Source organism: Notothenia rossii (genome assembly GCF_949606895.1).
Source record: "Notothenia rossii genome assembly, chromosome: 3".
NCBI lineage: Eukaryota > Metazoa > Chordata > Actinopteri > Perciformes > Nototheniidae > Notothenia > Notothenia rossii.
The window spans coordinates 15,084,552-15,156,640 of record NC_136901.1 but is presented as its reverse complement, the minus strand read 5'-3'; the positions used below and the strand labels follow the sequence as shown (position 1 = coordinate 15,156,640).

The following is a 72,089-nucleotide window of genomic DNA, read 5'->3' as shown; positions in this document are numbered from 1 at the left end:
TAAGATAAGTAATATGTTTATATGATTTTGTGTAATAAAACAACCGCAGAAGTAATCTGGAAGGAAACCGAACACAACGTGTCCTCATTACTTCTGTTTCACCTGCACCATACAGGTATCATCACTGTTACTGTGGTCCTCATATTGGGGACCCGTAACATATACACAGATATATATATACACATATACACATATATATATATATACACATATGGGTCATTCTATGAAAACGTGCCATTTTGTGTCCCTTACACAAAAACTACCCCATTAAGCTGTATAAAAGCTGTATTAACATCAGAAAATAAACAAATGTAGTTGTTATTATACGGTAAACAAATAAAGTTCATTTAAAAAATTCATACATTTATATATTTTTTTATTTTAAAGATTTTTGTATTGTATATCTGTTAAATATAGTCAAAATGTCTTGTCCCTCGGTAAAACTTTTACATTTCAACTGGCTTTTTAAGAGGATAAAACCAAATTATCTTAAAAAAACTTTTATATATGAAAAGCCTCAATTGTTAGTTAACCTATGACGCATGTATTTTATTCTTCACTTTTTTGAAATATTGAAAAAAATTCAATTTTATAACTGTCCCTACGTTTTACGTCAAATGCGTTACTTTGAATAAACACGCCCCCTGAGGGGCAATGAGCATCCCAGAAGTGACATCATTTTGAGGAAGTGACATCATATGCCTTTTCTCAAGACTGACAAACAGACAAGTAAGTGCTCCTATTTTTTAATGAATTTTCAATGAGTTGTGTTTAGTTTGACTGAAGGGGACGGTCATAGTGTGTCAACCCGCGTTACCATAATATCATGTATTAAAAAGTTAAACACTTTAAATTAAAATGTACATATACAAATGCATTTTAGCCTCTTTAGAATGCACACCATGTGGTGTCATTGTGTGAACCACATGGCAAGTAATGGCTGCCAAAAACTTATTTTGTCAAACCTGTTACTGTCAAACCTGTTACTAATAACCCTTTCCCTGCCATGTTCCAATATTTATTCTGTGTCCAAAACCAGAATTATTAATACAATACATAATTATTACCTCCGCCCAGGAGGTTATGTGATCGCCTGATTTCTGTGTTTGTGTGTTTGTTTTGTGGAGTTGTTGGAAATGACAAAAGGAATAAGTGATTAAATTTTGGTGGTCATCTGAATCAGCGTGTAGATGTTATGGCATCAGTGACATGGTCATGGCGGAGGTTTGCGCTCTCTGAGTGCTTCTAGTTATTATTAATGTTATTTATATGATATAATATGAAATAACTTATTTTGAACAAGAAAGGTGATTTAATATGCATTTGTATTTTACATGCTTTTGTTAGGATGCCTCTATCTGCAGCAGAAAAACAGCGCCGATACAGGCAGCGTAGGGATGCTGATCCTGAGGAAAGAAAAAGTCATTTAGAAAAAGAGAAGGATAGATCGAGGAGGGACAAGGCTGCCGGCAAAAGGCCATCTATTAGGGAACTCGATGAAAGGGAGAGGAAATCCAAGCAGAACTACTGGAGAGAAGCACAGGCAAGATCCAGAAGAGCCAAGGCACAACATACAACTACCTTAGAGCAGTGCATGACCCCTCCCCTAAGTCCAGAGCCAGAGCCAGCTCCAGGGCCCTCAAGGTTAGAGTTCAAGGACAGAGGTTATGGCTTACTACCTGAAGTGAATGACAGAAAGAAAGAAAGAAAGTATGTGTGAGTGAGACAGAGAGAGTGAGCGTGTGTGAGAGTGAGACAGAGAGAGTGAGCGAGAGAAAGATAGATTGGATACATAGATGACAATTAGAAATATTATTTAATCAGCATTTCATTGTGTTGCAGGCAACGTCGTGTGGGGCAATTAAGATCAAAGAAGGAGAGAAAAAGCCTCCGACTTGAACTTGAGGAAGTGAAGGAAAAGTTGGTAGAAGAAAGAAAAAAGACAGAGAAGTACAAGAAAAGGTTCTTTCGTCTGAAGAATGAAGCCGCTTCCCCATCTTCTACAGCCAAGCACCACCTGAGAACCCCATCTGAGCGGTCAGACGCACGGAGAACACTCAAATTTCACACAGCACTTTTGAGGGACTTAAAGAATAGATATAAAGAGTCACACGATGAAAGAGAGCGACAGGTTATCTCCCACCTGCTCTCTGGGAAAATAATTAAAAAATACCGCCTCCAAAAATATGCACAAAGAGCCACTGGGTTCCCGAGGAGAAGATGGAAGACTTTAGAAGTAAATCCACTTACCTTCACCCGTAAAGATAAGAACCGCATCCCAAACGCATTCAAATCCAAAATTAGAGAGTTCTATGTCAGAGATGATGTCAGTCGCGTGACGACTGGAAAAAAACAGACAATGACTCGACACGGTGTTAAGAAACAAAAGAGGTTACTTGTTGATTCACTTCAAAATCTTCACAAGAAGTTTGAATCTGAAAACCCACACAGGGCCTTGTCCTACGCTCTCTTTTGCAGACTCCGTCCCTTTTGGGTTATACACCCAACCATGCAGGACCGAGATACCTGCATGTGTAAAGTCCACGAGAATCTTGGCTTTGTTGTCGACAGGCTGAAGCAACTAAATTTGTTGACGCACACAAATCTTGATAGGCTCACAGAGGAGGTCACTTGCAGCACTGACAGTAAGGAGTGTATGTATGGAGAGTGTTCTTCATGTAACCAGAAAAGCTTCCCACTGGCTGCTGATTATGACCCCTCAGACCGTGTTACATACACAGAGTGGGGGATGGTAGAGAAAGAGATGACCAGGCCACAAGAAAAGGAGGCCGTGTCATTCAAAGTGACAATCAAAAAAAAAATTGAAAGCTCCTTAGTGGATCTCATTGACCACTTCACCCTACTGCTTCACAAGTTCAAGAGGCACATATTCAACATTAAGCAGCAGTTCTCAATTCTCCAGAGAACTGAAGAAAAGTCTATCCTCACAGGAATGCATTATCCATGTGGACTTTTCAGAGAATTATGTGTGCGAAATGGGCAGAGAGATCCAATCTGTGCATTTCTCGCACCAACCGGCGACCATGCATACCGGTGTGCTGTATGTTGGTGGACATGAAAGCCCTGTCTGCTTCTGTACCATCTCAGAATGCAAGTACAAAGGTCCACCAGCAATCTGGCAGCATTTAGACCCAGTATTAAACTTCATTCAGGCCAATTATCCAACCGTGTCTGTGGTCCACTTCTTCAGTGATGGGCCATGTACACAGTACAGGCAAAAGGGAAACTTCTTTTTGTTCTGTACAGAGCTGTACAGGAGAGGTTTCATAAGTGGTTCATGGAATTTTTTTGAGGCCAGCCATGGAAAGGGAGCCCCTGATGGCGTGGGGGGAGTGTTAAAGAGACTGGCAGATCAGCTTGTGTGTCATGGACGTGACATACCAGACCCTGCCACACTTTATCGTGCTTTGATCACAACAGGCACCACAGTGAAGCTCTTTTACGTGGAGGCTGAGAGAGTTGAGGAAGCTCACTCTCTCATGCCAGAGAACATTCCACCGGTCCCAGGGACCATGAGAATTCACCAGGTGGTCACCAACCAAAAAGGCCACTTGATCACCAGGGATGCAAGTTGCATGTGTATCACACATAAAAACATTTCCTGTAATTGTTACAATGCTCGGCAGTTCATCTTCCCCACTCTGTCGAGGGGATGCCAGATTATCCAGGCTGAGGAACCTGGACCCTCAAACCCTCAACCAGTCATCTCTGAGAGGCCCCAAAAAGAGCCACACAAAGGAACCCAGGACATTGACTGGAGTCAAAATGACATGGTTGGAAGCTGGTGCGTCATTACATATGATCAAGAGCTGTACCCTGGAATCATTTTGGCAAAAGATGAAGCCAATGTACAAGTGAAGTGCATGCACCATGCAGGTCTGGGAAAAAACAGGTTTTACTGGCCCACCCGCGACGATCAAATTTGGTACCTACTGGATGATATTGTGAAGCTCATTCCTGCACCCCAGAACGTCACATGTCGGCATGTCGAAATTCAGAAAGACATCTGGGCAGAACTAACTAAGTCTAATTAAATCATTACTTATGTGTTTATTTACCTGTTATGATCCTGTGTTTCTTCCTGTTTGTTAAGTTTGATGTTATCAGTTTGTTAAGTTTGTTGTTATCTGTTTTTCATCAGATATCCTGTTTATTTACCTGTTATTGTTCCTGTGTTACTTCTTATTTGCAGCTATTTGCTTAAGGAGAGGCTGCTCTGCTGTTTTTCGTGAGATATTCCTGAGATGAAATGTTATCTACATGATCCTGTGATTAAATAACATTTTTTACATGTATGGATTCAATCATTTCCCCTGCCAAATCCACCTACATACAGTCTTAAAATAAGCACGTCTCCTGAAAAAATATTCTATTGTCAAACCTGTTACTCTTAGAATACTCTAAATATATAATAAATAAAAAAAGCCAAATATAAATATCTTATTTTAAGGTTAAGTCAAATATAACAATACTCCCCATTAGGAGGATTTTGGATACGATTTTAAACATATTACCTTTTTCATGATTTTTCCTAAAAAATTACTTACAGTGGCTTGGCCAATATGCGTTTGAGCATATCCATCCATGTAAAAAAAATATATTCCTTGTTATTTTCATTTATACACACTCTGAATGTGAACAGGGATGATGTATCTTTCATAATACACCAGATTTAATTTGAAATGTCACTTCAAATACTTTACAATACAATTTGGTGTTGGTAACGCGATTGACAAAACAAAATTTTCAGAAAATAATTAAATAATAAGATAGCCTGAGATGGCACCACATATTTTTCTGACAGGTAAGAGTCTACTCAAACCAAACAAGTCCTTAAAGACAATAAAAGTAATACTTTGAAAATCTGATTTTCAGAATGGAAAGTGGCACGTTTTCATAAAATGATATGTCTCATAATTATTTGTGCGAACATAAAAAAACTCACAAATAAATGTGCAAGTGTAAAACGGAAATGCAAATACGCTAAATATGTTCACAAATAAAAAAAAGATCTGTGAATATCTCTTTAACATTTACAACTTTCGATCAGGCATTTGTGAATCCATTTGTATTTGTCGACCAAAAATGCGTTTGCGGATCTCAAATCTCGGCTCGCTGATCTCACATTTCTGCTTGTGGATCGTCTTTTTACATACACGGAATTTTGAGACATTTTACGCCGGTCTCGGCTAAAATCTACTCGTGTCACTCGGTTATTTTCGGAAACCACGTGATGGCCCGCTGATGACGACATTTCCGCATGATTTCAAAGTAAGAGCATGATGGTTTGTTTAATGCTCTGTTTATTTATTATTATTATTATCAGCGTCTCCACCACGATCCCAATCTGCTGTGTCCTGTTTTCCTACCCTCAACGCCCCATCACACATACGAAACACAACGCAGAGTTTTTAGAATTCTGCCCTTGCGTATGCGCCGCACTGCATAGCTTAACAGATAGCGAACAAAGACTCAGAAGACTGTTGTTGAGGTGAACATTTACTGAGGCTTGAAATTGTAGAGGCTTAAACTACAGTTTTCTATACAGCGGACTAAATGGATGTTTAATAAGAACGGTGGACGCATCTGGATACTTTGCACCACGCTCTGATGCTGTTGCTTTATGCTTTATGAACGTGGACGACAAGAGAAACAAATATTTTTCAAGACCATGGTTGGAATTTGAATAAAAAAGGAAAGTGAAACTTATGCTCGTCACCCTCCGGTCCTCACGTATTAATCCACACGAATCCCAATACGTAAGATTGTATGAAAAGATCTTAAAATAAATACAAATGTATTTATTATAAAAACGTGTTAGTCCTTAACATCTATCACTGTGTATATCACCATTAAAACATATTTTAAAAGTTTCAGAAACCCCACACAGCTCAGTAAACACTATGAAATGTTGACTTTATTTGATCATTTTAGTAAAAAAACAAAACTTCTCTTTTTGATTATAATACTGATGAACGTTCAAAAACAAAGCACTTTGGAAAGTTACCACATCAGTTTTAAAATGCTTAATAAGCACCATAACTTTCATGATACTAATTTAGTCATAATCGGTGTATATATGTATATACATATATACATATATACACATATATATATCCACATATATATACACATATACACACATATATATATATATATATATACACATATATATACATACACATACACATATACACATATATATATACACATATATATATATATATATATGTGTTCCCTTATAATTCACTGCCTGATACTCTCTCCCCCTCACTATAATTAGAATCCTAACCGTCAAACCCTTTCCAGGTCGTAACCTAAAATGGACGCCCACGTGCTTACTCCTCCTCATGCCTTAAAACTAAAATGGCAGCCCACTTGAAATTAATTAAGAGAACACGTGAATTGTAAATAAATAAGGAGACAACATAACAATTTGGAATGAAATATATTTATTATAAACGTGTTAGTCCTTAACATCTATCACTGTGTATATCCAACCCAGTCTCATGGCATTTCGTGTTCACCAACACGATTTTTAATCTATTGATTCGTGTTCACCAACACGATTTCCCCCTTTTTTTCGTGTTGCACAGCACGATTTTAAAAGCAATGTATTTCTATTGGTAGTCTCACGGCATTACGTGTTATAGGAAGCGCCTTCTGGAAAAACTTCACAAGTACGTCTCTACGCAAAGGTTCATAGTGACACAAGTGACTGTACGCATTTCAGATTTTTGCCGCGCATGCGTACCTGCGTACCAGTTATGTGCACCCCTGCTTATTATACATCCATGGTTTAGCTTAGGAGCCTTCCTAACAGAGTGAAATGACCCGGAAGTACATCAGTAGCAGCCATGATAAGAGCCGTTCGAATAAAGTGGTGCAGTGACGCGTCCTAAAACCAGGAAGTGAGTCAGCATTTGACCACTACCGGTTCCTTCGTCTCAGAGCAAATGGGATTTCTCCATAGGGTTTGGAAAATGGCTGGAAATAAGGTCTGTGGTTCACACAAATTTAAGAGACGGATCACGTTTCGTTCTACGACATTAAATACATTTTTGAAGAGTTTACGTGTCTGAAAAACGATGGTTGTTACCAAGTGGCTGAATAGGACTACAGAAGTTTTGGTGGACGTTGTACGTCATAACACCGAACACGTAGACACTCCCGCTAAGTTTGTTTGCCCTGTTCTGCTTGAAAGCAAGTACCTGCCTCCTGCAAACTGTTCAGACAAACGCTTCAACTTGTACCATTTAGAATCTGTGTGTTTGAACATGGATCTTAAGTTGGCGTGACGTTGAAGTCGTGCTGCTGTACTCGGCTGTAGTTCCTTTATAGCATAACGTTAGCATTTTGCTACAATCATTCTGCAGTTGAAGGCAGAGGACTGGAAAGAAGCAGGCATTCTGTTTTGTTTTTTTGGGCACAGTGGACCTCATTTTTTTAAACAGCAACTTGTAGAGCAGATGGACCATTGTGTTGGCAGAAGGAAGAATGGAGAGAAATATGTGGAAATAAAACCATAAATAAAATGTTACCTCATTTATCATAAGAAGAATTCTTTTTCAAACATTGATCAAAGCCAATCTTAAAATGATTTAACAAACGCCTGTTTGAGACTCCTCAGAGCACACAAAAACATAACTTGGAGAAATAAATAAATACAGATATGTTATTTAAAACCACCTCGAATATGTTGTGTTAATGTTATGAAATGTTTTCTCATAAATGATGCGGTAAGCAGGAGGACAGAATTACGTCTAAACTGACGCCGTTTTGCATTTCTATAGGTTGTAGATACGAGCATGGTTTTATATACTATCACGTTTAATCGTGTTTTATGCCGTTTGTCAAGACTTGATAAGTCGTTCGTAAAACACAGGAGGTATGGAAAATAAGAACACCATGTGGTAAATTGTACAGCTAATATATATAACGCAACATATTAGTTGTATTTCCTTTAACTGGTGGATATAGAGTTGCTGCAGTGAAGACGCTGCGCACAGCTGATCGACAGCTGCAACACAAACTACCAAATACGAAAACATAATTCAGATCCAGTCGTCATGACTCCACTCCGGAGGGATTCCCCGATCATTTCTTAGAGTTTCTCATCAAGGAGGGTCTCCTGTCCCCGGTACAAACACACTGCCTGAGGAAGGCTGTGTGTATTTATTTGGTCATTAACCTTTTTCGGACCACTCATTTATTTATTTTGGTGAATATCCGACCTCCATGCTGCTACTCTGTTTCAAACTGCATCCACCAAACCATATGATTTATCTCCACCTCCCCAAAATAACCAAAATCTGACACGGTGTGAGAAGTCTTTTTTTAGCTGTTCTGTCGTCATTTCCTGCTATCTTCTTCATAAAGTCAGTCAAAATGAATGAATGAATGGGCGTTTCTTTGACTATTTATAGGCAAATATGGGCGTTACGTAGACTTGCCACCCGTTTCTTGAAATACGTATTTGTTACGTAATTGGGAATTAAATGTTGCGTTCCGTATTGAACCAATACGGAACGCAGTTTGTCCCGTATTTTCACAATCTGTCCCATGCACGTCTGTCACACACACACGTGAACACTGAACTAACAATAATGAACAAAATAAAGGACAGGAAATATTAAAAACAGCAAAATATGTTGGCGGGAGGTGCGCAAGACCTTCCGCGGACTCTCCTCTCTGCTCTGCCTCTGTGCCAAATCCTGTCTGTCTGCCTGTCAGCCCGGCCCGGCCCCTTTGCGCTGCCTGTCGTCGTTACGCTCGCTACGTTACGTCATTACGCCGCTCTGTCGCGGCGTGATTTTTAAAAACAAATGCAAGATGTCTTCAGATACGCCACCTCGTCCTCAAAAGAGGAAACACCGACAACAGAAATACAGACGAGAATGGGAAGAGGCAAACCAGTGGCTTGATAGGGTCCCTGAAGATGACTACAAGGAAAATTGCAAAGCATGGCGCAGAACATTTTCAGTGTCGCACGGTGGGCTGTCTGATGTCAAACAGCACGCAGCCGGGGATCTCCACTCAAGAAATATCAGAACACAAAGGAGCCAAGCACCAGTGTCACAGTTCTTCATAGCTGAAACATCTCCTGAGATTGATTCGGTATGATATGGGACCAGGGGTGGGTAGAGACTCTACCCACCCCTGGTCCCATATCATACCGATATGATTTTAAAGTCTATTAAATAAACGTGTATTTAATATTATCAATATAGAATGAAATGTAACCATAAAGAACATCTCTGATTCAGAATCAGAACTCTTATGTTGTTATGCTAATGCTGCTCATTTGAAATTATTCCTAATAGATTAACAGCAAATAAATACTGTGAATAAATAGGCCTACTGTGAATAAATACGATTGATTGATTGATAAATAAAATAAATAGTGACAACAATATGAAAGTAATAATCTGACATCATCCCATTCCCCCCTCTAGATTACTGCAGCTGAGGTGACACAGGTATACCACACAGTAAAACATAACCTCAGCTACAACAGTGCTGACTGTGGACACAAGCTCAATCAAAAGACTCTATCTGATTCCAAAATGGTGAAGAAGATGACTTTGGGGAGAACAAAGCAAGAGGCACTGGTGAAAGACGTCCTTGCCCCGAAGGCAGTGGGTGATGTTCTCAAGATCTTAACATCACCACCCCTCCCATTCTCCATACAGACCGATGCTTCCAATAAAGGGAACAGGAAGATGTTTCCCCTTGCTGTCCAGTACTTCACTCCAGAGTCTGGTGTCACCAACAAAATGCTGGACTTCATAGAGAATCCAGATGAGTCAGCTGCTGGGATTGTAGCTCTCCTGGAACAATCCCTTGAGAAATTTGGCTTGTCAATGGATCAAGTGACTGCATTCAGTGCTGACAACACAAATGTCAATTATGGTATTCACAACTCTGTTTTCACCAACCTGAAGAGAAAACAAAACGATCTGCTGCGAGGAAACTGCCATGCCCACATAGTGCACAACACAGTGAAGCACGCCCTTGACAAGCTTACTGTAGATGTGGAGAATGTTGTGCTGAAGGTCTATGGCCACTTCTCCATTTCAGCAAAAAGAAGAGAGTCACTCAAAGAATTTTGTGAGTTTTGTGACGTTGAATTCCAAGAGATCCTACGACATGTGACAACCAGGTGGCTCTCCCTCAATCCAGCCATCCATCGGCTGATGCAGACCTGGACTGCACTGAAGTCTGTGGTGGAATGAGCTCCCCATTGAAATCAGGACAGCAGATAGCTTACACATCTTCCGACGCAAACTGAAAACTCATCTCTTTAGACTCCACTTCGAGCGATAGAATTACTAACAAAGCACTTATATACTAATAAAGGGCTGGCTTTCTAAATGCCAGTTGAGTAGCACTTGAAATGTTTGGCTCTATGAAACCTGATGTACTAATATGATTCTGTTTTCTTAAAGGTTGTATCTTCCTGGTCGAATGCACTTATTGTAAGTCGCTTTGGATAAAAGCGTCAGCTAAATGCAATGTAATGTAATGTAATGAAGTCGTACTTCATCAGTCTAGGAGACGAGAGTCCCAAGCAAGTGCAAGCTTTGTTAAAGCTCAACAGAGACTCAACTGTGGAAGATGAAGACATTGTGGAGATTTACCTTCTTTTCTGCAACAATATACTCTCCCTCTTTGAGGAAGTAGTAAAGAGCCTGGAGAGCAATAGAACCACCTGTGTTGAGTTGTATTCCATCATGGATGAATTCAGGCAAAAGCTCATACAGAGACGAGACGACCAGTTCTATGGGTACCTAACAAGGCAAAAGCTGCAGCGCCTCCTCCCTCATGACGCACACATGGCAAGGGCCGAATTCACTGCATTCCTCAATACAGCCATTTCATATGTTGAGAAATGGTTCGACTTCTCCGAAGAGAACTGGCTCTTCTCACTGCAGCCTCTCTTACTCCAACATGGCAACCTGACCTTTAATCAAATTGAGAAGGTGGCTACCAAACTCAACCTCATCAATAAATTGAAGATGAATGAGCTTTACGATGAGTGCACCACAGCCAATACAATCCTGAGGAGGCTCAGAGAAGAATATTCTGATGCATGGAAGTCCAAGGGTGTGGCTGCGAGGTGGATGGCTGTGTTTAAAGAAGTGGATGTGCCCAACATGCTCTCCATCATGAGACACATCCTGAGCATCCCAGCATCCACTGGATACGTGGAAAGGATCTTCTCCAGAATGACCAACAAGTGGAGTGACTGCAGGAGCAGGTGCTCAGTGGAGCTCATCAGGAGTGAGCTCCTCATTACTCTGAACTTTGAGCAGACCTGTCCAGAGTTCCACACCACAGCTCTGAAAGACAAGGAGCTGCTCAGTGCTGCAAGAAGTAACAAGAAGTACTCCTGGAAGAAGAAGTGAGGAAGAGAGGGGACTGTTTAAACCTGTTCTAACAAAAAAAAGGACATAAAGGAGTTGAGGGAAGCTATGCACTTTATTTTTTATCTGTTTATTAGTTTTATGTTATGCACTTTCTTTAGGCGTATCTTGACTCCACTGGTGGCTCCCAGTTATGAAGCAGAGGGTATGCGGCCAGGTTCAGACTTGGCTCAGGGAGTGATGTTATCAATCTTTTCATTTGTCATTTTGTTCAATCAGATAATCATAACAGGTTCACAAAAGTGTTTCATTTTAAGATGATTCGTAAAAGAGTCCTCAGGCAGGCTTTCTAACAGCTGTTACAGCACTTTATATGCATATAATACAGACTAGCATATGCTCAAGTTCAGCCTAGGTCAGTCTAATCACCCGTAACAAGTTTACAAGTGTGTTTCATTTAATTGTTTTCTGCCTTAAGTTTAATTGTTCCCAAATGTTACACTTAAAGCACATTCTATTGTAGCTTATTTAATTTAGGTGCTGTTCTGTTTCAGTTAACGTGCCCTATGCAGGCAGGCTTTGTTTAATTTACTATGGCTATGCTCAGGTTCAAATGTTACACTTAAAGCACATTCTATTGTAGCTTATTTAATTTAGGTGCTGTTCTCAGGTTCAGGCTAGTTCAGCCTATGCACAGTATGTATTTAAACATACAAGTTTACAAGTTCATTGCTAATAAAGCACTTTAAACTAAGTATGACTACAGTAAATGCTTTCTTGACTACATCTTCCTTACTGACCACCAAGTGACCCCAGGGCCCAGAGGCTATTATGGTATGTGAAATCATGTCAATTATTTAAATCAAAGCATTTTGGTTCATATAAAAAATTGATATATTTCTATGCATTTCAGGAGTTTCGGACACCCGCGCGGCGTGAGGGGTGTTCCTTATTTCTATTTCTGAAAGGTGGCAACCCTAGTGAAGCCCGCAAAAGCTGCTCCACATTTCGAGTCAATTGTGATTTATAAAGGGAAACCGGCGTAGGAAGTGCAGTACGCATTTTCCTCACCGGTACCAAGCGGCAAACTCTGGGGAAGAGCCGGGACGCCAATGCGGAAGTGCCTCAGACAAGACAAGAGTGCATGTTTTCTGCCATCTTTGATGAGAGATAAAATCATTTTTTGCCATAAGTTCTCAGTGAAAGATGTACTGTTGGACTCGGTACTATTTGAACTACCACCACAAGTACAATCAAGTACTTTTATCGTGTACTTTTTGAGTAATACCCTGTCAAACTCCCATGCAGAGTACAATAATGCATGTTTTCTGCCATCTTTGATGAGAGCTAAAATCATTTTTTGCCGTAAGTTCTCAGTGAAAGTGGTACTGCTGTATAGAGTGCTACTAGGACTACCACCACAAGTACAGTCAAGTACTTTTATCGTGTACTTTTTGAATAATACCCTGTCAAACTCCCATGCTGAGTACAATAATGCATGTTTTCTGCCATCTTTGATGAGAGATAAAAATCATTTTTTGCCATAAGTTCTCAGTGAAAGTGGTACTGCTGGATAGAGTGCTACTAGGACTACTACCACAAGTACAATCAAATACTTTTATCGTGTACTTTTTGAGTAATCCCCTGTCAAACTCCCATGCAGAGTACAATAATGCATGTTTTCTGCCATCTTTGATGAGAGATGAAGGATTATTTGAATTATTTGAAGTATTAAAGTAACGTGTTATGGCAGGAAAGTTAAATCTGGTATATTCATTTTAAAGTCACCTTATATACAGTATATTCATGTGTGTTAAATTTGAAGGGACAAAGTATATTTTTCCTCCCCAATATATTGAGGTGAAGTCTTTGTGTTTAGAGAGGGATGGGAGCAGGGGACATCCTAATTTGGGGATAGCTCCAAAACTCTGGAATGTTTCCCTCATAAAAGGGATTGCGTTAGACATGCTTAGGGCAAATGTGTGTGTTTTCATTGCAGTAAATATATGTGCTGCGTGATTACTGTTCAACTATACCTCTGTTTTTATTCTTTCATGTGCGGGTACTAAATGAATACAAACATTGTGGAGAAATTAGCTTAAACATGTTTTATTACTCTATATGAAATGGAAGCAGCTTTTATGACAGGGACGAGAGAGCTGGGGGAGGGGACATTCTTCTTAAGATTTTCAGCATGTCAATTATCAGGGAAATCTACTTGTTTTAAATAGATGTGTGTGGTTAATTACTTTGTGTTAATAATAACAGTATGTGTAAAGGAAGCTGGAAATATACAATGTGAAACCTTTTATTTGAAGTAAGGATGTGAACAATAGCTCAAATGGCTGGAAAGGCTGCAGGACAAATGAGTTTGTTCTCTATACTGGGCCTCTGTGAAGTTTGACTATTTGAAAAGCATCTCTAATACTACTTAAGAGCATAGGTAATGTGTTCCTCGTTATTATTGATATGAAAGTAATTTACATGTATTACGTATATTTAGCCAACTATAACAACTATATCTTAAAACATACTTTTAACTTGTGTGTGGTAACCTGAGGGGGGGAAGATGGACACAGGGACAAAGGGCCATAAAGGGGATGTGTGTGTGCTGGCTGCAAGATGTGAAATAAGATAAGGAAACTTGTTGTTTAGAGCAGGTTCGTACCAGACACCAAAAGGTATGTGGTTTTCGTCAAACTGAAAGAGACTTTTTGTTTCCGGGTTTCTTCTGCTGTGTCGCACTGATTGGGTGCGACAGGCCATGTGTTGGTCTCTCCCAATAAGATGACCTCTGGGGGAAAGCAAGCACACACCTCCTCCTGTGTTTTTAGTATGAAAGCCTGTGTTTTCCTTTGGTTCGACCTCTTTTTCTTCAGGCTGACCAGAGAGTAAGACAGGAGAAAGAGCAGGAAGTACTTCCTTTGTATTTGTATTGTTACTTTGTATCATTAAAACAAGATTATTGTTTAAACTTGCATTCTGGTGTTTCTTAATCCCTTCCTTTTTACAAATTTACCCAGTTTACCAAACGACACGCGGAGACAAGGTTGGTTTTAAACATCCTCCAACGGAGATAAAATCATTTTTGCCATGAGTTCTCAGTGAAAGTGGTACTGCTGGATGGAGTGCTACTAGGACTACTACCACAAGTACAATCAAGTGCTTTTATCCTGTACTTTTTGAGTAATACCCTGTCAAACTCCCATGCAGAGTGCATGTTTTCTGCCATCTTTGATGAGAGATAAAATCATTTTTTGCCATAAGTTCTCAGTGAAAGTGGTACTGCTGGATAGAGTGCTACTAGGACTACCACCACAAGTACAGTCAAGTTCTTTTATCGTGTACTTTTTGAATAATACCCTGTCAAACTCCCATGCAGAGTACAATAATGCATGTTTTCTGCCATCTTTGATGAGAGATCAAATCATTTTTTGCCATAAGTTCTCAGTGAAAGATGTACTGTTGGACTCAGTACTATTTGAACTACCACCACAAATACAATCAAGTACTTTTATCGTGTACTTTTTGAGTAATACCCTGTGTAAACTGTGTTCGTTATTCTCCCGTCCAGGAGAGAAGCTTTAAAAGGAGACTAAATGGAGTCTCTGTGAAAGTTCAATTGGGTACTTTAATTAAAAAACGCGCGGGTTGGTCACAAGCATGATATTGTTCAGTCAGACAAACAGCTGTGATCCGCTCCTCGTTAGGGAAGAGAAGACCCGATCTCTCCCCCGGCGCTGCTATATATATCCTCTGCTGGCTCCTCCCCGCCAGCCGGCTCGCCTCGTCTCCAATGTCCGTTGTTGCATTTAAACAGAGGATTGGTTCTTTTCACATTCAATATATGCTTAACACGCCTTTTCTCCTCATATTCTCTTTCATCACTTTTCATTTAACACATTCTAAACGCTGTAATCAATACTCTAAACAATACTTCTCGGCTCGTTTGGTTTCCGGTCATTCCGGATGTTGTCACATGCTACTCTCGTCTGTAAACAATAATGTATTCAAATAAACTGTACCTTCATTTAATATTCAGCATGGTAGTATCTCGACATCTATAGTTGTAGTGTTAAATCAGTAGGCTTCGGTTTGCACCACTCCATATCATTTCGCTACTAAATTCACCTCTTTAGGAAATCGTATATTAGCCACATGCTAAATGCTAACCGTAGATGAAGGATTTTCAGAATAAAAGCTTAACTGCTTGTGCACAAGAATTTCTGGTTTTTCAGTATAAAAGAGCATTAAAACTGACGGCATGTTTAAACTACATTTCCCCATTAAAACATTGATTTGAATTTCTAACACCTGTCAAACTCCCATGCAGAGTGCATGTTTTCTGCCATCTTTGATGAGAGAGAAAATCATTTTTTACCATAAGTTCTCAGTGAAAGATGTACTGTTGGACTCGGTACTATTTGAACTACCACCACAAGTACAATCAAGTACTTTTATCGTGTACATTTTGAGTAATACCCTGTCAAACTCCCATGCAGAGTACAATAATGCATGTTTTCTGCCATCTTTGATGAGAGAGAAAATCATTTTTTGCCATAAGTTCTCAGTGAAAGATGTACTGTTGGACTCAGTACTATTAGAACTACCACCACAAATACAATCAAGTACTTTTATCATGTACTTTTTGAGTAATACCCTGTCAAATTCCCATGCAGAGTACAATAATGCATGTTTTCTGCCATCTTTGATGAGAGATAAAATCATTTTTTGCCATAAGTTCTCAGTGAAAGTGGTACTGCTGGATAGAGTGCTACTAGGACTACTACCACAAGTACAATCAAATACTTTTATCGTGTACTTTTTGAGTAATCCCCTGTCAAACTTCCATGCAGAGTACAATAATGCATGTTTTCTGCCATCTTTGATGAGAGATGAAGGATTATTTGAATTATTTGAAGTATTAAAGTAACGTGTTATGGCAGGAAAGTTAAATCTGGTATATTCATTTTAAAGTCACCTTATATATATTCATGTGTGTTAAATTTGAAGGGACAAAGTATATTTTTCCTCCCCAATATATTGAGGTGAAGTCTTTGTGTTTAGAAAGGGATGTGAGCAGGGGACATCCTAATTTGGGGATAGCTCCAAAACTCTGGAATGTTTCCCTCATAAAAGAAGAGGGTGCGTTACACATGCTTAGGGCAAATGTGTGTGTTTTCATTGCAGTAAATATATGTGCTGCGTGATTACTGTTCAACTATACCTCTGTTTTTATTCTTTCATGTGCGGGTACTAAATGAATACAAACATTGTGGAGAAATTAGCTTAAACATGTTTTATTACTCTATATGAAATGGAAGCAGCTTTTATGACAGGGACGAGAGAGCTGGGGGAGGGGACATTCTTCTTAAGATTTTCATCATGTCAATTATCAGGGAAATCTACTTGTTTTCAATAGATGTGTGTGGTTAATTACTTTGTGTTAATAATAACAGTATGTGTAAAGGAAGCTGGAAATATGCAATGTGAAACCTTTTATTTGAAGTAAAGATGTGAACAATAGCTCAAATGGCTGGAAAGGCTGCAGGACAAATGAGTGTGTTCTCTATACTGGGCCTCTGTGAAGTTTGACTATTTGAAAAGCATCTCTAATACTACTTAAGAGCATAGGTAATGTGTTCCTCGTTATTATTGATATGAAAGTAATTTAAATGTATTACGTATATTTAGCCAACTATAACAACTATATCTTAAAACATACTTTTAACTTGTGTGTGGCAGCCTGAGGCGGGAAGATGGACACAGGGACAAAGGGCCATAAAGGGGATGTGTGTGTGCTGGCTGCAAGATGTGAAATAAGATAAGGAAACTTGTTGTTTAGAGCAGGTTCGTACCAGACACCAAAAGGTATGTGGTTTTCGTCAAACTGAAAGAGACTTTTTGTTTCCGGGTTTCTTCTGCTGTGTCGCACTGATTGGGTGCGACAGGCCATGTGTTGGTCTCTCCCAATAAGATGACCTCTGGGGGAAAGCACGCACACACCTCCTCCTGTGTTTTTAGTATGAAAGCCTGTGTTTTCCTTTGGTTCGACCTCTTTTTCTTCAGGCTGACCAGAGAGTAAGACAGGAGAAAGAGCAGGAAGTACTTCCTTTGTATTTGTATTGTTACTTTGTATCATTAAAACAAGATTATTGTTTAAACTTGCATTCTGGTGTTTCTTAATCCCTTCCTTTTTACAAATTTACCCAGTTTACCAAACGACACGCGGAGACGAGGTTGGTTTTAAACATCCTCCAACGGAGATAAAATCATTTTTGCCATGAGTTCTCAGTGAAAGTGGTACTGCTGGATGGAGTGCTACTAGGACTACTACCACAAGTACAATCAAGTGCTTTTATCCTGTACTTTTTGAGTAATACCCTGTCAAACTCCCATGCAGAGTGCATGTTTTCTGCCATCTTTGATGAGAGAGAAAATCATTTTTTGCCATAAGTTCTCAGTGAAAGATGTACTGTTGGACTCGGTACTATTTGACCTACCACCACAAGTACAATCAAGTACTTTTATCGTGTACTTTTTGAGTAATACCCTGTCAAACTCCCATGCAGAGTACAATAATGCATGTTTTCTGCCATCTTTGATGAGAGATCAAATCATTTTTTGCCATAAGTTCTCAGTGAAAGATATACTGTTGGACTCAGTACTATTTGAACTACCACCACAAATACAATCAAGTACTTTTATCGTGTACTTTTTGAGTAATACCCTGTGTAAACTGTGTTCGTTATTCTCCCGTCCAGGAGAGAAGCTTTAAAAGGAGACTAAATGGAGTCTCTGTGAAAGTTCAATTGGGTACTTTAATTAAAAAACGCGCGGGTTGGTCACAAGCATGATATTGTTCAGTCAGACAAACAGCTGTGATCCGCTCCTCGTTAGGGAAGAGAAGACCCGATCTCTCCTCCGGTGCTGTCATATATCCTCTGCTGGCTCCTCCCCGCCAGCCGGCTCGCCTCGTCTCCGATGTCCGTTGTTGCATTTAAACAGAGGATTGGTTCTTTTCACATTCAATATATGCTTAACACGCCTTTTCTCCTCATATTCTCTTTCATCACTTTTCATTTTACACATTCTAAACGCTGTAATCAATACTCTAAAAAATACTTCTCGGCTCGTTTGGTTTCCGGTCATTCCGGATGTTGTCACATGCTACTCTCGTCTGTAAACAATAATGTATTCAAATAAACTGTACCTTCATTTAATATTCAGCATGGTAGTATCTCGACATCTATAGTTGTAGTGTTAAATCAGTTGGCTTCGGTTTGCACCACTCCATATCATTTCGCTACTAAATTCACCTCTTTAGGAAATTGTATATTAGCCACATGCTAAATGCTAACCGTAGATGAAGGATTTTCAGAATAAAAGCTTAACTGCTTGTGCACAAGAATTTCTGGTTTTTCAGTATAAAAGAGCATTAAAACTGACGGCATGTTTAAACTACATTTCCCCATTAAAACATTGATTTGAATTTCTAACACCTGTCAAACTCCCATGCAGAGTGCATGTTTTCTGCCATCTTTGATGAGAGAGAAAATCATTTTTTACCATAAGTTCTCAGTGAAAGATGTACTGTTGGACTCAGTACTATTTGAACTACCACCACAAGTACAATCAAGTACTTTTATCGTGTACATTTTGAGTAATACCCTGTCAAACTCCCATACAGAGTGCATGTTTTCTGCCATCTTTGATGAGACATAAAATCATTTTTTGCCATAAGTTCTCAGTGAAAGATGTACTGTTGGACTCAGTACTATTAGAACTACCACCACAAATACAATCAAGTACTTTTATCATGTACTTTTTGAGTAATACCCTGTCAAATTCCCATGCAGAGTACAATAATGCATGTTTTCTGCCATCTTTGATGAGAGATAAAATCATTTTTTGCCATAAGTTCTCAGTGAAATTGTTCAAACACAGCAATCAAAAAAACCTTGATCATAGAAATTTTACTTTGGAGGGCAAACTTTTTTTTTTTAACTTAAATGGGCTTACCTCTCAAGCCATGTGTCTCCTTTCTTTGCAGGATGATTGAAATGGATGCCTCTTCAAAAATATGTGGTCACATGACCAACTTCTTCTATGGTTTTCTAGATAACAGGGGTGGCAATACTTGCCCCTTAGCACAAATTACCCCACTCTCCCCTATATATTTATGATTATAATTATTATAGTCTGTCATTTTACATGTTTGGTTGTCCTGTGGATATAGTCCACAAACCGTGTCACTTCTTCATCCTTGGCAATGAATGGAGGCCCACTTTATAGAACACGTGAATTGTAAATAAATACAGAGACAACATAACAATTTGGAATGAACATTTTATTGGGGTCTCAAAGGTCAAAAACAGGATTAAGAAAATCGATGGATACTCACCTGCTCACCGTGACATACGGAGGTTTCACGAAAGTTACATGGGAAATAAGCCCCTCCTTCACCTCTATATAAACAGCGTGTGGAAGCCCTTTCTGGCTCACTCTGTCCTGATGCAGCGCAGCGAATGCATCGCTCTTGGTCACGCGTATAGCTGCATATCCTCCTGAATGCTGAAAACTCACACGCATGTTCCTATAATACACACTGCTTGGATTTGATCACCTTGCAGGGCTATCCTGGGGGAGATTGTTTAATATAATCAGCCGAAACATTCAGACTCCTGGGATTACTACTGAAGATGTGTATTAGAATTGTTATATGTGAGTGATAGTAAAAACACTACTATGATGTCTATCACTCAACTTCATTTCAATTTTCTTGGGGTCTAAGGTGGGAGTTGGATCTGCCTCGGTGGAGAGCAAGGATGGCCAGTGCATTCAGTCCTGTAGCAGTCTTGGCAGCAGGATTCAAACCCTTTCTTCCCAGACTCAGCGAGTGCCCCATGTTCTCATTTCTGTGGCAGGTTCGCTCTCTCCGGTGTTCCCTTATAATTCACTGCCTGATACTCTCTCCCCCTCACTATAATTAGAATCCTAACCGTCAAACCCTTTCCAGGTCGTAACCTAAAATGGACGCCCACGTGCTTACTCCTCCTCATGCCTTAAAACTAAAATGGCAGCCCACTTGAAATTAATTAAGAGAACACGTGAATTGTAAATAAATAAGGAGACAACATAACAATTTGGAATGAAATATATTTATTATAAACGTGTTAATCCTTAACATCTATCACTGTGTATATCCAACCCAGTCTCATGGCATTTCGTGTTCACCAACACGATTTTTAATCTATTGATTCGTGTTCACCAACACGATTTTCCCATTTTTTTCGTGTTGCACAGCACGATTTTAAAAGCAATGTATTTCTATTGGTAGTCTCACGGCATTACGTGTTATAGGAAGACCGGAAGCTGTGTGGTTCATAAAAACATGTTCTTACTCAATATCAAGCCACAATTATTGCTTTTATTTTAAATCCTATAATATCTGACTTTTTTTGCCGTCTGTGAGGAAAATAAATGGGGCTCAGAGCCTCAGGATACTGAAATCTGTATTTTTAAAATATTTTTTTCCTTCTAATTTGTTATTCTTTTCTAAATAACACACTGTTATTTACTCACCAATAACACACAATTATCCTTGTTTTTAGTTATTGGTTTAATTCCATAATCTCTGGCTTTTTTGGCGTCCGTCAGGAACTGATTTTCAAAATAAAAATAATCCGTAATAATTCCGTTGTAGAGACCGACGTAGACACTCCCGCTAAGTTTGTTTGCCCTGTTCTGCTTGAAAGCAAGTAGGGGAGAGCGGGGTAATGTGAGACATTTTTTACATTTGCTCTCCTGTAGGCGAGCTAAAATGATATATCAGTAACATTTACACATTTCCCATTAATTCAGGATGTTTCCTAGCACTGGAAATGATCAGAATGTCTTCAGGACAAAGGGCAGTGAAAATATGATTGTTTTTTAAAAAGTGGTCTTGTGTCTCACTTTACCCCAGCTAAGGGGTGAACTGAGACAGACTAGAGAAATCAAGGGGGTAAAGTGAACCACTTACCTTTTCCACTTTTAAACTACCAAAACAACACATGTTGTAACAGTTAGAATCCTGACAGATAGATTGACAACCACACATTCCAAAACTAATGTCGGATGCGCAACATAATCATGGGGATTGGTCAATTTAGCACATTTTTTAAACAAAGTAACTCCAAACAAAGTCAAATACAACATAATATATTTCAAAGTGCTTTAATAAACATTCAATTAACCATTTAACCAGTTAGATTAGAACACGATATGATATGAACATCAGCCGCATATTTAAACAAGCCCTACTCTACATTCCAGCCCTGAAGGTTACAGGGAAAGGTGAAGAGTTGCTCTCTCCGTGTTGTTCCTCCAGGCCTATTAGGTTGAGGCAGCTTCTTCACCACATCACCTTTAGGAACATGTGCCACATCCTTTTCTTTCATAGCAAACGTGGGTCTCTCCCACTCTCTGTTGTTTCCCTGGATTTTTCTGAGGAATTGGGTTAGTATTTCGTCCCCCTCAACCTTCTCAACCATGCCAACATAACGGATACTTCGGTGTTTTGTGGCAAAGTTGACGAGGACGAAGTCACCCACGGACAGATCTTTGTTTCCGGGGTCACTCCTCTCATCTTCAGAGCTCTCAAAATCATCCTCAAATGGGACAGGGTCATCACTCTCCTCCGAGCTGCTATCTATGATTTTCTTCTTGGGTGCCTTCTTTTTCGGTTTTCCCTTTTCTTTGCTATTTTGCTTTTTCCCTGCCAGTTTCTTTTGTCTCTCTTCATAAGCCTGTTCTATGATTTGCTTCTCTGGAGTATCTGTTAAGATGGCTGTCTTCACACGCTTTCGTTTTGTTTGTCCTCTGGGGGGACATTTTGGAAGTGGTATGATTTCCTGAGGAGACACATATCCAGGTCGTGAGACAGCTGGCGAGGCACATCCATGTGGACCATGCAAAGTGGATGGAATAGCATCAGCGAGTGGAATAGCATCTGCAGCAGGTGGTTCATCTGCAGGGGGTGGATCATCTGCAGGCCGTGGACCATCCGGATCATCTGAAGTGGATGGACCAGTGGATGCAGGCCGCAGCTCAGGGTTTGGCCGGTCTGACACCATGGATGGTGCAAACGCCTCCTCAGGGAAAATATCTCTGTTATATGGGAAGATCCCAGTGGACTTGAAGCCAGAGGTGATATTGCGTGGTGTCACTGCTGACAAAAAGGCCTCGTTCACAAATCCTGCAATCTGATAGATGGAGACTGTTTTGCCAGGGTTAGATCTCATCCACCCATCAAGAGCTCGGCTGTATAGGGTCTTGAACGGGCCATACACCGTCACGTCGAGAGGCTGCAAGCGATGGGATGTGTGGGGTGGGAGGGTGAGCAGAACAATACCATTACTCTTTGCTTTCTCCACTGCCTTGAGTGAGATGTGAGCTCTCAGATTATCCAGGATTAGCAGCATGGGATGGTCAGGAGTGCACTTAGTGTGCTTTATCAAGTGATCGAGGAACTCAGGCCAGGTGTCTTCGTTCATCCATCCTGTTCTGGTGGAGGCACCTTTGGCTCCTGGAGGTGCTCCTATCATGAAGTCGTCCTTAAACCTAACTCTGGGGAAGACAAACATGGGAGGTATGGCATTCCCAGCAGCATTCACTGCACACACCACAGTCACCAGTTCTCCTCTCTCAGCTGATGTGATAGAACCAACTTGCTTTTTCCCTTTCTCTGTCACAACCTGAATCAAGTAGAAAGTTTAGAATCAATGGCATGTGCAATCAGTAGGCTACTATTGGTCTAAAGGTACATTTTATTTTGTTGCAGTCCATTCATTTTTTTCTAGTTCACAGGCTCACAACATTACTAATAGCATTAGTTTCAGCATTCTGCCAATAGCTAGCTGGTCATTATCACAAGCCACTCAGTATCAGTCTGCTGCTCTCTAGTAGCTTACCTGCCGTGGCTTTTGTACTGTAAAGACGCCTGTTTCATCCACATTGTAAATCATGTGTGGAGGAAATGTGTGTCTGTTAAAGAAGAGAGGCAAGGGAAGAACCTTATCAGAATCAAAACCAAATCTTACAGGTAAAGCCTCCATAAAACATTTGCAACTAAAGAATTAATTCTGTCACCTGTCCATCACTACAGCCAGATTTGTAAAGAACTCCCCCACTGTAGTCTTATTGAAGGCTGTAGCCCTTCCCAGGGATGTTGCCTCCGGAGTTCGGACAGAGAGATGGCGACGGGCTAGAAAGCTGCCAAACCACTCTACTCCTAAAGAGTGGACAATTCGTTATTATAAGATAAGCTTTGTGGCAAGATCAGTTGGCCTAAGTTGACCTACAGAATCATGTGATCTCTTGCGCACCCTAGCCTACCTGCACATTGTTTCTCCATCCAATTGGCAGGGACAGGGATATGGTTTTTGTCTGCATATTCAAATGCCAGTTCACGGCACTTAACTGGAGCAAGGCCATGGAACTGGTCAGCCAGTTGTTTTAAATGTTGGGCAAGCTCCTCCTCCATCTCATCTGTCAGTATTCTTTTTGCCTCAGCTACTGCACCCCAGGCTACTGATTTAACTCTCCCTTTCTCTATTTTCTTAATGAATCTTTGGAGGGTTGTCTTGTCGATATTTCTTTCCTTTCCTGCTTGTCTTAAGGACTTCTTTCCTTGCATGACCTCTGCAGCTGCACTCTCCATCTCTGTGAGGGGTGTTTGGCCCCAAGCTGTCTTCCTGATGTATCGTCTTGGCATGATGACTTTTCTACAATGTTTATGACATTAAAATTAAAACATATGTATTGTAATATTAGACTAAAATATATATAAGACTAAACTTAACTTGTGCTTCATGTCGGGGTAAAGTGAGTCAGCGTCTCACTTTACCCCACAGCATCTGTCTCACTTTACCCCACAGCCACCATTTTAGAAAAAACAACATCTCTAGGCAATTCAGGCTAATCTTTAACTAGCATCAATCACATGGTTTTATATGTTGGAAGTTCATCAACATGTATGATATAAGTTTTTCAACCTGAATCAATTTGCTTTGATACTACAGTTGATTACGTTCGCAGTAAGAAAATTTACTTTTACATGCAACAAACACATTTTTGTGAAAAAAAATACTTACCACAGAACCAGCACCAACTTCTCCTTCATGACAAGTGGGGGGTGGGAGGGGCTTGAAAACATTATGGTCACATGACCGCAAATTTGTTTCTTTGCCTAGTTACAGCGGGTGTCTCACATTACCCGGTGTCCCACATTACCCCGCTCTCCCCTACCTGCCTCCTGCAAACTGTTCAGACAAACGCTTCAACTTGTACCATTTAGAATCTATGTTTGAACATGGATCTTAAGTTGGCGTGACGTTGAAGTCGTGCTGCTGTACTCGGCTGTAGTTCCTTTATAGCATAACGTTAGCATTTTGCTACAATCATTCTGCAGTTGAAGGCAGAGGACTGGAAAGAAGCAGGCATTCTGTTTTATTTTTTTGGGCACAGTGGACATCATTTTTTTAAACAGCAACTTGTAGAGCAGATGGACCATTGTGTTCACCACATTACTCACTGTTGCGGTAATGCAGTGAAACAGCTGTGCAAGGTGCAGGTGTGGCTAATTTTGGCGGATCTTCATCAAGGCCATGAACACCTGGGGCCTCATTTATAAAGGGATATACGCTCAAAAAATGGCGTACGCCAGTTTCTACGCAATGTTTGCGATTTATAAAGTACTAACTTGACGGGAAAACGTGCGGTCCTCCACGCAAACGCTAACCCATGCGTACGCACTAAGTACAAAAACGGGAGAGACGAGAAACTGCGACACCGTTGGCAGAAGGAAGAATGGAGAGAAATACGTGGAAATAATACCATAAATAAAATGTTACCTCATTTATCATATAAGAAGAATTCATTTTCAAACATTGATTAAAGCCAATCTTAAAATGATTTAACAAACGCCTGTTTGAGACTCCTCAGAGCACACAAAAACATAACTTGGAGAAATAAATAAATACAGATATGTTATTTAAAACCACCTCGAATATGTTGTGTTAATGTTATGAAATGTTTTCTCATAAATGATGCGATAAGCAGGAGGACAGAATTACGTCTAAACTGACGCCGTTTTGCATTTCTAAAGGATGTAGATACAAGCATGGTTTTATATACTATCACGTTTAATCGTGTTTTATGCCGTTTGTCAAGACTTGATAAGTCGTTCGTAAAACACAGGAGGTATGGAAAATAAGAACACCATATGTGGTAAATTGTACAGCTAATATAACACAACACATTGGTTGTGTTTCCTTTAACTGGTGGATATAGAGTTGCTGCAGTGAAGACGCTGCGCACAGCTGATCGACAGCTGCAACACAAACCACCAAATACGAAAACATAATTCAGATCCAGTCGTCATGACTCCACTCTGGAGGGATTCCCCGATCATTTCTTAGAGTTTCTCATCAAGGAGGGTCTCCTGTCCCCGGTACAAACACACTGCCTGAGGAAGGCTGTGTGTATTTTTTTTGTCATTAACCTTTTTCGGACCACTCATTTATTTATTTTGGTGACGATCCGACCTCCATGCTGCTACTCTGTTTCAAACTGCATCCATCAAACCATATGATTTATCTCAACCTCCCCAAAATAACCAAAATCTGACACGGTGTGAGAAGTCTTTTTTTAGCTGTTCTGTCGTCATTTCCTGCAATCTTCTTCATAAAGTCAGTCAAAATTAATGAATGAATGGGCGTTTCTTTGACTATTTATAGGCGAATATGGGCGTTACGTGAAGCCCGCAAAAGCTGCTCTGCATTTCGAGTCGATTGTGATTTATAAAGAGAAACCGGCGTAGGAAGTGCAGTACGCATTTTCCTCGCCTGTACCAAGCGGCAAACTCTGGGGAAGAGCCGGGACGCCAATGCGGAAGTGCCTCAGACAAGACAAGAGTGCATGTTTTCTGCCATCTTTGATGAGAGATAAAATCATTTTTTGCCATAAGTTCTCAGTGAAATTGTTCAAACACAGCAATCAAAAAACCTTGATAATATAATTTTTTTTAACTGAAATGTGCTTACCTCTCAAGCCATGTGTCTCCCTTCTTTGCAGGTTGATTGAAATGGATGCCTCTTCAAAAATATGTGGTCACATGACCAACTTCTTCTATAGTTTTCTAGATAACAGGGGTGGCAATACTTGCCCCTTGGCGCAAATTACCCCACTCTCCCCTATATATTTATGATTATAATTATTATAGTCTGTCATTTTACATGTTTGGTTGTCCTGTGGATAGTCCACAAATCGTGTCACTTCTTCATCCTTGGCAATGAATGGAGGCCCACTTTAGAGAACACGTGAATTGTAAATAAATACAGAGACAACATAACAATTTGGAATGAACATTTTATTGGGGTCACAAAGGTCAAAAACAGGATTAAGAAATTCGATGGATACTCACCTGCTCACCGTGACATACGGAGGTTTCACGAAAGTTACATGGGAAATAAGCCCCTCCTACACCTCTATATAAACAGCGTGTGGAAGCCCTTCCTGGCTCACTCTGTCCTGATGCAGCGCGGCGAATACATCTCTCTTGCTCATGCGTATAGCTGCATATCCTCCTGAATGCTGAAAACTCAAACGCACAGCTACATGTTCCTATAATACACACTGCTTGGATTTGATCACCTTACAGGGCTATCCTGGGGGGAGATTGTTTAGTTATAATAAGCCGAAACATTCAGACTCCTGGGATTACTACTGAAGAAGTGTATTTGAATTGTTATATGTGAGTGATAGTAAAAACACTACTATGATGGCTATCACTCAACTTCATTTCATTTTTCTTGGGGTCTAAGGTGGGAGTTGGATCTGCCTCGGTGGAGAGCAAGGATGGCCAGTGCATTCAGTCCTGTAGCCGTCTTGGCAGCAGGATTCAAACCCTTTCTTCCCTGACTCAGCGAGTGCCCCATGTTCTCATTTCTGTGTCAGGTTCGCTCTCTGGTGGCCCCTTATAATTCACTGCCTGATACTCTCTCCCCCTCACTATAATTAGAATCCTAACCATCAAACCCTTTCCAGGTCGTAACCTAAAATGGACGCCCACGTGCTTACTCCTCCTCATGCATTAAAACTAAAATGGCGGCCCACTTAAAATGAATTCAGAGAACACGTGAATTGTAAATAAGGAGACAACATAACAATTTGGAATTAACATTTTATTGGAGTTACAAAGGTCCAACATAGGATTAAGAAAATACATGGCAATTTACCTGCTTACGGGAACATACGGTAGCTTCACAAACTCAGACAAATAAGCTCCTCCCACACCTATATATACAAGAGTGCAGAAGCCCTTTTCGGCTCACTCAGTCCTGATGCATGGCAGCGAAGGCATTTCTCCTGCTCACTCATCTCTGATATCCTCCTGAATGCTGAAAGCACAAAGGCACAGCTATATGTTACAATGATGAAGAATTATGATGAAGAATCCTGAATACTGAAAGCGTTTAGCGCTGTTTTAATTGTTCCCTATATTGCCCCTATGCCCTGTAAGGTGTCCTTCGGTGTTATGAAAGGCGCCCCTGTCAGAAGAGGGGGAGAAAAAGAGATCTCTGTCCTCCGTGCTTTATTCTTATATATGATTATATGGAGTCATTATTCATTTGTTTTAAAGCTCAATAAATAACTAAGAAGACCTTTGACCGGCACATTTCTAATTTTGTCCGGAAGATTTAAACTTTAACGGACAAGTTGATTCGTGAAAAAAAATCTAACTGAAACTCTGCCGCACGGTCCCCCTCGTTCCTTGGAAGAGGCGGAGAGGTGGGTGTTACCGGAGAGAATTACAGTGCTTGCCGCGCAAAGGCTACTGCCCATTCTTCTCTATGAAAGCAGGGGGGCAAGGATAGGAAAGTGGGCTCGCGGAGCAGAAGGTCCAGGGTTCGATCCCCAGCCATGACAGCCAGCACTGACTGACACATATGACTCTAAAACAGGAGGTTTTGGTAAATGAGGATGAATGTAATAAACTACAAAGAGTGTAGTATCTGTAAAGTGCTGTGAGATAACATCTGAATCAATAAAACTGATTTGATTAAAGAAAGGTTTGTACAAAGAGTGTAGTATCTGTAAAGTGCTGTGAGATAACATCTGAATCAATAAAACTGATTTGATTAAAGAAAGGTTTGTACTACAGAGCTGTATTATGATGCATGTTATTTATATATATATGTATTTATATATATATTTATATATTAGGGCCGGGACTTTAACGTGTTAATTAAGATTAATTAATTACACAAAAATTAACGCGTTAAAAGAAATTACGCATTTTAATCGCACTTATTTTTGCACCGTGGAACGTTTCTCACTGGATGAGTTTCAGGGGTACCGATTATACTGGAGCACCAACTAACGTTCATGACTTCAGACAACAAGAAACCACAGTGAACAATAGTCAAACATGAACGAAGAAGCTGATGAGACCGCTTTGGTTGGCCCCGTGGATGGGACATTTTGTTTTAAAAAACGGACGGATGGAAGCGTCAATAAGAGCACGGTTGTTTGCAAATTATGCAAAAAGGAATTCGCATATCACCGCAGCACATCAAGCCTCAAGTGTCACCTCAATGCAAAACATATAGCAGCTAGCGTGGCCTATGCAACAGAGATTTTATTTTTCAAAAGGATATTGGAAGAATAGGAGGGATTGAGGTCAATCACTGGCACTTTTTTATTTTATTTTAAATGGTACATTTTATGTTGAAATATTTATTACGTTGTTGGTGCAACTGGCACTTTATGTTGAACTGTTTATTGTTTTGGCCAAGGTTATTGAGAGAGTTGGACTGAAATTGATTAGATTTTTTAAATCAACTGTTGGTAAATCAACAAAGTCTGTTATGGCCTCTGAAGCAACAGAGAGATGTTTTTTAATAGTCAGGGTTTCCAATGTTCTGAATGTACTTGAAAGTATTGTGTTTTACTTAAAAAACAAAGTGTTATAGTTTACAGAAGGTCTACCTGAATCTCTGAAATGTACTATATTCCTAAATATGCTATTGCTACACTTTATGGCAAAAATTGCACTTTTCTGTTGGTCTTGGTTAAGTACCACCTTGAAAAAAATAAACAATGTTTTGTTGCTTAAGCTTATGTATTCAGTCATTATTCAATGGTAGACTAAAATCCATGTAAAACAATTGCTTCTCACTGTTCTCAGGTCAAATATTTATGTGATTAAAAATGCGATTCATTTCGATTAATTAATTACAAAGCCTCTAATTAATTAGATTAATTTTTTTAACCGAGTCCCGGCCCTAATATATATATATTTATATATTAGGGCCGGGAATATATATATATTTATATATATATATATACAGTGGCAACCGGCCCATAGGGGCGCTAGGGGCGCCGCCACACCTCTTCCCACATACAAAAAAATATATAAAAAAATATATTTCAAAAAAAATATATATAAAAAAAAATATATGTTTTATATTTTTTATTTTTGATGAACAAGGTAAATATCATACAATTGGTATCAGTAACTCTTATATATCTTGTTTAAAATTGTGTTACGATGTCTAAAGTTACTGATAAGTCACATGTTTCCTGCCTGGCCTTGCCCTTGGCATTAGTTTATCATTACGGGGAATTGCCCCCGAGCCAAACAGCAGCAACCAGCACGTTGCAAAAGTCTCAATAGTAAACTGTGCCGCCGAAACATAATTTCAGCCAATCAGCGCCGTCAAATATTTTGGTCACGAAAGCGCTCACATTGGCGCCCACGTTGCTAACGTGAGTTGTTTTTTAGACTTATAAAGCCAAGCCACCATACGGCAGTTGAGGCGAAAAGTTCAGCCAACAAAGACTGTTTTCCAAGCAACCACGCTTCTATATTTCATTATAAGCTCTATATCCGTAAAGACATTCTCGGGTTCCTCCCTTAAATGGATTTGATGTTTAGCATCAAACTAGTGTTTTCTAATGCCGCGGAGTCAGCACGTATAACATGCCACACAACTCAAGCGTATAACTAAAGAGATAGGTTCCAATCGGGGGCACAAAGTGCAGCACAGCAGCAAAGGCGAAAGACTTATACGCTTTGAAGAGAAACCAGAGTAAATGTGGAGGCCGTCCTGGAGAACAGACATCACAGTAGTTGTCCCAGTCCAAGCCCCCGCGGTGACCCTCACTTGGCTTTTCCACATCGCCTCAACTGCCGTATGATGGCTTGGCTTTATAATTCAGCATTGGTGGTTCAGTGGTAGAATTCTCACCTGCCACGTGGGAGACCCGGGTCTGATTCCCGGCCAATGCAATAGACAGTTCTTTGTTGTCTGAAAATAAAGTATAATGCCTACACCACTTGGACTCTGCTACAGCAAACACACAGGTCTTTGGAGTGTACAAGTAAAGAGGGATGTTCTCCGTGCCTACTCCCATCAATTTGAGAACTCAGTGAGATGCTCGACATCAAATCACTGTAAAGCAGGGGTATTCAACTAGATTAGGAAGGGGGCCACAATAGTAAAATGTCTTGAAGGCGAGGGCCACAAGACTGACAATGAAAATGAACAAATGCCATTGTTATTGTACAACCAACCATGCAATAATAATTTATTATTATTATTATTATTGATATTGTTATTATTATTGTAGTAGTAGTAAAATAGGCAACCAAAATAGTAATGTAGGCTACTGTGGCAGATTTGTGGTCTGCTGCGGAATATAAGGAGGGAGAGCGAGACGCAGTCGGGTAAACGGATATTTATTTCACACAGGTTCCCGAGGTGGCTAAAACAGAACAATCCCTCAACGGGCAAATGATAACTGGCAGGGGTCTGGATTCTCGTCCTGGCGTAACGTTCGTCTTTCCGTCTGTCCGCCAGTCTCCTACTGAGAGAACAAAAACACACGTGGTTAAATACCACCGCATTCCTATCATTCTAATCCACTTGACAGCTACGTCAATCCCAGGCAATTAGCCGCTCCGCCCCCTGCTTTACAACCTGCCGCTAAACCACGCCCGCCCCCCCATACCACAGCTACTTTAGTCTAATGAATCCATATAGATTTGTGTATTATAACACCAAAATGCTGGGTGGCAACAAATACCAGAAAACAATGCTAGGCCTAGGATAGCAAATGCGATCAGTAAGAGGCAGAGGAGGCCTAGAAGTCCGAGATTAACAAAGATGCAAGCATAGGCAGCGTCCCATCATTACAAAATAAATGAAAATAGAAGCTACCTGACAAATCAGTGTGAGAAGTTGCATTTCCGAGCCATAGCCAGTTTGCTGAATTCAGGTCGGTGCGAGGTCAGAGCAAGCTGCATGCACTGGTTGAGATGTTCATCCGTGAGTCGATTGCGATGTTGATTCTTTATCAAGTTCATTGTCGAAAATCCGGACTCGCATATGTAAGTAGATCCAAACATGGTTAACAGGTAGATAGCCAGTCTCCGGCAGTGATGAAACTGATGAGTAGAATGAGCCCAAAACTCGCACAGTCCCTCTTCTCCGAATTTTGCTTTCAGCACATCAGAGCTCTGAATTTGCACCAACTCCAGCTGGAATGCAGCCTCGTCAATACCGGGCATCACGGCTTTCGCCTCGGCTGGACAGGACCCGGAAACATCGACCGCAAATGGATTGCGCACAAATAAAAGAACCTGTTTTGGAATCTTGAAGTCGTTGAATCGCTCTGTGAAGTTTTCAGCCAAGCTTTTCAAAAGTCCCTTCATTCCAGCCATTGCTGCGCTGCTCACGGGGACGTTGCGTAGTGTTGGGAAGTGGATCTTCCTCCCCATTACGTCAGGTAGAAAGAGGTCCAGGTTCACCCGAAACGCACTAACCTTCTCAATGATCTCAGCCACACTTGACCTTCCCCCCTGTAGCTGCAGGTTGAGTGTGTTTAGGTGGCCCATGATGTCGCACAAAAAGGCAATCTGTGCAATGAAATCCGGCTTTTGCATGCGTGCAAGTAGGTCTTTAGCTTTGCTTGATTTCTGGCTTGAGAGGAATTCACTCACCTCCTTTCGCAGTGCAAAGAAACGTTCGAGAACACGTCCTCGGCTCAACCAGCGGACATCGTTATGTTGCAATAGGTCTGAGTATGCGGCTTCCTGCTCTTGAAGCAGCATTTTGAACAGTCGGTGCTGCAGACCTGACGTCGAGCGAATATGATTCACAATTTTTACGACAGTCTCCATTGTTTCTTTCAACTCCCCTGACAATTTCGCACACAGAACTGATTGATGTATGATGCAATGCAGTGTGTTCACTGTGGGATGCTCTGCACATAAGCGAGATGCAAGGCCCCTTTCTTTCCCAATCATGGACGGGCAGCCATCGGTAACGAGAAGGTTGATCTTACCTAGATCCAAACCTTTCTCTTCAAAAAAACTCCAAACTGCAGCGAAAATCACTTCACCTGTAGTGCTGGTTGTCAGTGGTAAAAGGCATAACAACTCCTCTTTAAAAACGTCACCATCGAAGTACCTCACAAACAGCGAGAGCTGTGCCGTATCTGTTGCATCGGTCGATTCATCGACAGCGAGTGACATGTACTCTGTCGATTTGAGATCGGCAATTAATGCTGAAAAACAGTCCTCAAACAGTACCTCTACTCTTCGACTTCCCGATGTGTCAGAGAGCGGTACTTGCTTCAAACGGTTCATTATATATTCCTTGTTTTTATCTCCTGCAAAAAGTTCATCCACCATCTCAAGAGTACACTCCTTCACAACTTCAGCGTCAGTGAATGGCTTTCTCTTTTTGGCTAAAGCGAACATCACTCGTAGGGAAGCAGCAGTGGCCTTTTCCTGGGCTGTAGAAACAGTTGTAAGAATAGTGGTTGATGCAGTGTAAGAAGATTTAAGTATTTCTATTTTACCACGTCTAGCTGTGCTACCAGGCGGGTAAGCAGCATTGAAGTTAGCAGCATGCTTGGTCTCATAGTGGCGCCTCACATTAGCAACCTTGCAGACTGAAACAGTTATTTGACATATTAAACATAAAGGTCTAGGATTGGCGTGCGATGGTAAAATAAATACAAAATCATCAGTCCATTTGGGGTTGAAGTGTCGGTTTTCACCGTCAATTTTCCGCCGTTTCTCTCCGCTCATTTTGGATCAGTAACGAGAGTAACGAGATTGACACGATATCGCGATAATTACACGCTGATCAGTCCAATGCAAGATTGCCTTTTAAGAGCTATTGAAGGAGAAATAATTTGGACTCATTTAATTCGGATAACATAATAGCGAACATATATTTACATTTATTTAAATGATTCTAAAAATAAATTCTGTAATTAGAAAAAAAAAATTATATTGGAATATGGAGTGCGTTCCAGGGGCCACGAGAAAGCTCCCCGCGGGCCGGATTTGGCCCGCGGGCCGCCAGTTGAATATCCCTGCTGTAAAGGATGACCGGTGGACTGTATCCCTTCTTAAATGACTTAGAGCATATAGCATATCTTTTGAAAAATCCACCTTGTTGACCGTGCTGTTGACCTCGCCAGCGTAGTGGTAGTTAAGGTGTCTTTTGAATGTGGGCAGATGAGTAGTAGAATCTTTGTAAGCCAAGAGGAAAACTAGGTTCCCATTCTCTGCAAATGCAACATATTTTCACTGTTGTTTGGAATCTGTACTAGCACACAATTAGAGAGTAAAGCTATTGAGTGACTATAGGCATTGAGTCCAAAAAAGACCCCTGCTGCTGTGCTGCAGTTTGTGGCCCCGATTGGACAAAAACACAAAATACTGTGTAAAACAAGAGAAGCAACCTCACTTTTACTTAACTGGAAGTTCTGAGTACTTCTTCCACCTCTGCTTGATAGGAATCGGGATTTATGTTGGAAAAATCATTACAAATTGGCAATGAGGAACGCTTCACGAATTTGCGTGTCATCCTTGCGCAGGGGCCATGCTAATCTTCTCTGTATCGTACCAATTTTATTATATGTGCTATCGAAATAACACAATACTGCCCTGCATCTGGGGGGTATTCCCAGGCCTCTGAGCAAGGGTCAACTTTGTATTATGGTAGCAGAACGCATAGAGCTCAAAGGGAGCAAAACACTGGGTTTAAATGGGCCGAAAACTGCAGACAGAAGCTGCGCTAGCATGGTTCGTGGCTCTCGCCTTTGGCTTCTTTGGCATTGAGTCCAAAAAAGACCCCCTCTGCTGTGCTGCACTTTGTGCCCCCGATTGGAACCTATGTCTATTTCAAGCCTTATCTGTCTTTAAGGCTTAGGGTTAAATGTGGTTGATGGGCTGCTTTGGCCGGCTCAGAGGCAGGAACTGCCACGCCGTGTTCTTTGTCGTTGCAAGACTGCCCTGCCTCTGACCCGTCCAACTCATACTTACCTGGCAGGGGAGATACCATAATCACCAAGGTGGTGGTTCATCTTTGGCTTTGTTGCTGTCGTGCGGTTTAAGGGGGCGCAATAAAGTTTCCCTGGTAAGCCAAGACCAAGTGGGTTCACCATGGCTCAAAACCAGACCAATCGCCGAAATGCTGTACGTTTTGACCTTCTGGAAGATCTGCAGATGGACCGCTTACAGTTAAGCCGACAAATCCTGCAGAAAGAGCTTGATTTTGGAACAAACCATCTGGAATACATATTTGCTTACCCTGGGAAAAAGATCTTTGAAGTCATCTTTACAACCAGCCAACACTTCCAAAACTGCTTGGAGAGGTTTGAAAATAAGAAAACCTCAGCATCATGCTTTGATAAGATCAGCATGACACCACTTGCAGAAAGGGATCTGAAAACTGTGTATGTAATGATATTTTCAGAAAAAGTCAGGAACCAGGATGTCTGGATGTCGATGACAAGGCACTGTGAGGTACAAAATGGCATTGAGGTAATGGACATTGATGCAATAAAAACCGGGTCGAGACGTTTCCAGGTCCGTCTCCAACAACAGGATGGGGTGCTCTGACACATTCCAAACTCCATACAGTTGGGAGCCTTCAGGGGTTCTATGTTCTACCATGGGCAGCCAAAAGAATGCAGGAAGTGTGGCAGTCTAGACCACCTCTCAGCAGACTGTAGCCGGAATATTTGCAGGATTTGCAAAGCAACAGACCACTCATCAGCAAATTGCCCAACCCCTGTCAAGTGCAACCTCTGCTCCTCCAAAAACCAGTGCTTCAGAGACTGCCCGCATGCTTACTCCAACCGGGTGAAACTTTCACCTTTTGAAACCCTTGAAATCCGAGATGAGGAATGCGCAATTGATGAACACGCAACTGATGAACCAGAGCTCAGTCAGGCTTCCGGCTCAGGCACCAACGAAGAACCAACAAACAAAGTCTCTCAGCAGCCAATACAAGAGCCAATTCAGGACCAAGAGAAGGAGACATCAGAAGGTGACCCAAGCATCAACTGGAGCGCAGACACAGGGGAGGATATCATAGACACAACCTACATCCCCCTCCCTATGGCCCTTGCTGCAGTCCAGAAGGCAGATCCACTGCCCAACCACCGCCCAGGTACCAGAAACGAGAGAAACCCGGGGACCCTTCAAGACCCAGAGAATACGCTCCATAATGGCAAACATCATCACTCCTCCACCCCAGGGGAAGCAAGTATTCAGGGAAGACCCCCCTGATACAGCACAGGCAAGTGTCCCTTTTGTCCCACCTATCGCCATCACCCAGATAAAAGACACAAGGGATTCACCATCACGGAAAGCCTCCAGGAGTCACCACAATCAGGTGAACCCTCCCACGGGGACTCTCCCTCCCCAACCTCAAATCCCTTACTTGAGCCTGAGGATCTAGTTAACGTCTCTTCGGCTACATCTATAAATAATATCTATCTGAATAAAGAAAGAGCTATAAAATCCAAGAAAAAGAGATCAAAGAAGACGCATCATAGTTGACACTTAGAAAACCATGCCGCCCTGCTTTCTCCCATTTGCTCCTTATGCCCCCCATTTCCATTGCATCTCTCAACACAAGAGGCCTAAATGATCCTGTTAAATGCCAATCAGCCTTCACATTTCTACATTCAGAAAAGCATGACATCTACCTACTTCAGGAAGGTAATATAAACTATAGGGACAATTACAAGATGTTTGAGGACAGATGGAGCCATGGACATTCAGTGTGGTCGGGCGATAACAAAAATCGGTCTTCAGGGGTTGCAATCTTATTTAATGGGAATCATTTTGACATCCAGAGGCTACAACGCATATCAGATGGTAGAATTCTCTGTGTTGATGTTGGGTGGGGTGATGACAATCTGAGAATTATCAATGTGTATTGCCCTGCTGGTCTAAAAGAACGCTTAGCAACACTAAAAGCAATCCAGCCACTCCTTTTATGTGGAAGGGAGATCATATTGGGTGGAGATTTCAATTGCCTGTTGGCAATCGTTGACAATCGTTTAACAGCATCCCTTGTAAAGCTGGACTACAGCTCAGAAGCCCTAAAAAACCTAATTAATTACTTTAGACTCACAGATAGGTATCGTGCCAAAAACGCTAACTTGCCAGGCTACACTTGGTCAAATGGTAAAACACACTCAAGATTAGACTTTCTTCTGACCTCAAAGAGATTGCAGGTCATCAACGCATCTGTAAAACCAGTATTCTTCTCTGATCACGCCAAAATGGACTGTTTATTTGATTTTAAAGGAAAGGGTATAAGAGGTAGAGGCTCATGGAAGATGAATACATCCCTTCTGGAAAATCCTAGTATTGTAAGGAGATTTAAGGAAAAAATCTATATGTGGTCCTCTCTTGAGTTTGTTTTTGACTCTGTGATGGACTAGTGGGAACATTTTAAAGGGCGAACTAAGAGCTTTTTCATAGAGGAAGGTAAAAAAGAAGCAAAGAAAAAACGCTATAAATTCAAAATCCAGCAAGCAAAACTACAACGACTTTACACAATGGCCTATGCGGGTTTAGATGTAGCAGAAGACATAGCGAGGCTTAAGAGAGACATGTCTCATCTTACTACAGAGGCAAGTTGCGGATTACTTACACGTAGCTGAAATCTGACCATGGTTGACCATGTTTTATAACCATGGTCTAACCATGGTTTCCTTCAACCATGTTCAACCATGGTAGACCATGGTCTACATGTACCTTGTTCCAAGAAACCATGGTCAACCATGGTAGAACATGATCTAAATGTATATTTCAAGAAACCATGGTCAGCCATGGTAGACCATCCTACATTTGTACATCGTACTTTTGTTTCTAGAAACCATGGTCAACCATGGTCTACATGTACCCTTGTTTTAAACCTGCCTTAAATGGGGTCACAAATATAAACAACAAATTGTAAATCTGAAAATCATGACTGTTTATTTAATACCCTGTAGTATTCTTATCATACCAAGTACAACATGGTGAGTGACTGTCTGCCACATATAGGACTCAACCAATGTTGAACCAACATTTACATAAAACATGAATTACATACATGTACAAGTTTACAGCAGTTCTTAAAATATGGTGTCTGGTATATATAACTCACTTGCACCGTGCATCCAAGAAGAGGCTGATACTCGCATGATATTACATGCTGCACAACATGGCCACCTCTAGATAGACACTGCTGTGGTGGTCCTGGTAATTATTTGGGACAGGCAACATGGGCACGAAGTAGCTACCTCCCCTGGCCCAGAGAAGACACATGCTCTTCCAATGTTTCACCCCATCACTGTATCAGCATTGGGCATGGAATGAAATCTGCTTGGGCAACATGGAACGCTCTGCCAGAACTGATGTCCTGCCGACTGTGGCAAATGCACCTACGATCACCCAGACACACTGCATGTCATTGAGAGGCTTGTGATACTCCTATTACCTACAAGCACATGCAAGGAGGTCGACAAGGCAAGGAAGAAGCTCCTTGCCAAGAAGGACTCTGGAGCAGCACGTTCACTTTCTGTACTATTCGACACATTAGTACATTGTTCATTTAAACACAGCATAGCCATGCAGGTTTGGTAGTTGTGCAACAAAGGCACACGTGTTTGCACTAGTGTCTATGAAAAATAGGATTTCTCGAATCGATTCAACAGGAATCACACTTCTCATGTCACCAATTTCTCTGTCAACTGCTACCAGATGTTTGCCAGTTGTGAATTTATCCAATGGAGATGGGCATTATCTGACACTATTAACAATGCCAAACACGTTGTCACTGCCTTCATCCAGCAGGAAATACTGAACAGAAGCAATGTCTCCATTTGCTAACAACACAACGTGGCACACTTTCTTTTTCATTCTGGAGTAGTCTCTTGAATAGATCTTTTGTCCCCCAACTTGAACCCTGTAGACCTTTTTTAGGTCATTGACAGAAGATGCTCCAGTCTTCTCCAGAAAGAAGTTCAAGTCACATGCTGCAGGCTGGAAAGTATGTCTTGCCCCAGCAACAAAACAGCCTTTTGCTGGCTTGAGATTCGTCCACACATTGCCTTTTCTCTCATTGGGATCTTTGAGACCAGCGGTACCTTCATGTTTGCGGAGGATGGCATGTACTTCCTGAAAGCGAAGAATCTGTTTGGTGACATTGCCAGTGCCATGAACAGCTTTGAGAAGCATGCTGTTGCAGTCTTCAAAGGCGAAGCAGCTCCAAGCCCACAATGGGCCCCAGTTCTTCACACAGCTAGTCAAGTGTGCACCTGCATTGTGTACATTCAACCCACTGGTTCCTGGTTCATAGAGGACAGTGAAGTCTGCATAGAACAAATCCAGAAGAATCTCTGCTCTCTGAAGGTCTTGTGGACATATATCTTGTCCCAACAGGATCTGGATAGCCTCTGATAGGCATGCAAAGTGCTCAACAAACACATCAGGCAGAATGCCTTCTAAGCATGGTAATCCATAAAAAAGTAGCCAAGCTTGAAATTCAGTGGCCTTAAAGTTATGGTAGTGTTTTTCCAGATCACGTGGCAGTCTGGCGATGAAATCAGGGGGCCGAATTTGCTGCAAACGACAAGATACATCATGGATTCTGTTGCCAATGTAGTATGGCTTGCGAGAGTTAGTCGAGGAAAACCATCTGTACATCAGTGTCTTTGTGACCCCTAAAAGAATCCCATGCATGTATTCGGGCACAATGCCAGTGGCAATGTCAAGAGATTCCAGGTCTGCCAGGGGTGAATGCCCTTTGAATCCATGTACCCTGTTGTGGGGTGTTGCAGCATCCATAGCCCTTTGGATGCTTTCTGCAGTTCGCTGGGGGTATCTATCCCCCTCAGCACGGTGGGGATAACAGCGGCTTGAGCCTCTACCCTGACCAACCATTGCTGCTGGCTCCTCACAAGTTACACAGGCCTCAGCACCATTGAACTGAGTCATGTTCAGAGTTCCACATTTTGCTAGCAGATCCATCACACCACAGATCACAGCCATTTTTACTCGAATACTCTGCCCTTTCATGATAACTTCAACACCGTCACGATACAGTTCATTCATGTCTTCAGTGAAGGCACTGAGAAATGCCTTGAATGGGGGTTTTCCTTTACCCTGCCAGATGCCTGCGACTATCATGTTTTCACGCGCAAACCTTTTCGTTGGCGGCAACTCATTTACTGCTAGAAATAATGGCCACAGTTCTGTTTTGGTTGATGAATACAACAAAACTCCATCTGTATTGAAAGTGGCAGTGATGTTGTTTTCAGCAGAGAGAAAGTTTCCATCCTGCAAGAGTCTTCGGTAGCAGTCCCCATCAGTAATGTCGCATATATCCACAGGTGCTTCAGGTGTTGTTCGTGCCTTGGTGCTTGCAATTGCCTTCCAAACTCCTGCAATCAAAAGGAAATGAACCATAAGAAAATGACCTAATGAACTAAAACACTACTCCCCAAGACTCAAACACTGATTTAGAACAACATTTTCTGATAAATAATTACAATACCTAGTCATGTCCTATTTATACTGGCCTCAGTGTGAATTGCACCAAGATCTATTTCAAGCAATCTACTGCTAACTCAGACAATCTTGTGTTGAATCATATCCACTGATCACTACTATAAACATGATAAAAGACATGCACATTATACAGGATTAAAATGGCAGAAGATAATATGTACTAGTACCTGGTATTTGGAGCAGTGAAGCAATCTGCCGTTTTGCATCTGCCATGATGAAACTTCCTCGTGGTTGTCGCCCTTGCCTCATTTGTTTTGCGAGTGGCCCCTGATATCGCAAGCCATTACATCCATCAGTCTGACACTGATATTCATCAGGATCACTTGAGAAGGAGCTTTCACATGAACAGCAGTAGTGATGTTCTTTATAGTGGCTTTCTCCACAAAGTAGTTTCCATATTTTGTCATGTGTCAGCCCTTTCACTGTTGTAGATTCTGGAAAGAGTGAACCCATCAGGTCCAGAATGTCTTTTGATGCACTGGCTGACAAGTGGTGTTTCAAAAAACAAGAAACAATCTGCAAAGCTTGTTTTTCCTGTTCTGAGAGGCAGTGTTCATCTACAGTGTCATTGTCCTCATCTGATGAGTCTGCATCACTGTCGCCATCCTCATCTGATGAGTCTGCATCACTGTCACCATCCTCATCTGATGAGTCTGCATCACTGTCACCATCCTCATCTGATGAGTCTGCATCACTGTCACCATCCTCTGATTCACTAGTAGTAGTACTAGATGGTATACTTGACATAACAGAACATGTGCCAGATTCTAAGTATGATTCAGCATCACATTGTTCAACTTCAATGTCATCCTGCAACTTTGGTGCATCTTGTAGATCATGCTGAACTTCCAAGTCTACTTGGTCACTGCCACTGGGCAAGTCTGGGGTAAGTCTAGTTTGTTGCTGAACAACTGCATCACTTCCATGGCGATGCAAGGTTCTCATCGGAACTGGGAGGCTGGGATCATCTAGGTAGCGTTTAAGTGTTCTTTTGACTGGGCCTGAAAACAAGCAGAAGTAGAAGCACATTAGCCTTTAGACTTTCAGTATCAGAGTAATTTCATACCCACTATGTTTATGTCTGTAACCCAATAATTGTCTATCTATATATATGTATACAAAATACAAACGGTTTACAAGTCAGAGACCAAATTTCGAGCGATTTTGTCAGTATTTTCCTGATAAGAGTTGATCTGCTTTTAAAGTTTTATAAGAATCTTGACTATCCCCTATTATCGCTCATGCATATTTGTTGCCGAAGTTGCGCAGTGCCTGATAATACAGATGTATAATTAAATTTAACAGGGCGTCGGGGCATGGCATTGTCAAAAAGACTAGGCTGCCTAATCTAATGCCAGGTAATGCCGTTCAAAATGGTTCAAAAACTGGTAGTTAATAGTAGTTTACAGAAAAATGCCTGGGACCTCTCAGACTCTTCACTTGACTTCAGTTCAGTCAGCGAGGATGACAAATGGCAGCGAGTGGTGTATAAAATAATAAATATATTTTTCTCGGTCATGTACCATATTCACCCATACGCCAACAAATAATTATTTTGTCATGACGATTCGGGTGAAAAAATACCCACAATTTAGCATCCGTATATTTGGAGTCACACACGCCGATATCGCCGCCTACATAGTCACTGAATGGACCCGCCGCCCAGCTGTCATGATCGATTAGTACCACGTGTAAATGTGCAAGTATTCCGTGGATGAGTGTAATAAAGTTTGGACGCATGAAAGAAATGTATGATTGATATATATTTGTTTTATTTTTGAAGGGGGTGTAGACTAATCTTAAGTGCTAAAAATCTCACTAAAGTTGAGCGGCAGCGATCTTCTGGTTGAGAGCCAGCATGTGTTGACATACTTCAATGTTAGTTTCGTATAGGGGTCTACAAGATTCAGTTTCTAATAAAAAAGTATTAATTTTTTATGCCAAATTTATCGTTTAAATATTCTCTCAAACAATATAATTTGAAAATTTGGAGTGTGTTGCAGTGACACTACAATTTCATCGTGCTCTTTGCCTGCCATTTTGGCAATGGCAATTTTGGCATTTTGGCATGGCAATCCCTTCGCTGTGGGATTCTACCCCCCCCCCCCCCCGGTCAATCACCCACCAGCGGCATTCGGTGGGCCGACGGAGCTTCCCGTTTAAATGGCCGCCAATCTCTTTGGAGGGCAGGCCGCTGTGTGTACAAGACGGTTTAGGGCCGACACTTCAAACAATAGAGAGATTAATAGGCCTAATCACATGATGCTGGGGTGAATGGGAGTGCTAATTACGAGATTACAGTGACGCAAATCATAATTGGCCTGGCTCGTTATTAGTAAGTAAGCATCAAGAAATTCTCCGCGAGTTCTCATAATCCTATATTATCGCCCGACCAATCGGGAACCGGCTACTTCGAATCTTTTGCCGTCCGGACGGTTCGGGTGGAAACAATTAATTGTTTGACCAATTTTTATGGGTGTCCGGATAGAATGGGTGAAGTAGACCAGTGCATGACATTAAGGATTTTGGGCCATCTAAGCTAATTTACAGATGGCCCTGAGCCCAATAGAGATTGCCCTGAAAAATGCGCGCGGACGAAATGACGCACGAAGGGTTTGGGGGGCCTCCCCCTAGAACATTTAGATTTTTGCAGGTCTTCTTAGATGCTGTCTGGTGCATTCTATAGACTGAATTATAAGTTGAACCACAACAATATTACAATTTCAATTGTATTCTTCATTTCACTTGTTTGTGTTTGCTCGCTTGCATGCCCTGCATAGCTATAATAAATACTTAAGTTGTTGGTCAAGACACTTTCCATCTGATGAAGGCAAATGCCTTCCCAGATGTAAAAAAGTAGATAACATTACATGCAGTTATAACTGCCAAAACAAACATTATTTACGCTATTATGGCCCCTGTTAAAAATGTTTGTAATGTTATCTACTGTAAGTTGGTCGAAGGAATGCCTCCTCATCCGGAAGCTGACCGAGCAGACCCGAGCAGCCGAGTGCATCCGCGAAGAACACACAATGGCGACGTCAGAGTTCCCGTTAGCAAGCAAATCTAAATCTCTTCGGTCAAAATGTCCGGTCAAAATAATTTCCCTTTAGCGCAATACCGCTTCAGTTGCGCCACTTATGTGACAGACAAGAAGAGTATGTGACAGACAAGAGTAGTCAATTCTAATGTGTAACACTTAATGTGGAGAAAGAGATGTGCTTTATGGGTTGATTGTGCGTTGATCTGTTGCTAATGCCTGTCGGGTCACCCATTACTGGATCCGCGAGCTGCATGATACTGGTATAATAGATTGCCCGATCGGGCAACCAGCAGGTGAGGCTTCATGGCCCGAGCTAAATACTAGATGGCCCCGGGCCATCGGGCAGTCCTTAATGTCGAGCCCTGTAGACTAAGCTTATCTCGCAAAAATCGAATTTCATCTGGCAGACTTACTTTTGTTGTGAGCACTGACGAGATGAGACAGGATGCGTTCTTTCCGTGATAGAATCCTCCCGCATTCAGAACACTTAAACCTTGTGTTTCCATCAGTGTCAGTCTGGATCGAGTAGCAGTCTTCCTTTGACATCTTTGTAGTTTGCTGAATGAGTCCAGTTTGTTCATTTAGGAGTACGAGTTCAGCCTAAAAGTAAATATGAACTCGTGTTGCGTGCACAGTACGCCATCTTGTCTTGCTCTCGAAGTCTCATTCGAAATCTCGTATTTTCTCGGCGGGCGATTGGAGTCTATGGAGCAGTCTCCCGCGGAAATTTCCTCAGACTGGCCGAATGTCAAGTGTTTTGATTGGTCTCCAGAAATCCCAGATGATCCAGATGATGCCATTCGCTGTTCCATAACCGTTGGCGCGAAGGCAACCTTTTCCGATCTTGCCAGTTAGCGTCACGATCGGCCAAATTGCCTAGATTTTAATTCTACATCTGCAAGTCATTTATTAAAGTGTAACTCAGCCAAGATACTCAAGATGACGACACACGCACTGATGTGGTGGCCTGCAGACCGACAGGGGACGGTCGTGAGCCTGAACTTGATAAAAATACCTCGGAAAGAGCTGTCAGAGTACCATGTTGGGGAAGAAGTACAAGCTCAGTGCCCTGGCTACCCTGGGTTGCACCGGGCCATAGTGTACAGTATAGGTATGTAGACTATGACTATCACTGTGTATATGTTGACAATGATTATTATTATAGGCCTAGACTAGCCTAGAGGATATATGTAGCATATTGATTATCGATTATTGTAGGCTTACTGTAAACTAGGAAATGGCGAATCTTGCATGAAACATAAGGTTCTATACTACGGCTATAGCCTATAGCCTGTAAAAAATAATGGTCCATCTTTTACAAATCATGTTATATAGTCTATGTCAATAACATTATTATCCGAGATCGTTTCAGGTCTAGACTCTAGTGTTGATGCATGGTATATGGGATCATCGACTGTATACCTACACTGACGTTTTTTTGCTTCTAGTATCTACTATGACAATTTTGTGTGAAATAATGATGATTTTTATGCACGTCAAAATGTCAGGAGTGTTAGACCTATAACATACGCTACGCTTTTTGTGTGACAGTAGGCCTTTCATTTCCAGTCTCCTTGGAGCTGTTTAACCTTTAAATCATAAGAGCTTGATCTTGAGAATTATTTGAAACCATTTTAAATGCAAAAATCTCATTATTTGAGTATATAAGCTACCTTTGCGTGAATGTATTGCCACATTATGCATCAGTGGATAAATACAAATTCTGACTTTGTGATCTCATAACTAATTTGACACTCATATTACACAAATGAGATTGATACATTTTCAACTAGTCTAGGCTAGGGCCTTAGTATATTGTGAAGAATTTTGATAGTTTCTCTTCAGAAAGTATTAAGTTTTAGTACCTTTTTAAAGATGCTAAGTGCAAGGTAGTCTACCCTCCTTATCTATTTGAATTAAAATGTATACAATTTTTGCAGTAAATATATTTTTTATAATCATGGCTTTATACAAATTTTACCTTTATAACTGTTAGATACATGTATTGGTTAAGGTAATTTGAGAGATAAAAATGTGTATGTAATTAATATGACTTGCTGTGTTGACACTTTATACCAATTAAGGTGTGTTTCTAGAAAACCGCGAAACACAATAGAAACATACACATTACACATAATTCGGAAGAAACTGGCAATATTATATCAACTTTCATAGTATTCACACCAAAAAACTATTTATACAACTTTTTATTTTTTACCCCTCCGTCACACTTGTGGAGCATTATTTTTTTAGACAGGCCATATGGCATAACCATTTCTACTGTAAATCTGTCTGTAATTTCACTGGTCTAAAAATTACACTCTAACCAGTGCTAACATTTATATTTGTTGATCTAATTTATTTACAGGGCAAAAGAAAGACTTGGATATTCTTTCCAAGGATCCAATTTTTTTGGAAAAGGCCCTGGTCATGCAGGAGGAGGTGGAACCAAAGCCGAAGGAGGTCACCAGGGTCTGTGACACTGATCAACCAAAGCCAGCCCAAGGCCAAAAGCCAACAAAGAAGACACCAGTGAATGTCCCTGTGGTGGCCGACATGGCCCAAAGAATTGCAGAGAAGACCAATGGGTAGGTTTCAAGATAAATACTGTAAATCATGAAATATGTTAATTTTGTATTTAAAAAAATATTTAATTAAACATGTTACCGGGCACTCCTGTACTTTAGGGGACCCAAATCAAGTCTCGTCAATGCGATAACATTGACAATAAGTGCTCACTGCATATTCTACCTTACTACTTCCGCCCACACACAAATGTGGTTTTATATGGTTCTCAGTTCGTGAGTCCGATTCCCTAATAAAATAAACGTCAATCATACAATTCTTTCATGCAATCAAATTTTATTATACTCATACATGGAACAATCACACAGTAAGCATGTTTTTAATCACGTGGGCCACCCAGAGTGTGGCAAATGTCACGCCGTTTAGTGACTTCGGTGTTTGCCTGTAAACACGTAATGGTTAGGTACATTCCGCACTTCCCCCTGTCGCGGTCTGAAAAGAAAACATTGTTGTAGAGCAGAACAAGTATTTACACAGCAATCTTGAAGTAGATGTCCCAAAATATCGGAATTGTAAAACCCACTTGTCCCAAAACTTCCAATTGAATAAAAAGCCCAATTTGCTCAAAATAGAGAATGTCCCAAGACGTACAGGAATTATGGGTACTTGACAAAAATGTGCAGAAATCACATAAGCACAAAATGTTAGTGCAGCAGAAGCCAAACAGTGGATCAAAGTGGTTGTTTTTAGTGTCTTGTTCTTCTGTTTATATTTTATTCAGTTAAATATTATTTTTCTGTACAGCAATGGTGACGCCGAACAGCCTCAAACGAGTTCAACGGAGAGAAGTAGACCCAAAGACGAGTAAGAACTTATATCATGCTTAATTGCTTATTCTCAGGAGTCTTATGTCTAATGAAAACTAAACTAAAACAAGTATGTTTAATTTTGGACCATTTGAATACTATTTAGGATTAAGGTAACAGTTCTAACAATTTAGAAAAATACTGACAATACTACCATGGTTACAAACATTTGATCTGTTAGTATTCCTTGTAAAAAAATCATGCATTTTGTACAGCCATGGTGACACCAAAAAACATGAAACGAGTCCGATTTCAGGCAAGAAGACGAGTAGCCCGAAAGATGAGAACTATTTCTCGGGAGTCTAATGAGTTGATGTTTAGCCAAAAGGAAAATTAAGCTAAAACAAGTAGGCCCTATGCTACACTTGAATACCTTTTAGGATTAAGGTACAGTTCTCATAATTTAAAAAAAGAACTACAAAATTACTGACATTATTACAATGGTAACAAACATTAGATATGTTAATTAATTTTCATGAAAAATTTGTACTTAATTATTCCTCCTAAAAATAATACAAAATGATTCCTAAAAAATACGCATTTTGTTTTCCAGCTTTGTAACTCGTAAAGAGTTTAAGGAAATGGAAGAGGAGGTGAGGAAGCTGAAGGCGCAGATCAAGAGAATTAGGCGCCAGAGCAACCCTGCCGAACATGGCAGCTCTCTACCATCACCATCACTGCCAACATTGGAGGTCGCATCACCGCTGCCAAAATCACCGTCGCCAAAATCACCGTCGCCAACATCGCCGTCGCCAAAATCACCGTCGCCAAAATCACCGTCACCATCACCTTCGGAGGAGGCCCTTCATGAGTTGATTCGGCACGAGGACAAACCATTCCTGGCTGTCAAAATTGTTTTGTGCCAGCTGTTCCCCCGGGCTTACATTTTAAGCCACAGCGTCTCGGGGAAGGCTTCAAACAGCAAAACAATTGCCAAGCCACCCTTTGATCTGCGACTTTTTGGCAGAATGCTGTCGGTTGTGACGGGGAAATTTCCCCAGCTGAAGAGGAGCATGATCACCCCACTTGTTCATGCTGTACAGAAATGCTTGACCAAGAGTACAACATGAACAAGTAGGTGATCATGCTCTTCAAGACAGACTTTTTTATTTTGTGTTTTACATATTTTCTTCAACTTTTTAGATTTTTGGAAGGGGGGGGGGATAACCTCACTTCAATGGTCAGACGGGGGTGGGGGGGGGGGGGGGGGTGTGAACATTGGTATTTTTTTCTGAATGGAGAGAGGGAATAGAAAAGGAAAAATTATTTGCTTAACAATTTGTCGCAATTGCCCAAATTGTCTGTTTTAATGTCAGTGGATCAATAAAACACAAAATAAAAAAGTCTGGCCCCAGCTGGGCAAATATTTTGGAGAATTATGAACTTGCATTAACCAGACTGTTCTAATTTGAAGTTCAAATGTACATCTTTGTAAACCATGTGTCATTCATAAACAACACCATTATGTCTGCATCAATCTATTGTTTTATTATTTGTGGTCAACCATTGTTCTTTGACATTTTGTACCGACAGTCCACCATTGTTCCATGGTCAACCATTGTTTTCATGGTCAACCATACCATTTTAACCATGGTCGACCATGGTTTGACCATGGTCTACCATGGCTTGACCATTGTTTTCATGGTCAACCATACCATTGTTTAACCATGGTCGACCATGGTCGACCATGGTTTGATCAACCAAATTCTCCTTCCTAACCATGGTCAAGAATCATGGTTTGATACCATGGTTAACCATGGTTTCCATTTTACCATGGTCTCAAACCGTGATGCCACTTCCCAACCATGGTTGACCATGGTTGATCATGGTACAACCATGGTTCGGAGAGCATGGTTGATCATGGTCAACCATGGTCAACCATGGTCTATTTCACCAGGGAGAGTAGGTCATATGGAAAATAACGAAAAATGTACAAGATACTTCTTTCGAAAACTAACCCAACCGAGAAATGTTATGGATGCAAAAAAAGATACAAATGGGAAAGAGCAGACAGATATAAATAATATACTTGCCAGTGTACAGCTTTTACTCAGACCTCTATAAAAGTGAAGTTCTGGACAAAGCAGCTTTGGCTAATCTTCTATCAAAAGTAAACAAAAAGGTTAATGACCATGAAGCTATTCTGGAAAGTAAATTAACTGTAAATGAATTGACCAGAGCAATTGAGAGCATGAAGAAAAACAAGGCCCCAGGTGCCGATGGGTTGCTAAAAGAATTGTACATAACCTTTTGGACAGAATTGAAGGCCCCCCCTATTGAAAATGTATAATGATAGCCTCCTCACGGGTAAATTACCACCATCCCTGAGAGAAGGCACAATCTCCCTGTTGTTCAAAAAAGGTGACAAAAAGGAAATAAAAAACTGGCGCCCCCTTACACTACTCGGCGTGGACAGAAAGATTTTAGCAAAAGCTTTATTTTTTCGATTACAGGACGTGGTAGAGGAAATTGTAGGAGTCGAGCAGACATGTGCAATACCAGGACGATCCACGAACGACAGCCTGGCTTTAATAAGAGACTCCTACTTATATGCTATGGACCGTAAATTGCCACTGTGCATCTCTGGCCTGGATCTAGAAAAAGCCTTTGATAGGATTAACCATCAGTACCTTAAAGAAGTTTTGGTCAGTTTTGGTTTCGGCCCACATTTGAGGGCCTGGACGGATCTATTATACACAGATTGTTCGAGTAGAGCAGGGGTGGCCAACCATTCAGAGGTTAAGAGCCACATTTTGTCTATGTTACTGCAAAGAGCCACATCAAACACACAGTCACTGATACCGCTTGTTTCAGTTTTTTGTTTTCTGGAGACAAGATTTCAACCACGTCACTGATGCATTTTTGTGGCATTGGGATATATCTTTTTTAAATCCTCTGAAGCAGAGAGAGGAGCTGTGGATTATTGTTATTGATTAATGCATCAGTGTTTCTTAGGGTCAAAAACACTAAACTCACAACTTAAAATGAAGGCGTTTAGATTATTTAATAAAAGAGCACATGTTCAATGTGAAAAGTGACAGTACTGTAGTTATAGATTATTTGCAATTTGGTACTATATATATTTAAAAATATATATATATATATTATTTAAACACCTTGAATTTCAGGGGGGGGTGCGGGGCTCAGTTGGCGGAGCGCAGCGCCCCTCCAAGACAATGGTAGGGGAAACACTGGATAATGTATAATCAACGATAGGTTTCCCCCCCCCCCCCCCCCCCAAGGTGATTGGTTCACTGCATCGCAGGTATTATTGTGATTGGCTCTTGGGCGACCTGTCATCCTCTCACACTGACACTTGACACCACACATACAGAGCCAGGACGAAAGTAACAGAGCGATTTTGTCCGAGCCCAAACAACTTTCACCGGCCAAATTATGTCAGAATTATCAGCATTCGATACTTAACAGACCTACTAAATATCAGGTTTAACTGTCAGGAGTAGTGTTGTCACGATACCAACATTTTGGTTTCGATACGAAGTCAAGAATTCCGATTCTTTTTCGAAAGTCTTAAATGTAATTATTGTGCTTTATTTCACACCAGAACCATAACTATAACACAAACTTTTAAACAATGAGAACAATAAATAAAATAAATGACAAGAATTCGTATTAAATACAATTAAAACATTTCTTACAGACAGGCCTCGTGGTGTCTGTAGGCTTGCCCTCACTGTCAGAGATATAGCTAAAATACATCAAAATGTCGCTTCTGGCGTCTTTTTTGTCAACAAGCCGAGGCGCAGCAGCAGTTACACTCAGCCATGCTTCTCGTTTTCTCACATGCTCTCGTAGCTAGCGCGTGCACGAGAGAGGGGAGAGACTTAGAGCGTGCTTGAAAGGGGCGGGACTGTAGGCACGGCTGCAGTGCAGGGAGTGGAAGCAGAGCACTGAACACACACGGCTCTTATTAAAACAGCGCTTTCTCACCGGAGTACTTTCCCCCGTCATTCTAAAAGTACCATACTAATGAAAGGGAGGAATAGTAACGTTTTTAAGGGCAGGGTATCGCGGTATACCTTTCAAGTATCGGTACACCGTGCAACACTAGTCAGGAGTCAGTGTCTCTCCCCCAAACTCACACATATAAAATTCGATATGAACTGAAGAGCCGCATGAAACTAGGCAAAGAGCCGCATGCGGCTCGAGAGCCGCGGGTTGGCCACTCCTGGAGTAGAGTGTCCGTAAATGGTCATACAACAGCACCCTTTAAGGTTTTATCAGGGGTTAGACAAGGCTGCCCGCTATCTGTGATTTTATTCATTCTTGCTATGGAACCACTAGCTTGCGGGATAAGACAGGATCCTTTAATTCATGGCCTCCCCGTCCCGGGTAGCAGTGGGAAAGAAGCAACTGTATCCTTGTACATGGATGACATGACAATATTAAGCACAGAAAACAATTCAATTGTAAAAGCTCTAGAGTGGTGTAAACTCTTCTCTCTTGCATCAGGCGCTAAGATTAACAGGTCCAAGAGTGAGATACTTTACCTTAACTGGAAAGAGGACAAAGTAGATCTGGGGTTAGTTGAAACAAAAGAAAGGGTGAACATTTTAGTTATAGAGATTGGTAGAGGCATGGAAAATGTAAATGGGGAGAGCAGACTCCCAGCAATTAAAGGGAAACTCCTTAGGTGGGAAGATAGGGCCCAAAAATCCTTGTCATTAAGGCGGAGATCCTTGCATCACTGACTCATCTAGCAACCACCCTGCCTGTACCAAGAGCCTTTCAAACAACCTTGAGAAGATACATTTTCCAATTTATCTGGGGTTCGCATCAGGAATACTTAAAAAGAGAGATCATGTATAAACCATTGGAAAAAGGAGGGAGAGCAGTTCCAGAGCTGGGGGTCAAACTGGAAGCCCTTTTTTTAACACCAATTCTAAATGCTGTGTTATCTGAAAAGAAAAATAGCCTCTGGACACACTTTGCAACATTTTGGGTGGGCCGAAAGTTTATTTCTGGTACAGGCAAAAGAGCCCCTCTGAACATCCCCCATGCAGAGACTAGGCCACCATTGTATGGCAGAGCTGTGACCCTCTTTAAGAGAGCCATCTTAGACAAATCATCTGTAGGCTTTGTGAACAGAAGTTGTGTTGAAAAAAGCCTCTCACCTCTGACCTCAAGCCTAACACCAATAGGGACATTATCGGAAAGAAAATGCCTGCAAGTATGGAAAAATGTAAACTCACCATTCCTTTTTAACGCCCATAAGGATTTGGCATGGAAAACAGCACATAGTTGTCTCCCAACAAAAGCGTTCCTGAACAGGAGAAGATGTTCACAGAGTGCAAAATGCCCCATACTAAGTTGTAGTTCCGAGGAAAATGTGGCTCATCTTTTTTGGTATTGTTCATGTGCGAAAAGGATGTGGGGGACACTAAGGCCATGGTTAACTGCTCTTTATAGGGGACCCAATGAGCAAGATGTACTTTATGGTGATTTAGAACCCAAGGATCCTGAAAGACATCAACGATGGTGGGCTGTAATCAATTGCTTGAAAGAAGGAATTTGGAGGTGTAGGAACTTAACCGCCTTTAAGAATTGCCAGATGTCCACACAGTCAGTGGTAAAGGTTGGCCTCACAATGGTCCATAACTACATTCTCAGGGACAGAGTGAAGCTCAAGGATGCTGAAATTAAAACCATGTGGAAAATGGATGACATATTTTTAACAAAAGAACTGAGGGATGTACTTTAAATGAATTGTTGTCAGGAAAACTGAAGATTTTGATGCATTTTAAAAGAATTGTGGTTGAAAAAGACAAAATATTTGTATGCACTTTAAATGTATTGTTGTTGGGAAAAAAAAGAAAATATATGTTTTTGTTGTAGTAGGAGTATAATTGTGTTTTTTTTAAAACAGGAAAATGTACCTGCAAGTTTGTCCTTTGTAAATTATTTGTCTTAATAACAATAAAGCGTCTAAAAATTGAAATTGAATTGGTTCACCCAGGGCAAGGCTCGGCCATTGCACCCCGGCTATGCTGACCGCTGCAAATTCCCCAAATGTGGGAATCTTGACTGCATCATTTGTGGTAGTGGGGGACTGCGTTCGCGCTCTCCCCTGATTATAGTGTTGAAGAAAAGGTCAAAGACAACGTGGCTACAGCTTGCATGTGTGGCGGCTTCTTTGCTCCAGGAAAGGCTTTCTGGTGCCGATGTCCTCCCCAGAGCGTGTCTTTCCTTTGGGCTCGAAATATCTCTGTCCCTTGCAGTGAGCCTCTCTCTGCGTGCCACGCTCCAGAGCCAAGGCAAGTTCAATTTGTCACCTTTATTTTTTTTTTAGACAACTTTACTTTATATTATTTGGGCAGTACAAATGTTACATTAATAATACATATAACACACAATGAATAAATATATAAATAACATAAAGAGAGCACGTTTATAATCCAATGAGACTCAGTTCGGTCACAGACTCAAAACGCTTCATGGCTGAGTCTGGGATTTGTCCAGGGTTTTTCTTCTCCTTAGTTCAGTGATAACCTGTTTCACGATGGTGCCACTGTTTATGATCATCTGATTTAGTATCATTTTGCACCTTGTCTTCCAGATTTTCATGCATGTGATACAAATTACCAGCTGAAAAAGTTCCCTGTGTTTATTGTCCATCCCCTCATCCAGAATACAATACATGATTGAGATATATTCTACATTGAACTCTAAGCCGATGCCCCGTAGGAGCGACCACACCTCCTGGGCTCTGCAGCAGTCCATGAGGAGGTGCTGTAAAGTCTCGTCCTCCTCACAGTTAATCATGGGGCATGTTCTAGTTTTCACATAGCAGCTCCTTGAGACCACAGCTCTGACCGCAAGTCTGTTGACTGATATCAGCCACCTCACGTCTCTCATGCTCTCCGATAACTGTTTACTTTTCACTAATTTTAAGACTTCGTTACCTTCGTCAGGTGTTAGGTTTTTGTATGCTATAACACCTCCATATTTGAAATCGTTCATCATTTTTAAAATTGCTCTATTCGGTAGTCCGATCCAATCAATCCCTAAATGCTGAACTTCAGTTGTGAAGTCACCATAAACTAACTTGTAATAGGGTCCAATTCTTGCTCTGCCTCTTCTTTTTTTCCATCCCATTTCTCCATCCTCAACCCAAGGTGCTTTCCTATTGATTGCAGCCGAGATGTTTTTTACAAAGGTAATTTTTAGTTTGATGCCCAGGTCTATGGCTCCCAGGCCTCCATATTCCCTACTTTTAAATAAAAAATTACGCTTAGCAACCTCCCTTGTTGTACCCCTCACCAAATTGACACACTGTTTGTTTAATTGCATAATTATTTGGGCTGGTGGGGGGAAGATGTTTGCTAGAAAAAGGATTTTGCTAAGTATGAATGATTTTATTATGTTTATTCTTGATTTATAATTTGTATTGTTATTCTCCCAGTGTTTAACTTGTTCTTTGACTTCACTTAGTTTGTTCTCCCAATTGAGTTCAGCACAGTTGTCGCTACAAATAGTTATTCCAAGTATTTTAATTTCTTTTTTCACTTGAATGTTTATGTCGCCTTTGGCATCGTCGGTGCCGATCCAAACACCTTCAGTTTTGTTGTGGTTTAATTTAGCTCCTGATGCCAATTCATATAGGTTTAGGTGGTTTGTTAGAACATCCATTTCCTGTTGGTTTTGTATTATAACGTTGACATCGTCTGCATAGGCCAGGGGTCTGCAACCTTCTTGACCAAAAGAGCCATTTTGCTCCTTTTTCCAAAACATTTCTTTGTCTGGAGCCGCAAAACATATTTCATAGCTCATAAAGTTGTATTTATTGTTATGTCAGACAAAAACTACAGTTTAAGGCCTACCTTAAAATAAATGAATCACAGCACTTGGGGAGTCCTCTGCACATTTGAAGGAAAACAAATATTAAAATGGGCCCACTTTGAAATAAATAAAACATATAGCTGCACCCTAAAAAGAGTTAAAGGTTGGGTAGGTAAGAATGGAGAAACCAGCTCGAGTGTGCTAGAATTTGTAAATACACAACCTGGAAAAAATATGCCTCTTCCTTCAGACTTTCTTACAGAGTCCCTCCTCCAACATCAATGAGGCCACGAGATAAGTTTGTGCACAGATGGAAGGCTGACAGGCAGTTAGGCCAGCCAGTTATTTTAGCCGGGCCGGCTAAAATGATTGGTCGTGCTTATTACAGCGCTACGGCTTCCAGAGATTAATTTGTGTATGTATTTATTGTCAAAGCATTTAATATATTCATTGCTATCGGGACGTTAAGAGCATTCCATGGAATATAACAAAAATTGTTTTCTGAAATAAATTACATACCCCATTGAATTATGACTGAAGATCGTCAGCTGTATTCCTCTCCGTGTTGTTCCTCGATGCGTAAAGGCTGCAGCACCTTTGACAACTTCTCTCTACATATCAAACATACCAGCATCGTTTTGCTTTGAAAGCATATAACTGTCCACACAGAATTAAATCCTGTGTTCCTCCGGTACTTTTCTTTGATTTATCCATAGTTCGCTCATCGAGCCGGGGGTCAGGTTATTCGCCTCCAAGAAAAGGCGCTCGCGCGGGACCGTAGCAGGATGTGACGCATATTTTAGTTGATCTAATTAAAATCGTTTTGTTTTTTATTTATGTGTCACAGTATCACCTCAAAATACAAGATACGAAACATTTTCAACCATGCAACAAAATGTTGTTGCTTCTGCCCTCCTCGACTACGGTCTGGGAGCCGACAGGAAAGTTCAACACACAGATGGCCACTCAGCCCCTTTGTAGCATATTATTTCGATGAGAGATGAGCAGATCTTCACTGGGCTTTCAACTAAATACACAGCCACGCAAAAACTGCGGAATTTGTACAGCTCCTTATGGGTACTGCAATTAGTGAAGTGCTTTCCTCCGTGGTGAAATGATCAGCACTGCACCACGGAGGAAAGCGGCAGAAAGTCACCTGGAGATAAAGAGAGCGGGGCTGCGTTGCGTTCCTTCTGCAGGTAACGGGGAGACGCACTCTGGCGGCGGTCTCGTTCTGGATCTGAAAATAAAATAAAAATATTTTGCACACTTATTCCTAGTGTGCCACTGGTTACGGTGCTGTGTGCCAGCATCCAGGGGTTGCCGACCCATGGCCTACATTAACAGGTTTATGGCATCACTGCCTCATCTAAGACACGAGTGATCTGACTTAATAATTAAACAATTACATTTGAGTTGAGTGTTTGGTCAACTTAATGTGTTGCTTAAAATAATACTTCTGCATACAGCCATGTGACACTGTAAGTGTTGCACGGCCAGATGCGGCTCGAGAAGCTGACTCAGATAAGGAAATATATGACATATTATGATATTGTATGATCAATGATGCTATTGATGATGTGATATGAATGATAAGTGCGACACGTTGGCGTCTTCCCTGCATACGGCAGTTGTTCTGGATTTCCTTTATCCTGTAATATGACTTGATAGATTTAAACTCTGCACACTGAGCAGGCGGTGCTTTCACTGAGTTAATCTCTCATCTATAGAAGCCGGAGGCGGGCAGCGTCAGGTACAACAAGTGATTTAGCCTTCCCAAACCTGAGCCTCACGCGCCGCCTATGACATCACTCCTATATCCCCTGATAATAGTGATACTAATGAAACTATTTTGAAAACAATGAAGAGTTAACCGAGGAGGTCAGAGGTTGGCAGCCATGTTAATGTGCAGCAGTGCTATTTGCTTGTATCAGTATCGGTTACTAGGCTCAACCAAATAACTTTATATAAGTTTACATGTATATCAAATGCATCTATGGTATACTTGATTTTATATGAATATTCTTTGACTTTGATGTCCGGCGTCGTTCAGATTCTGCTATGGTTGCGTACAATAGCACATTCTGAACAACCCCTGGGTTAAGGTTGGTGGTTGGGGTGACGGGTTAGGGGCAATGCTTATGAGAGATGAAGGATTATTTGAATTATTTGAAGTATTAAAGTAACGTGTTATGGCAGAAAAGTTAAATCTGGTATATTTTAATGTCACCTTATATATATTCATGTGTGTTAAATTTGAAGGGACAAAGTATATTTTCCCTCCCCAATATATTGAGGTGAAGTCTTTGTGTTTAGAGAGGGATGCAAGCAGGGGACATCCTAATTTGGGGATAGCTCCAAGACTCTGGAATGTTTCCCTCATAAAAGAAGAGGGTGTGTTACACATGCTTAGGGTAAATGTGTGTGTTTTCATTGCAGTAAATATATGTGCTGCATGATTACTGTTCAACTATACCTCTGTTTTTATTCTTTCATGAGTGGGTACTAAATGGCTACAAACATTGTGGAGAAATTAGCTTAAACATGTTTTATTACTCTATATGAAATGGAAGCAGCTTTTATGACAGGGACGAGAGAGCTTGGGGAGGGGACATTCTTCCGAAGATTTTCAGCATGTCAATTATCAGGGAAATCTACTTGTTTTCAATAGATGTGTGTGGTTAATTACTTTGTGTTAATAATAACAGTATGTGTAAAGGAAGCTGGAAATATACAATGTGAAACCTTTTATTTGAAGTAAAGATGTGAACAATAGCTCAAACAAATGGAAAGGCGGTTGGACAAATGAGTGTGTTCTCTATATTAGGCCTGTGTGAAGTTTGACTATTTGAAAAGCATCTCTAATACTGCTTAAGAGCATAGGTAATGTGTTCCTCGTTATTATTGATATGAAAGTGATTTACATGTATTACGTATATTTAGCCAACTATAACAACTATATCTTAAAACATACTTTTAACTTGTGTGTGGCAGCCTGAGGCGGGAAGATGGACACAGGGACAAAGGGCCATAAAGGGGATGTGTGTGTGCTGGCTGCAAGATGTGAAATAAGATAAGGAAACTTGTTGTTTAGAGCAGGTTCGTACCAGACACCAAAAGGTGTCTGGTCTTCGTCAAACTGAAAGAGACTTTTTGTTTCCGGGTTTCTTCTGCTGTGTCGCACTGATTGGGTGCGACAGGCCATGTGTTGGTCTCTCCCAATAAGATGACCTCTGGGGGAAAGCACGCACACACCTCCTTCTGTGTTTTAGTATGAAAGCCTGTGTTTTCCTTTGGTTCGCACTCTTGTTTTTGACCGGCCGTTCCTGAGACCTGTCTCACACGTGGTAGAACCTGAGCCCGGAGTACTCTGCAGAGTGCTTCGTGATTCCTTTGTATTTGTATTGTTACCTTGTATCATTAAAACAAGATTATTGTTTCACTTGCATTCTGGTGTTTCTTAATCCCTTCCTTTTTACGAATTTACCCAGCTTATCAAACGACACGCGGAGACGAGGTTGGTTTTAAACATCCTCCAAATCTCCAACAGAGACTTCATCATTTTAAATGCAGGACTTTTCTATGTGTGTCAGAGTATTGCTGCTGCAACACACACACAAACACACACACACGCACGCACGCACGCACGCACGCACGCACGCACGCACGCACAGGAGCGAAACAGATGGAATCAACAAACTGCTGACTCACTGCCTGGGGTCCCGCCCAGAAGTGAAACCGACCAATGGAACACTGCCAACTCACAGGCTAGCTCGCTCAGAAGTGAACTCGCCAATAACAAATAGCTAGGGAAGAGCAAGCGACAAAACTCCTCCCCACCTGTGTATAAATGTTGTGATCATTTTGAAGATCGGCGCTCTTGTTTCTGACTGGCCGTTCCTGAGACGTGTCTCACAAGGTGGTAGAACCTGAGCCCGGAGTACTCTGCAGAGTGCTTCGTGATTAGGTGAATAGGAGATTGGGTGATGTATTGTATGTTCTACCATTAAAACAGATTATTGTTTAACCCTTATCCTGGCTGCTTTGAATTTTTCCTTCTTTTGAGAACCCGCTCATATAGGAACGGCGCGGAGCAGAGGCTCTGCCCCAAACAAATTGGTGAATCCCGACGTGATGACGTGATGACGTGGTGACGTGAGGACGTGAGGACGTGCCGAAGTGGTGACGTCATGAGTAGGGTTTTTGAGATGAAAATCAGCAGCCAGCGGACGAATGGTCCGGAGAAGAGGCCTAGAATAATCTCTGACAACTAAAACGAGGATCCTACAATTGAAAGGTGAGCGGACGAGCCTGTTTCTATCGAAGGTCTGTAATTGGCTAAACTACATTTTAGAGTTGTCAGAGAGATATTCCGGTGTCATAGTTGTTACGGTGGAATATGCAATACATATTTTAGGTAGGAAAGTTATATACATATAAAAGTGAAACAGCGAAGTATTTCAGCGTAGGGTATTGAGTCTCTAACGGCTGGAAGGGTATAGAGTCCCTTACTTAAGTGAAGGTATCGAGTCCTCACAAGCTATACTTCCTGGGGGAGGTGCGTTATAAGTCAGTGTAGTGTTGGTTGCGGGTATAGAGTCCCGCACGGCAGCTAGCTGAAGGTGCTAGTATTGAGTCTGCATCTAAGACTAAATTAAATAACAGATCCGACGCTCATAGGGCTGGAGGTGCGTTATAAGTCTGTTGGGGTTAACTCCCATTCTGTTTAAAGATATATCGCATCTTAAAAGCTGGACAGACAGTAAGAAGGATATATTTCTTGTGAATAAATAACATGAAACAGCCTTAGTCAGATGAATAGATACGAAGTCATAATGAAAGGAGAATTTGAACGAGAGGAGCATGAGTTTAGAGCTTACGAGAACAGTGGGTTCAAGCAGAACAATTGAATAAAATGATAGCAGAAGTGTTAATTGTTGAAAGAAGCCCCCCTTCTCCTAAAAAGGCTGAGAGCTACAGCGGGGGAGAGAAGGGGGGTGTCAGTATTTGTCTGTGAGAGTCCCCCCCCCTTTTCCTCGAGAACAGCAGCAGCCCGGAGTGTGTCTGCTTGCTTTTTTCTCTAATGCCTGAAGTTGGAGTGAAATACAACCGCGTTGAATTTAGTTTTAGGTTGGATATTTGACGGACATTCGCGGACCCGCCAGCAGCGTCAGTTTCCCGGACCCGCCGGCAGCGTCAGTTTCCCGGACCCGCCGGCAGCGTCAGTTTAACGGGGAGATCTTCTCCGCGAAACGAGGCTTTCACTTAGGGACCATCAACAAATGACATTTACAATTACACAAGAAACATGTTCTTTTTAATAAATCGACAGCTTCTCGATCGTGTGAATGTGAAGCAAATTCACCCTAGTGCATACATTTATTGAACAAACCTCTTTTTATTGAATTTTAATACTTTAAATAGGTTTTATTAATATTTTTGATGGAAACATTTGCTTATTTCTTCAATAACTTCCAGGTCATGTGACCGATTAACTCAAAATCAGAGCTGGGTCAAAGAACTACACTGGTTGCATAGGACACACCTCTTTTTATTGCATTTTAACACTCTAAATATTTTTATATTAATATTTTGATGGAAAAATTTGCTTATTTCTTCAATACCTTCCAGGTCATGTGAACTAATCACTCAAAATCAATGCTGGGTCAAAGAACTACACTGGCTGCATAGGACACACCTCTTTGTATTGCATTTTAATAGTCTAAATATTTTTATATTAATATTTTTATGGAAAAATAAGCATGTTTCTTCAATACCTTCCTGGTCATGTGACCGATTCACTGAAAATCAATGTTGGGTCAAAGAACTACACTGGCTGCATAGGACACAGCTCTTTTTATTGCATGTTAACACTCTAAATATTTTATATTAATTTTTTGATGGAAAAATGAGCTTATTTCTTCAATACCTTCCAGGTCATTTGACCGATTCACTCAAAATCAATGTTGGGTCAAAGAACTACACTGGCTGCATAGGACACACCTCTTTTTATTGCATTTTAATACTTTAAATATTTTATATTAATATTTTTATGGAAAGATGAGCTTATATCTTCAATACCTTCCAGGTCATGTGACCTAATCACTCAAAATCAATGTTGGGTCAAAGAACTACACTTGCTGCATAGGACACACCTCTTTTCACCTCTTTACTATTTACCATTACAAAAATTGTATGAACTGTTAAAATGAAGCGAGCCATTCAGACTAAAATTTCCTTTTACAATAAACGTCCTTGTGGAACTACATCGGCCAGCAGCTCAGCTACAGATAGTGAGGCTAGAACACCGGAGCTGTTAGCTGATAGCCCTGTTATCATCAGCCCTGACATCAGCCCAACACCTGCGCTCCCTCCGTCCCCCTCATCCGTTGAAGAGGATGCTGACAGGGAAGGAGATGAAGACGACAATAACGGTGGGTCTCACTTCTATATTTTAAGATTTTTGTAACAAATCGTAGCTAGGTAGTCATATTTACTAACATAAAAGTAGTAATAGCATTATTTTCGTTAATAGTTGGTTTCAACTTTTAAATTGAGTATTTCTGATTCTAGTGGCGCTAGTTAGCTATTATAGCTTCATGGCAATGAGCACAGCACACCTTAGTGAGACAGAAAGACATTTGGAAAATACATCCATTATTTGCTGCAATCCATATTTATTACTCTGAACTTTATTGTGTCCCTTATGCTAAGTGTCTGCCCCAACTTTATTTTCCCGACATTTACATTTATCTTGTACACAAAATCCATCCCCATACACCAGAGATAGCCTGAAGGCTTTTCAAGAGCATAGCTAGGTACCACGCAATCTGAAGAACGTTAGCGCTTAGCTAACGTTAGCTAACATAAAGCTAAGATCATCGTGTGTTTGGTGACGTGACACAGCTATCTGCTTAATTGTAACATTAGCTGTGGCAACTGAAGATTAGTGTTTTGGATTGTCTGCGTTTTCCTGTCAAATGGAGATAAAAAATTAGCTAGCTAGCACTAGCAGCTACATAATTTGAGGTCAAATGTAGCTAGTGCTAATTTATAGGAGACTGCACAATCTGAGGGTAGATGTTGGCTGCCAGTGGTCTCTTCTAATTAAAGACAGCCATTTATCCCGCCGATCTACCTCTTTTAGGATTGAATAAAGTCTTATATCTGTGTTACTTTGGCGACTGTTGTTTCAGCCAACAGCTTAAAAATAGCAAGGGCATTTTGAACTTGTGCGACGCACAGCCAGATTCGGGCATAGCGACGCTACGTGGAATCCACGAATTTGGATACATTATGAAAACGGGTACTTTTATTTTGAAGGCAGGATGCGGTAGGAAGTAAAAGACGTATATGACGGTAAAAGTTTAAAAGTGCGTCTTCCTCACGAAAGGAAACGTGCTGTTGTTTACCAAGGACCTGGTTGAAAAGGGCACAAGGTTTGTCTGTGTTTAGGTCTAATTTGTGTGCAACATTGAGTCACGTCATAACGCCTTTTCTTAGAAGAGTTTTCACACTTTGTATTGACACAGCCATGGATAAAGCTACAGCTAGGCCCTGTGTAATTGACTATTTGACTATTTGGGGGCTAAAATGAAAAAATCTAATAATGCAGATTATGAAGGTGACAACTTTACACTTTTGAATAGGTTATGGTCATTGTTCCCCTTTTATAGCCTATAATTCAATCACTTTTGTTGTTCTTCCCTTAGACATCAATAATGACTGGCCTGACCTGTGGACTGTCAATCAAAAAGAGGATTTTAAATCCAAGAACCCCTGGTTGGGATCCAAAAACAAAAAACTTGGTAAGTTTAGGTATCTTGTTAGTTTAGGTAGCTTCTGAAACAGTGGACACACATTAACATTGTGTGCGTGTGTGTGTGTGTGTGTGTCCTTTTATGTATATGGGAAAAATAGACCATGCACACATACAGCTGTGGATACAGTAGTTACATTGTATGTTTATGCTTCACAGGATGTCTGGTTTGTAGCAGTGTGAACTCCATTGGGATCAACAAGGAGCAAGGTGTATCACTCTCAAGAGAATGGATGAACTTTGAAATTCAAGTGTCTTCTTAGGGAAGTAGAGAAACAAGTCTGTCAGTCTTGAGAAATAAGATCAGGAAACATGCTTTGTCCAAGGCACACTCTCAGGCTGTGAAGGTGGCAGAACAACAAAAAGAATCGGCCATTGAGAATGCAGTGGAGGTTATGACTGAGTCCTACAAGAAGGAAACTGATGCTGTGTTCCGAACAGCCTACCATTTGGCCAAAAAGAACAGACCCTTTTCTGACCATGAGAGCCTCATTGAGCTGCAGGAACTGAATGGTGTTAAGATGGGCTCAATACTTCATTCACGTTACAGTGCAACACAAATCATACAACATGTTGCCAGTGAGATGCAGAGCAAAATTGTGAGTAACATAATAGCATCATCCACGAAGTTAGCTGTCCTTATTGACGAGGCCTCTTCTTTAAGTCACAAACCTGTCATGACAGTTTCTGTAAAAGCGTCAATTGAAGGAGCAAGCCCTGAGTTCATATTCCTTGATCTAGTTGAATTAGACAATCAGAGAGCAGATGGCATAGAACAGGCTTTACTCACCTGTTTAATGAAGGCTGGCTTTACAGAAGAGTGGCTTCTTGAAAACTGGGTAACATTTGTGTCTGATGGAGCCAGTGTCATGCTAGGAAAGAAGTCAGGAGTAGCAACCAGGTTGACCTTGAGATTCCCAAGGCTCTTTGTGTTGCACTGTATGAACCATAGGCTGGAACTAGCTGTGTCAAATGCTGTTGATGAGGTGACGGGTGTCAACCACTTTAAAATATTTATGCAGAAGCTATATTCACTTTATAGTATGTCGAACAAAAATGAGCGTGAACTCAAAGATGCAGCAGCTGAAGTAGGCTCACAACTTCTTCGCATTGGCAGAGTTTTAGATGTACTCTGGGTGGACAGTAGCTTTCGTACTGTTCGTGCTGTGTGGACATCCCTGGGAGGTCTTGTGCAGCACTTTAAGAATGCGTCTTCCGATGAGATGAGGTCCACCAAAGAGAAACAAATGTACAGAGGTTTATTATACCGTCTTCAAAGTCCTGAATTTATCTGTGACCTTGGGCTCATGTATGACACTCTCCATGAACTAAGTGTCCTGTCACTGGAGCTTCAAGCTCATTCTATAACTCTCCTCAGGGCAGAGCATCTGCTGAAACGCTCAATCAGAGTGATACAGTCTTTCAAAGAGAGTCCAGGTGAAAAATACTGTGAGGCTTTAGAGGCAAAAGAGGCTGGGGAGTATCGCTCTATAGCTCTAGTAGGAAATGCAAAGCTGAAGTCAATCAATCCAGGCCAGTTCTTACAAAGCCTTGTGAACAATCTTGAGCAACGCTTGTCTTTCGAAGATGCGGTCATCAAGGACTTCAGCATCCTTGATCAGAGTAAATGGCCATCAAACCCCAGCATTCGCCATGGTGAAGACCAGGTTAAGCGACTGTGCAAGCGATTTCACTTGTGCACAGACCAAGCACTGAATGGGATGCGAGACCTACTGGAAGAGCCCAATAGTGAGCCCAAGGACCTAAAACCACTCATGAACTGTATGAAGACATTCCCTGTCAGCACAGCAGAGTGTGAGAGGAACTTTAGCCTTATGAACAGGGGTGCACATAACTTTTTTGGCCTGGAACTCAAAGGAGCACCTGGAGATGTGACTTGGTGCTCACCAAATATCGCGACCCGTCTCGCAGAATGAATAAAACAGGGATACATGGATAACTTATTGCGATATAAAATGTATTCATAAATAAATATGAATTAACACATTATGGTGTGTGTGTTAGTCTGTATAATCAGTAGTGTAGGTGAGTGGATGTGTGCAAAGTATGGTGTGTGAAGGTGTTGGATGGAAAACAAAATAAAATAAATCAAATTACTGCTCTTGTAATTAACACTGTTCTAAAACACACTGAAATCAACTGACATCCTCACATCAATCATCTCTTTAAGCATTGAATGTCTGTTCTTTTAACACTGAAATCAACTGTCATCTTTTTAAGCACTGATGAAGAATGTGACTCTCTATTCTGTTAACACTGAAACACTGAACAATAACTCAAACTGACTGCCCTTTAACCACTGCAATTAAATGTTGGTTCTGTAAACACTAGAACAAACACTGAAACACTGAAACATAACTTAACTGACTGCCCTTTAACCACTGCAATTAAATGTTGGTTCTGTAAACACTAGAACAAACACTGAAACACTGAAAAATAACTTAACTGACTGCCTTTTAACCACTGCAATTAAATGTTGGTTCTGTAAACACTAGAACAAACACTGAAACACTGAAACATAACTTAACTGACTGCCCTTTAACCACTGCAATTAAATGTTGGTTCTGTAAACTCAGGATAAAACACTGAAACACTGAAAAATAACTCAACTGACTGCCCTTTAACCACTGCAATTAAATGTTGGTTCTGTAAACACTGGAACAACTGACTGGCTCTTCTTTCAGCTCAGTTTAAAGCTACAATCTCTCCATTTATCTTTTTATTCTACAAGCTGGACATCATCATCCTCACTGCTCTCTTGACTGCTGCTATCACTGTCCTCAATTTCAACCATGGCAGCTGCTGATGTAGGCCTACTCCTCTCCCTCTGGTTGAGCCTACGATCAGCTGTTTGCATCCACAAGTCAATAGCCTGCTTTGGGTCAAAGGTCTCTGTTGTCAACTTAGACAGGTGGATGTGCATCAGGGATGACAGGCGACAGTCTGACAGGCGGGATCTGTACTTGGTTTTAATAATGTTAAGGTGTGAAAATCCTCTCTCACATGCAGCACTGCTTAAAGGCAGTGTAAGGGACAACACAAGGACTTTCTTAATGTTAGAGTAATTCTCTGGATTGCCTGTCTTCACAATGTTGACCAAGTCATACACAGAGGAGGCTGCTAAACGTTTTCCTGCTTGCTTTAAACGCATCCATTCACTTAGAATGGAGTCTCTGTCAACAGACATGCTGGCCTCATAATTCTGGAGGATGCTTTTAAGTGTTGTGTTGCCAAAACTGTGGAGGTCTTTCCTTTCCTGAGGCCAAGTTGAAGGATCAAAAATTAGAAATTGGTCACATGACTTGAGGGATTCATATCTGGTTTCAAACTCTTGAATTAAACCCCTCAGTACATTATTCTTGTCCCTGTCAGCATCAGCATTTGCAACACTTTGTTTCCTGTACTTCCCATCATCACTGTCAAGCAGAAGTGTCAGCTGGCCAACAGCTACCATGAGCTCATCTTTGCATTCACCGATACTCAGCTGATCTCGCTGGAACTTGAGAGAGAGCCCCTGTAATATCTTCCCAATATCAAGCATGTTGGCTAGGAAACAGTGAAAACGCTCTGTGCAGACATGCTTTAGGTCACTGTCATCACTTTTAGCCAGTTGTATTTTAATGGCAGGTAATAGCCTCCATATTTTTAACAGAGTCTCATGTCTCCAAGCAGACCATCTAATGTTGTGAAACTTTCCCAGTTTTACAAAGTCAATGCCAGTCTCATCACAGTGTTTCTTTAGTTGTGCTGTGTTAGCGGCACCCCTCTTTTGCAAATAAAAGCGTAGCAAACTGACAACGGAGCGATTAAAAGACTCACAGTATGGCACCATGCGATCGGCTGATTTGGCGCAGTTCTCCAGGGTGTGGGCTGTACACAGAATATGAACCAGGGAATCCCCGACGTCCACTATCCGGCGTAGTTTAGGGATGACGCCGTTGTATACTCCCACGTTGACAGCTGCTCCGTCTGTACACACCGAGACCAACTTTGTCTTCCACTCATCCGCTAATCCACATGCATTAAATAGTTGCACAAGTCCGTCAACAATGTCCTGTGCTGATCGTGCTGCCCCCAGATTAATTAATCCAAGGAAATTCGAGTTTAACTCTCCGTCGCTTGACACAGACACAATGTACACGATTTCCTGCTCAGTTTTGTTGATGTCTTCTGATCCGTCAAAGAGCAGACCCCAGAATTCTGCTGCTTTTAATTTTTCAAACAGTTCCATGCTGATTGTCTGTGCAATAGTCTGCATGATGCGGGATCCTCCTTCTCTTGAATGATACGCAGTCCCGACATCAACTCCAAGCCTCTTAAACAGAGGAATGTCCTCTTCATACGAGCGCATCGGCCGTGCGTGTTTAGCTTTATGAAAGGCCAACAGAAATATATTACTGAGTGCCTGACGCTGTTCTTCGTTAATTTTGTCTTGCCACCTATCAAGAGGGCGACTCCGACCCTGTCTGCTGCTGTTTTCAATTGTTTTAATGATGTTCACGTGCTCTTTGCTTTTCTCATGTTTTTCGAAAGGTGGGTGACTGAAATTATTTGTCCCAGTATAAAACGCGCTGTTTTTATCTGCCAGATTAGGATGCTCACGGCATAATTTGCACCACATGTCGGTGCGTTCATCATTGGATTTAAGCCAGCCCACCTGCTGAAGCCACTTTTCAGAAAAAACACGTTTTCTTTGCGAGTCAGGTGGTGGTTCAGTGTGTTGTCTCTTTGGTGGTGGCGGTCCTGGAAAACCAAAAAAGTTACTCAGCGTTGCTTGCTTTTTGGACATTTTAACAAGTGCCTGCAGATAGTGTCACGATTCTCCAAGTGCCGCTCGCTGCAGAGCCGAGATCCAGGGGCGGGGCTGAAGCGCTAGGTCCAGGGGTGGGATTTTCAGGAAGAAATTTCCTCTCAGTGGCCCCAGCAGTTGGTGCGCAAAAGCGTTTCCCGGGGTTCATCTGGCAGCGCATCATTCAATTTCGGTGCGCATGCGCACTGGCGCACCAGTTATGTGCACCCCTGCTTATGAACAATATAAGCTCAGACAAAAGGGCTGTACTACTGATCTCAAACATATCAAACTTGATGATGATTAATATCAACGGCCCCCCTACTTCTATGTTTGATCCTCAAAACTATATGAGGACCTGGTTGAAGAGACACCGTGCTGCCACTTCTATGCGTTCAAGGCAATGCGGTGTGAAAACTCCTGCAGAAAGCAAGTCTGTCTGGAAAATACTGTAATATGAGCACTTACTTAGAAACCCAGCACTGGGTTGAGAGAGTCACTTTGGTTTTCATGGATATGTTGTAAAATGTATATATTTTTGTTCATTGTTAACTATATATTGTTGTTTTGTAACATATCGTTTTGAATTTATTGTTGAATTATTTGAATGATGATATTCAATATTTGTGGTGATATTTATTTATATATATATATACATATATATATATATATATATATATATATATATATATATATATATATATATATATATATATATATATATATATATATATATACACTATATTGCCAAAAGTATTGGGTCACCTGCCTTGATGTGCATATGAATTTAAGTGACATCCCATTCTTAATCCATAGGGTTTCATATGACGTCGGTCCACCCTTTGCATCTATAACAGCTTCAACTCTTATGGGAAGGCTTTCCACCAGGTTTAGGAGTGTGTTTATGGAAATATTTGACCATTCTTCCAGAAGCGGCAACTAAAGTTGGATGAAGAGACTGGCTCTCAGGCTGTGCTCCTAATTCATCCCAAGGGTGTTCTATTGGTTTGAGGTCAGGACCAGCGGCGCCGGATTCATTTCAGAAGTGGGGGGGCCAAAAAGTGTGTGTGTGTGTGTATGTGAAAGAAATGCTAAATCTACAGTGGTAATCAGTCCGCCAGTGCCTCCGCCAGGGCGGAGTGTTAATCACTCCGCCTCTCTGGCTACAGGAGGTAATGCAATTCATGAAACTTATTTAAAGAAATTCAAGAAATTGACATAAATTATTTATTCAACCGATGAACAATAGTTGTAATACAGTTACGAAAAGGACGAAGAGCCACTCGAACTGGCCTGGCTGGGGCGTAATATTAACTGTATAATAAAATAGGTCTTCCAATGAAACTATTGGTTAATAACACCTAACACAAGCTGTGATGTCATGTAATCAAAATCACATGACTCAAATGTCCAATCACAGGTGAGGGTGGAGGCGGAGCACCCTTCAAACAAATGTCCGATATTAGGCTAAAGCTAAAGAACATTTCCACGTGGCTAAATCTACACAATCTTCCTAGATTTTGCCGAAGTAAACCTCCCTTCGCTCACTGGCAAAGCAGAAGCTCCGGAGCACTTTTTTGAGGTCCAGGCCGTCGGTCAAATCTTTGTGGATGTGGAGGAAGAGAAGGTGATTTAAGCGGCGCTCGGACATTGTTGAACGGAGGAACGTCTTCAACCGACGGAGGCTGGAGAAGCTCCGCTTAGCTGTTGCATTTGACATTGGCACAGTCAAATACAGCCGTAGAAGTTTATCCACTTCACTGAAGAGGGATTGCGTGCCTCGTCCCTGTGCCGCCAGCATTTCGGTGATTGTGGACACCTTTGTCACCTGCATGATGGGTCTTTCAGCGGCGGAACTACTGTTGTGTGCCTGCAAAACTGCTGGAAACAGTGACAACTGGGTGGACAGCCGTTCCATGTCAATATCACCTGTGTACATGTCGACCAGATTTTGGGGGATGTTGATGCTGCCGAAACCAGGGGGACTGTTTACTGCTGTGAGGAGTACCTGCTCCATACTCATCAGCAGCTGCAGAGTGGGTTGGTTAAACCTGCGAGTCAGCTCAGAAGTGAGCAGGTCAACTACCTCAAAAAACTGGCTCCTGAAGTAGTCCTCTGGATTTTCCCACTGATGAGACGCATCCCCATCATCATAACGGCGTGGAGCGCGCCGCCTTGGAGGAAGAGCCGGGGCCTGGACCAGGACTGAACTGGACGCTCATGTTCGTTCTTTGGGCCTCTTCAAAGATGCTGTGGAATGCCTCTGTGGACCTCAGGTTTGTGTAGTGTGTCTGGAGCATCTGCACTGCTGACTTAACTGTCTCTGCTGAGAGGTCTTTGGACTGGAGCACCCGAGCCACCTCTTCCGCAGAAGAAAACAGTGTAAGACACACTTTCAATCCGAAGAACACACTAAATTGAGTCATCAATGCCTGCATCCCTGGTGCCTTCTTGCTTGCTTCTGTGTCCCCCGCCATTCGGATTATTTCATCCAACGTGTCGTAGACGGCTTCATAATTCGCAAGCAGGGATTTTATTGCACTGCCTCTGGCTGTCCAGCGAGTGGGGCAGAGCGGTGTGAGGCCACTGACAGTAGGAGAGGCAGCAGCTGCAGCATCCCTAATGGTATTAAAGATGGCAAGTCGTTTTGGTGAGTTGTTGATGACCTCATGTAGGCTATGTCGTGAACTAAACTGAAGGCACCACGTACCATGTTGCACTTTGAAGCAGCTTCCTGGAGTATGAGGTTTAAGCTGTGATTAGTGCAATGCATTGAGATTGCTTTGGGATTGATGTCTTTAAAACGTTTGGCCACACCTGAAATTTGTCCCTGTAGAACAGATGCGCCATCGTAGGTTTGCCCTCTCATGTCACCAATGTCCAGGCCGCATCTCAGTAACATGTCCTTAATAGTAAGCGTTATTGATAATGCGTCAGTCTTAGGACAGTCATACATTCCTATGAAGTCTTCATGGACAACATAATCAGCTGATACCCATCGTACAGTCAGAGACAATTGTTCATGCCCGGAGCAATCGCGAGTTTCATCCACAATAACTGCATAATGTTCTGCATTGTTTTTAATTTCTGTTAATAAAGTGGTGAGAGATTCCCGATACATTTGGTTTATGAGTTCATTGATTGTCTCGTGTGATGCATATTTCCCGGTGAGCATGAAGCTTTATCAGCTACGAGTTCTACTAGCCTTTTGAAATTGCTCTCCTTATCCTCATGCCCCCTGATTGCTAGGCCCTGTCGGTTTAGAAACTGCAGACAGCGCAGCTGCTCCATCATCCCATCTCTTCTTTTTTCCTGCTCAATACGCTCCTGTTGGACAAGCTGGATGTTGACTGGTGTTTGACTGAAGAAAGCACACTTTTTTTGAACACACTCTCTGTGAACATTGGACTTTTCGTGGCTGTCCAGGAGGCTTGGGTACTTTTTCCAGTTATTACATCCGGTATTTACAAAACTGTCATCTCCACATTTTGAGAAAGTTACCAGCCGTTTGACAGCAGCAAATCTGCAAATTTCACAGAAGGCCCGTTTAGTGGTTTTACAAAGAATTAGCCACTCTCGGTTTTTGTACCATTCTGCATTAAAGTACCTTTCTCTTTGTCCAAACGATCTAGCGGTCTCCTTTTTATCAACAATTAGCTGTGCAGCTTTACCCGTCTCGATGTTGCGACAACAAGCCTCCACGCAGTCGGAACCAGCCTGTTTCGGTTCAACGAGGCCTGCGGTTTTGACAGTCTCTGCGGCCGCAGAGCTGCTGCTTTTGGGTTTATCTGGCTGCGCTGGTTCTATAGTTGAAGGTCCAGGCTCCGGAGTTGTGGTGGATGTCAGGGATGTGACATTGAAGTGGTTGAATTTAAGTTTAGTTTGACTGTATTTCATTTTCTTATGCGCTGGTTCTTCTGACATGTTTGCGAGCTAAGTTTATCTTTCTAGGTTAACGGCTGCCACACACAGAACAACGTAACAAATAAACAAATCTCAGCTTTTGTATTGGTTGTAATGTAGGCTACTTGATACATTTGAATGGTGTGACAAAGTCCTCTTTGATTGGATTAAAATGTACATATTCTTCCTGTTATGTGTGCCTGCTTTATTTTACCTAGTGCAATATTTGAACTGCTCGCATTGACCCAAAGACACATTTTGAGTTGTATACACTGTTGGAAAGAGGAGATTCCTAGCTTTCTAATGATATCAGGATTGTTGTTGTACTCCAAATATTAAGCAAAATGTCACATTATATAATGATTGCCACCGAGTCATAATTTTGAGAAAAAGACGTTCAAAGTTTCCTCTTCTCTGGAATCCATCGATCTGATTGATTATTAGCGGGGCAAATGACCAGAGTAGCTATGGAGGGAAAATATTTTCGTTTGGATTACTTGTCTGGGGTAAACTCGCAAGTGTGTCTGTGTTAAACACACATACGAGAAACACCAGCTGTTGTTATGCCCTGTGACGTTAAATTACTCCGTTCTCCTCTTGTAATTATGCCGTTACAAGCTTTCAAAGTTGTATTTATCATCTGGATTTGCCGAAACAAGTTTAATATTCTGAAAGCCAAGACTTTGTTTATTTGAAATCAGAGGAAACTGTCACGGACCCTGCCGTGTTATCTAGATTACTATACGGTTTACATTAATAATTTCATTGAGAGGGAGGGGGAGGGGAGCTGCTGCTGCTGCTGCGCTGAGGGGGAGCCGAGTGAGAGCGAGGTGCCTGTCTTCTTCCCTTTACAAGCTTCAAAACTGTATTTATCGTTTGTTTTTGGAAATAAAAGTTTCATATTCTGAAAGCCAAGACTTTGCTTATTTAAAATCAAACAAAAAACTCGAACCCCGGAAAAATATTTTTTTACAGAAATACACGTATATTTTTGAATTGATCCATAAAAGTGGG

General features: G+C 41.3%; 2 protein-coding genes across 3 annotated transcripts; one reads left to right on the top strand and one right to left on the bottom strand.

Moving 5' to 3' along the window:
* Positions 1–21,235: 21,235 nt before the first annotated feature.
* LOC307033924 (uncharacterized protein) lies at positions 21,236–24,662 on the bottom strand. 2 transcript variants are annotated; one of them, XM_079672558.1, is made up of 5 exons: positions 24,524–24,660; positions 23,766–24,154; positions 23,520–23,661; positions 23,342–23,414; positions 21,236–23,125 (listed from the first exon to the last, which is right to left on the bottom strand). In XM_079672558.1, exons 2-5 carry the CDS (start codon positions 24,142–24,144, stop codon positions 21,689–21,691), a joined length of 2,031 nt encoding a protein of 676 aa, XP_079528684.1. In that variant the 5' UTR covers positions 24,145–24,154; positions 24,524–24,660; the 3' UTR covers positions 21,236–21,688. The 2 variants fall into 2 exon arrangements, with proteins under 2 accessions (XP_079528684.1, XP_079528683.1); XM_079672557.1 differs by having other exon boundaries at positions 23,766–24,662.
* A 19,027-nt stretch (positions 24,663–43,689) lies between these two features.
* Positions 43,690–47,927, top strand: LOC307034431 (uncharacterized protein). The gene is made up of 4 exons (XM_079673276.1): positions 43,690–44,462; positions 45,720–45,939; positions 46,682–46,741; positions 47,297–47,927. The coding sequence occupies exons 1-4, from the start codon at positions 44,291–44,293 to the stop codon at positions 47,811–47,813; spliced, it is 969 nt and encodes a 322-aa protein (XP_079529402.1). The 5' UTR covers positions 43,690–44,290; the 3' UTR covers positions 47,814–47,927.
* Positions 47,928–72,089: the final 24,162 nt, after the last annotated feature.

Bases quoted from the DNA above. Each gene is read 5' to 3' on its own strand.
- LOC307034431 (XM_079673276.1), top strand. From the start codon at position 44,291: ATGACGACACACGCACTGATGTGGTGGCCTGCAGACCGACAGGGGACG. The intron at 44,463-45,719 runs GTATGTAGACTA...ATTTATTTACAG, and splicing joins GGCCATAGTGTACAGTATAG to GGCAAAAGAAAGACTTGGAT. The intron at 45,940-46,681 runs GTAGGTTTCAAG...TTTTCTGTACAG, and splicing joins ATTGCAGAGAAGACCAATGG to CAATGGTGACGCCGAACAGC.
- LOC307033924 (XM_079672557.1), bottom strand. From the start codon at position 24,144: ATGCCAAGACGATACATCAGGAAGACAGCTTGGGGCCAAACACCCCTC. The intron at 23,662-23,765 runs GTAGGCTAGGGT...TCCACTCTTTAG, and splicing joins GATGGAGAAACAATGTGCAG to GAGTAGAGTGGTTTGGCAGC. The intron at 23,415-23,519 runs GTGACAGAATTA...CTTCTTTAACAG, and splicing joins CTGGCTGTAGTGATGGACAG to ACACACATTTCCTCCACACA.